The 72,089-nt window shown below is 43.4% G+C and overlaps 2 protein-coding genes across 2 annotated transcripts; one reads left to right on the forward strand and one right to left on the reverse strand.

Annotated features, from left to right (window-relative positions):
- Positions 1–1,582: 1,582 nt before the first annotated feature.
- On the forward strand, positions 1,583–7,578 carry RPL7L1 (ribosomal protein L7 like 1). The gene is made up of 7 exons (XM_065404929.1): positions 1,583–1,641; positions 1,990–2,098; positions 3,291–3,454; positions 3,654–3,791; positions 4,083–4,192; positions 4,950–5,162; positions 5,564–7,578. The coding sequence occupies exons 1-6, from the start codon at positions 1,583–1,585 to the stop codon at positions 5,156–5,158; spliced, it is 789 nt and encodes a 262-aa protein (XP_065261001.1). The 3' UTR covers positions 5,159–5,162; positions 5,564–7,578.
- Positions 7,579–24,110: 16,532 nt separating this feature from the next.
- On the reverse strand, positions 24,111–27,592 carry MAD2L1 (mitotic arrest deficient 2 like 1). Its single transcript, XM_065405613.1, has 5 exons — positions 27,520–27,592; positions 27,047–27,193; positions 26,312–26,432; positions 25,362–25,465; positions 24,111–24,374 (listed from the first exon to the last, which is right to left on the reverse strand). The coding sequence occupies exons 1-5, from the start codon at positions 27,590–27,592 to the stop codon at positions 24,202–24,204; spliced, it is 618 nt and encodes a 205-aa protein (XP_065261685.1). The 3' UTR covers positions 24,111–24,201.
- Between the last annotated feature and the right edge of the window lie 44,497 nt (positions 27,593–72,089).

Raw genomic sequence — 72,089 nt, forward strand, 5'->3', positions numbered from 1 at the left:
ATTAACTTTCAACTTGTGCTTGAAAATTATTAGATTTCAAGTTCTTGGTGTCTATCATACTGCAATTAGATAGGATGCCCCAAAGGACTTTGATTATATGATATGCAGTGTTATTGTAGCCATGTCAGTCCCAGGCTATTAGAGACAAGGTGGATGAGGTAATATCTTTTATTGGACTAACGCCTGTTGGTGAAAGATACACCAATAAAAGTTGGTCCAGTAAGAGATATTATCACCCACCTTGTCTCTTTGATTATATGGTGCAGAGAGACGCTTCTTTATTTTTTTCCATCGTTTGGAAAGTATATACATTCCCTAGTGGGATAATAAGTGATGACTGTAGTGATGAGTTAGAGAGAGGCCGAGGGGAAGTTGAATTTTAGGACAGATGGTGGGATTTAGAAGTAAAAAGGGCAAGGAACACACATTAGTATTTTAACAGCTAATGACTCCAATAAGAGAGCCACAGGTTGCTTGGTGCCATACAAACACATAGAAAGACACATAGCGTCTGCCCTGAAGAACTTATTGTTAATATAATTGTTACATTATTCCAGGCATAGGCATCACTCTTTTGTGGAGTCATCAGCATGCAGGAGCACCAAACCTTGGCTGGTAGCATGCTGGTCGCCCCATGGCTGAGACAGGCATTGTAGGTACTTCAGTTACTAAGGCTGTGTGGTTCCCAAAACACACTCCCCAATTGTTTCCCATACTCCTCCTCACAATATTTGGTGCTTTTCTTAAAGCTCCTGCTCCTGGAAGCATGTATTTAGGTAAGAATCTCAGCTTTCATTTTTTAAAATTAAGTTTCTAGCCCTTGTTGTTGTGAAGAAAAACTTGAAAATATGACCCAAGTGAATCTTAAAGTCTCCAAAACAGAAGGTAAATAAAAATAATTTATTATGTTGTTAAAATGTAATGATTTTTAAGCCAATTGCATGATTTTTGAATGGGCTGACATCCTTTTGGAATGCTTGCACTATTGCAATTGCCTTCAAATCTCACCGAACTTTTTCCTCCTGGCTACTTGTATCCCTCCTGAGCAGGAGGGAAAGAGTAGCAGCTGAAGCATGGGTTGATGCCTGGAAGGACTGGTCCTCTAGATTTACAAGCATGTTAAGAGCAGTATTTTAGCCTTCTCAGGCTGCACTTTCTCCCCCACAGGAGATTACCAAGTCTCATGATTTTTTTTTATCCCAACCTGCATGCTCGCTGGTGTTGTTTTTGAAGCCTTTGTAGCCCGCGCACGAGGCGGACGGTGGAACGCGTTCTCCCCACTCAGCCTCAACTAGGGTGACCAGACAGCAAGTGTGAAAAATCGGGACAGGGGGTGGGGGTAATAGGAGCCTATATAAGAAAAAGACCCCAAAATCGGGACAGCTGGTCACCCTAACCTCAACAACCAACCCACTCCACTCCCAAGCCCACAAGCACAGAGCTGGAAGTCATAGCCAAACCATAGAGACAGCGTCTATGCTTCCGGGGGAGATAGATAGGCTGCTGGCGGCGGTTGACGGACGCATGCGCAGTGATGGCGGCTCCTCTCTGCGTGTGCGGCGCTCGTTGGTAAAATAGCCGCATGCGCACTAGTGGCATGACTCCAGACCCAGGCGGAGAAGGAAACATGGCGGAGCCGGAGTGAGTGGTTAATTTGCGAGCGGGGGCTGGCAGGGAGGATCCGTTTCCATCCCCGGGGAGGGCGGCCCCGGGGATGGGAGGGCCCCGCAGCGCTACCGAGAAGCCGCCGGTGGGGGGAGGGGGTCTATGTGCCGTTGGGGCGGCGGGAGGGGACGCACGTGCGCGCGGCGTGGTGGGTTCCCGCGGGCAGTCCCGTATCTGCCTGGCGCTGAGCGCGGGACTGGACGGCACGGGCCAGGCCAGGCGCAGCGGGAGGGGCCCGTGAGGAAGCTCTGCCGGGTCCGGCGCTGATGCGGCGGCAGGGCCGGGGGCGTGACGGGTCTCGCTTGCCGTGTTCTCTTGCGTTAGACCCAAAAGGAAGATCCCGCTGGTGCCGGAGAACTTGCTGAAGAAGAGGAAGGCGTATCAGGCCCTCAAGGCCACCCAGGCAAAGCAGGCGCTGTTGGACAAGAGGAAGGTACGAGCCCTGTGACTGCAGGCACCCTGCGCTCTCCCCGGGGCAGCTGCTCCTTTGCTCATGCCTCTGCAGCTCGCCCCGGAGGTGGAGGCTTCTAAAGCACATTCTGCAGGAGTGTCCCCATGCGAGGCTGGGGAGGCACTTGTATGGGCTATTGCCTATGGAAAAGGCTCTGAGCGTTTCTGTAGTTTAATAGTTGGGGGGTGGGGTTGCCATGGAGAGTGTAGATGTGGGAGGAGGCACCGTTTCTAACGCACAGGATAAGGGATTGCTGTAAGGGAGCGGGGGGTGGCTGTTGTAATTGCTACGTGTATCCGTGGCCTGAGGATTTTATTTGTAGTTTACCAAGCTGAATTGCCAGCCAAAACCTGTCTACACTGGACAAAGAAGTGTTGCAGAAAACATGTTTGGTTCCCACATTGTGGTTTATGGACTAGTTACCTGTGGTCTATAGAGAGCTCATAGGTTGCACAGAAGCCCCAGAAGTCAAAGGGACTTAAGCACCTTCCTTAGGCTCCTAAATCTGGGCCAGTCTCTGCTCGGGATTAGCAATCATGACCCCTCTCCTGGAGTTACAAGCCTAAGCAATCATTTCTCAAGGAAAAATAGAGGAGGGAGTGATATCTTTCTCTTCTGCACCCCCATGTGCAGTAGTTAGAGCACTTGCCCAGGATGTGGGAAATCCAGGGTCAGTACCTCTATCTGCCTGATTTGGGTCAGGGAATTGAACTCCAGATATTTCATCTTCCAGGTGAGTGCCATAATTTCCAGCTAGTGGGTTTTCTGGAGTGGCTATCTCAGTCTCTCCTGTTGAAGCTGTTCTTACTTTGTATGAAATAATTATTAATTGGGACAGAGAACGAGTGCTTGATTAGAGCAGTGATTTTCAAACTTTTTTTTCTGGCGACCCAGTTCAAGAAAATGGTTGATGCCTGCGACGGAGGTGTATTGGGGAGGGAGGAGCGCTCAGGGCTGGGGCACAGGGTTACCCCAGGTGGCTCCTGGTCAGCGGGGGTGCTAAGGCAGGTTTCTTGCCTGTCCTGGCACCACGGACCATGCTGCGCCCTGGAAGTAGCCGCCGATGGCCGCAAGGCCAGCGGGGGGGGGGGGGGGTCGGCCCCCCCGCCGCTGGCCCTTTCTTTCATATACACCTTCTGAGAGAGCTGATCATCTCTCATCTTTCTGTATTTAGCACCAGAAGGGGAAGCAGATACAGTTTAAACGTATTGAGACATTTGTTCGAGATTCACGGCGCAAACATAGAGATGAGGTCCGGTTGAAGCGCATGGAACAGAAGCCTGGCCAAATGGTTCTACCTCAGGGACAGAAGTTGGCCTTTGTTGTACGGATTGCAGAGTAAGGAACTTCTTCTTTGATACCATTTCCTTCCTTTTGCTGGTTTTCCCTGTACTTGCCCAGGCTCATTTCCTGGTCTACACTTGCTGCAGTGGAAAAGAAAAGGCGGGGGTTATCAAGATTCAGCCCCCTACAAGTGATCATGGGGTGATGCCTGGGTGGGAGAAGTACTCTTACCAGTGTGGTTTCTCTAATTCAGGATTAAAGGGGTGAGTCCAAGGGTGCGGAGGGTGATAGAGATGCTGCGGTTGAGGAAGATTTTCAGTGGCACATTCATTAAACTGACTCCAGCGTCACTGAAGATGCTGCGCACTGTGGAGCCCTATGTAGCATGGGGGTGAGTAATCCTCTGATTTTCATAATACAGTGGTAAACTGTAAATATTATTCATAGTGGCTTTTTTATGTAGTTATTTTCCTCTTGGTTAGTTAGCTCTTTCTATTCAGTTCACAACTTTGGTGTCTTGATATCTAAAAAAGGTGTTGGGACCCTTTTCTATAAATATGCTTCAAATACTAGCACTTCTTATTCTGTGACATGACAGTGATGTAAGAGATCCCCTTGGTTAACTCTGTGCTGCACTGTTAATACCTCCCGCAGTAACAACCAGGTATTTGATTTTGTACAGACATCCCAATCTGAAATCTGTACGAGAGCTCATCCTGAAACGAGGTCAAGCAAAGATCAACAAGAAGAAGGTCCCTTTGACAGACAACACTCTGATAGAGGAGCATCTAGGTGAGGAAGAGGACCTAAAGGCAGTGAACTGAGGAAATTGGGGACCAGTGTTCCCTCTAATTTTTCCCATCCATATGCAGAATGAATTTTGTTATGTGCACCAATATGGAGGTGATGTGTGACAGATGACCTTCATATTGGTGTACATAACAAAATTCATGTGGTGAGGATGGGGCTAAGGGGTTCTGAGTGTGGGAGGGGCTCAGGGTTGGGGCAGAGGGTTGGCATACAGCGGTGTAAGGGCTCTGACTGGGGGTGTGGGCTCTGGGGTGAAGCCAGGGATGAGAGGTTTGGGGTGCAGGAGAGTGCTCCGGGGCTACAGTGGGGGGAGAGAGGACTCCCCCAGCTCTATCTCCCTGCAGCAGCTTTGGGGCTGGGGCTGCAAGATAGGCGCCCCTTCCCTGGCCCCAGCGGGTCTGGGCCATGTGGAGGGGCGCCCTGGCCGCGGCAGGTCTGGGTTGCCCCAACAGCAGCACGTTGGGGGCCGGGGGAGGGGTGCCCCTCCCCCAGCTGGTCCCCGGGCGAGTTCATTGAGCACCTGTGTGGCACTAAATAGGCTGCTGTGCAGCTTACAAGGAATTTAGGTGGGGGGGTCTATAACTTAAATGGTTTGCGATATATGGGGAGACTGCGACTCATTGAGAGAAGATGGAAATATCCGTGTGGAAATGTGAGGGTAGTCTGGTGAGGTGCAGAAGGATTTTATAGTTGTGCATCTCCTTATTTATTTTATTTATTTATGCCCTTCCTCCCCCAGGGAAGTTTGATGTCATTTGCCTGGAAGATCTTATTCATGAAATTTATTCAGCTGGGCAGCATTTCCGAGAAATCACTAATTTCTTATGGCCATTTCATCTCTCTGTTGCTCGCCATGCTGCACGTAACAAAGTGGGTTTCCTCAAGGAGATAGGTGAACCTGGGTACCGAGGCGAGGGAATCAACAAGCTCATACGTCAGCTGAACTAGTCAGGTGCGGAGTGGTTATTTCTTTCATGTACCATGGTGTTGATTGCTGTGGGTTCTGCAAATTATTCATACCATCTATTTCTTAAAAATATCTTGTGCTGGCCTCATACTTGACTATTGATTGTACAGAAATGACTGTCATAGCAGTGGGTAATTGAAGCTCTTGGAGTGAAAAGCTAGCAGTTTGTCAATGTGGGGATATTTAGCTTGCAAGCAAAGCACTTACAACTCTTCTGGGCACCATATAAATAAGACAGCACTGGATTGATATTTCTTAGGTTTGCCACTGTATTTTCCTTTAGACATCAGCAGTCTCACTGAACTCTTCCTTAGAAGCCAGACACTTTTTGTACTTGTCATGTTCTTAACAAAGCTGATAAATCTCTTTTCCTCCTTGTCATCTAGGGTCCATATGAGGATTTTAGGTTTTTGTCTCCTGCGCCATGCTGAACGTTTGTTCTTGCAGACTGTTGGAACTGAGCAATGTGACATTACATCTCCTGTCTGCTAACTTCTTCTGCCTTCAAGGAGAAATCATGCCTGAGGGAGATGGATTTAGTACTGTTCCTTCTCCAGGAAGAAGTCAGATTGCTATCCAATGTGAGCAAAAAGTGACTTGAACTTCCGGGGAGCAGAGCTTTCCTGTACATCTGATGAAACAGACATCACTAAAACAAATTTTTACTATTGTTGGTTTTACACCATCTTTCTTTTGAAGGATCTGTCCTTTGGAATGAACTTGTACCTGCAAACAAGGGGTTTGGAAGATGGGGTGGGGTTCCCCCACCATTATTTAATCCTTCATTGCAGCTGACTTGTGCCTGAGGATCTTGTGATTCAGCACTCCCAAATAGAATCAGTTTGTCTCTAGTGATCTGCACTTTCCTCCAGCTACAAATTTCCCTTAGTATCACAGTCACCTGGTAAGATGTTTATCCTTCCTGATGCACAGTTAAGGCTGAGGAGTGTATTGTAAATACATCCCTCAGTCACTGTTGCTGGGCAAGCTGCTAGCACTAAACAAACTAATAGATGTTCTAGAAATATTCTGAAGTAAGCAGACCATGTTTAGCCCCCTGCAAAAGTGGTGATCTGCTGCTGCTTGATCACAGGATGCCTTTTAGATTCTCCTAAATCAGACTTTACAGGGACTCACCATTTCCCTGAAAGGAAATCTTATTTGACCTTTACCTCATTGATTAAAGCTGTAAAGTCCTTTCTTACTCAGTGACTTTCAAATAAATTATCAAACTCTGCTGTAGATTGAGGTTAGTGTATGTGTAATAAATCAACAAGCAGGAGAGAGGAATTCAGGAGGGCAGTTTTCTTTGGTAAAACCGAGCTTCTGTCTGTACTGAACATGAGAATTGACTATCCCTAAACCTAACTAGTAGTGGCAGAAGAAATTGGAAAGTGGTGCTCTGATTGCAGTATGAAACTAAGTGGGATTACACTCCTTGGAGAGGAGTATCTATGCTGTCTTGCAGTCATTTGCAAAGGAAGTGCTTCTGAGCATGTCTTGCTGCTGCAGTTGCCAACCTGACCCATTTGGAAGGGGAGCGAATGGTGTTCTTAGAGTGTGTGAAAAGAGGAGGGAAGAGACCACTGCACTTCAGTAAAAATGATCTTTTCACATAACTTTGGGAACAAATGTTAGGGCATGGATAGATTTGTCATAGGCTGAACATGAAGTGATATTGGTAGTACATCTGTTTTCAATTCCTCTTAAAGTGGATGCGTTCATTTTTTCTCATCTAATAGAAAACAGTTCTTGTGCAGATCTTATTGAAGATTTGTATTGGACAGTAAGTGTCCGTCAACACTTGGGTTTGACTTAAGTCTTGCAAGATCTTGGGGAACAGCATGGGTCAGCGTACACTAGACTCAGAGTAAGGAGAATTGTGTTTTCTCCCATCTCTGACTTTCTTTGTGGTCTTGGGTAAGTTGGCTCCTCTCTGTCTCAGTTTCCCAATCTGTAAAATGAGAACAGTTATATTTGAGATCTATGGATAAAAACACTGGAGTATTGCTATGGATGCATAAAAACAAGTGAAGAAATTTTGGACCTTTTTTTACGGTATGCTTTACTCCTGTAATGCAAATTTCCTTTACTTGAAGTCTGTAAAGCTTTTGAATTTTTCTATTACTGTCATACATCATGTAACTCCTCTTTAAAAAAAAATTCTTTTTCTTATTTCTTCTTCCACACATGACGTAGGCCTTAGCCACTTGTAACTTCATTTTCTGTTAAATAGTTCCATCAGAAACCTCATGGATGTGTTAAATTAGTAAGCTTATAATGTTAATTGCTCTAAACATGTCCACATGGGGAATTTGCAGGAGTTTATCTTAAATTAGTTTTTAAACTGATGCAAATCCCTGGGTGGATGTTCTTTTACATTGAGTGGTTTATCAGTTTAGGATAAAACAAAATAAACCTGGTTTAAATCAAAGTAAGTGTCCATGCAGCCTTTTTGCACTGATTTATCTACATTGGTTTAAAATTATATCAGTTAAAGCATTGCAGCTTTCTAGTGTAGACATGCCCTTAGTCTGAGGCTTTTTGCCTCCCACCTTTGGGTCAGAGGCAGTAATGTATTAAAAAGTGAGACAGGGCAATGTTTTTTGCATCTGCTTATTATGCAAACAGCAGTGATGAAAGCAGGGAGCTGAACCTAAGAACCTCTGTTTTGGGATTCCCTAGCGCAAGTATTGAATCTACTTCATTCATTTTTAAATCATGAAAGCAGGGTGTTTGACAAAAATCAAGCAGAAGTGGATCTTCTTAGACCACGCGTATTGTAAAGTGAACAAAAATGCAGAAAAGCTTTGCAAATCACCTTTAAGAGGTTATCTGGCTTTTTCTTGGACTATAAGATTTTCAGTAAAATTCTTAGTCTAGAGCAATGCATATTTATACCACACACGTAGAGAACTCCAACGGAGAAACCAAGCGAGAATCTGATTTTTTAGATCATATGTAATTAACAAGATCTAATCCAGCATTCAGATTTTACTCTGTATTTCAATACAGCTTGATCCTCCATATTCTCAGCCACAGGTCAATCAATGGGACTCTGATTCAACCAGTGGGTCACTGCAGACTAACATCATACTTTCCTTAGAATGCAGTGTATACACGAGGATCAGATCCAATCACAGCATAAATGTTGTGATGAATTCAGAACCTAAACTTCATGCAAACAGGTATGCCAAAGCCTTATAAAAGAGAGAGGTTCCCCAAGTCAGATTTGTTTTAGTGGTAACTATTGAAGCTGTCTCATTCTGTAGACAAATTAATTAGACATCAGTAGACAGAGTGAGAAATCCAGCTGGTGAATATCTACTAACTTCCAAACCAGGCTGGCAGTAGTTGGAAGACCCATAACAAAGTATCGGGCTAAAATAAAACAGCTTGAGAATTTATGCTCAATCTGGCTAATTTCCTAGTAGAAAACTATTTTCATTTACATGTATATATGTAGTTTTGAGCATTGAAACATGACAGGATTCATTGTGACTCAGTTACTTTATATGAAGGAGAGAGAACCACTGTGTAAAAGAACTGCCACAGCATCTAAAGAATGCAAAGAGTAATTGTCAGCAGAGACAAGCTGACCAAATTGAGTTTGGGTGTGCCTGTGTGTGGGGGTGGGCCCTTATTTTTTTGTCTCAAGTGATAGAGCTTCTTTGCCTACAAACTGTGGGGTCCAGGTTTGAATCTTCCTGCAGTTACAAGGCACAGGAGATATGCTCCCCAAGCATGACTAGCAGCTGCCAGAACCAACATGGATTAAAACAGTGGCTCTCAAACTTTTTTACTGGTGACCTCTTTCACATAGCAAGTCTCTGAGTACAACCCCCCTTATAAATTTAAAAACACTTAATATATTTAACATAACTATAAATGCTGGAGGCAAAGCGGGGATTGGGGTGGAGGTTGATGGCTTGCGACCCCGCCCCCCATGTAATAACCTCCCAACCCCCAGTTTGAGAACTCCTGGATTAAAAGAATGTTGTCCATACTTGGTCAGACCAATGGCCCATCTAGCTCAATATCCTGTCTTCCAACAGTGCCAGCACAAGATGCTTCAGAGGGGATGAATGGAACATGGCAATTATCAAGTGATCCATCCCCTCGTCCACTCCACTTGACTTCTGGCAGTCAAAGGTTTAGGGACATCCAGTGCATGAGGTCGCATCCCTGACCATCTTGGCTAATAGCCATTGATGGATCCATCCTCTATGAATTTATCTAACTCTTTTTTGAACCCAACTACATTTTTGGGCATCACAATATCCCCTGGCAATAAGTTCCACAGGTTGATTGTGTGTTATGTGAAGTACTTGTTTGTTTGTTTTAAACCTGCTGCCTATTAATTTCATTGGGTGAGCCCTGGTACTTATGTGAAGAGGTAAATAACACTGCCTTATTTACTTTCTCTACACCATTCATGATTTTATAGGTCTCTTGTTATGTCCCCCTATAGTTATCTCTAAGGCCTGGTCTACACTACGAGTTTAGGTCGACTTTAGCCGCGTTAATTTGAATTTAGCCTGGACACGTTCACACGATGAAGCCCTTTCTTTCGACTTAAAGGGCCCTTTAAACCGGTTTCTTTACTCCACCTCCGACGAGGGGATTAGCGATAAAATCGGCCTTAGGGGGTCGGAATTGGGTTAGTGTGGACGGAATTCGACGTTATTGGCCTCCGGGAGCTATCCCAGAGTGCTTCATTGTGACCGCTCTGGACAGCACTCTCAACTCAGATGCACTGGCCAGGTAGACAGGAAAAGCCCCGTGAAAGTTTGAATTTCATTTCCTGTTTGCTCAGTGTGGAGAGCACAGGTGACCACGCAGAGCTCATCAGCACAGGTAACCGTGATGGAGTCCCAGGATCGCAAAAGAGCTCCAGCCTGGACCGAACGGGAGGTACGGGATCTGCTCGCCATATGGGGAGATGAATCTGTGCTGGCCGAACTCCGAAGCAGTAAACGAAATGGCAAAATATTAGAAAAGGTCTCCAAGGCCATGAAGGACAGAGGCCATAACAGGGACGCACAGCAGTGCCGCGTGAAAATTAAGGAGCTAAGGCAAGCCTACCACAAATCCAGAGAAGCAAACGGAAGGTCCGGGGCTGAGCCGCAAACATGCCGCTTCTACGCGGAGCTGCATGCCATACTAGGGGGTGCAGCCACCACTACCCCAACCGTGTGCTAGGAGTCCCTCACTGGAGAATCACACAGGGAAGCGGGTTCGGGGTACGAGGAAGATGAGGATGGAGATAATATAGATAGCTCACAGCAGCAAGGAAGCGGAGAAACCGGTTTCCCCAACAGCCAGGATATGTTTATCACCCTGGACCTGGAACCAGTAACCCCTGAACTCACCCAAGACCCTGTGGGCACACAGGGGACCTCTGGTGAGTGTACCTTTGTAAATATTACACATGGTTTAAAGTCTTTTTAAAGTCCCAGTCTTTTTAATCTCTCCTCATATGGAAGTTGTTCCATACCCCTAATCATTTTTGTTGCCCTTCTCTATACTTTTTCCAATTCTAATACATTTTTTGAGATGGGGTGACCAGAAGTGCACACAGTACTCAAGGTGTGGATGTACCAGGGCTTTATATATAGTGGCATTATATTTTCTGTCTTCTCTATCCCTTTGGTTTCTAATATTCTGTTGGCTGTTGTGACTGCTGCTGCAACTGAGCAGATGTTTTCAGAGAACTATCCACAATGACTCCAGGATCTTTGAGTAGTAACAGCTAATTTATTTTATATGCATTATTTAATATGCATAGTTTTTGTTTTCCAATGTGCATTACTTAGAATTCAATGTTGATGAGTGCAATCAGCCATTTTGATGCCCACTCATCCAGTTTTGTGAGAGTTCTTTGTAGTCAACTTTTGTCTTAACTATCTTGAGTAATTTTGTATTGTCTGCAAATGTGATCGCCTCACTGTTCACCCCCTTTCCCAAATCATTTATGAATACATTGAACAGCACTAGTCCAGTACAGATACTTAGGGGACCCTGCTATTTACCTCTCTCCATTCTGAAAACTGACCATTTATTCCTCCCCTTTGTTTCCTATCTTTTAATCAGTTATTGCTCCATGGGAGGACCTTCCTTCTTATCCCATGACTGCTGACTTTGTTTAAGAGCCTTTGGTGTGGGATCTTGTCAAAGGCTTTCTGAAAGTCTCAGTACACTATCAACTGGATCACCCTTGTCCATGTGCTTGTTGACACCCTAAAAGAATTCTAATAGACTGGCGAGGCATGATTTCCCTTTAAAAAAGCTGTCAGCTCTTCCCTGATATCATGTTCATCCATGTGTCAGATAATTCTATTCTTTATTATAGTTTCCACCAATTTGCCTGGTACTGAAGTTAGGCTTACCGGCCTGTAATTGTCAGGATTGCTTCTGGAGCCTTTTTTAAAAAAATCAGTGTCACATTAGCTATTTTCCACTCATCTGATACAGAGGCTGATTTAAGCAGTAGGTTACATGCCACAGATGGAAATGGGCCATTTTCATTACCACTACAAACAGTTCTTTTTCCTCTCCTGCTGATAATAGCTCACCGTAATTGATCACTCTCCTTATAGTGTGTATGGTACACCCATTGTTTCATGTTCTCTCTCTGTGTGTGTGTGTATATATAGATAGATTTATATATATATATCTTCCTACTGTATTTTCCACTGCATGCATCCGATGAAGTGGGTTGTAGCACACGAAAGCTTATGCTCAAATAAATTTGTTGGTCTCTCTAAGGTGCCACAAGTACTCCTGTTCTTTTTGCGGATACAGACTAACACGGCTGCTACTCTGAAACATGCCACAGATGATAGTTCTTCAGTTTCACTTTTGAGTTCCTTCAGCACTCCTGGGTGAATACCATCTGGTTCCAGTGACTTATTACTGTCTTATCAATTTGTTCCAAAACCTCAGTCTGCGACAGTTCCTCAGATTTGTCACCCAGAAAGGATGTTTCAGGTATATCAATCTTCACTGCAGAGGATGTGAGGGAGACTGATGCAAAGTATTCATTTAGCTTCTCCGCAATGACCTTTTTTTCCTTGAGTGATCCTTTAGCATATAGCACGGGGTGGGCAAACTATGGCCTGCAAGCCGTTTTAAGCCAGCTCGCAAGCTCCCGCAGGGTCTGGGGCCATACTATGCGGCCCGGTCCCGCTCCAGCCAGGGCACTGGGTCGGGGGCCGCACCATGCAGCTCAGCCCTGCTCTGGCGCTCCAGCCTGGGCGCTGGGTTGGGGGCCGCACCACAGGGCTCCTGGAAGCAGCCCATGGTCCCACTCTGGCGCTAGCAGGGTCGGGGGCCGTTCCAAGCATAGGAGCCGGAGAAGGAACATGCCACTGCTTCTGGGAGCTGCTTGAGGTAAGCGCTGCTCAGAGCCTGCATCCCTGAGCCTCTCCCCGTGCCCCAGCCCTGATCCCCCTCCCACTCTCCAAACCCCTCAATCTCAGCCCGGAGCACCCTCCTGCACCCCAAACCTCTCATCCCCAGCACCAACCCAGAGCCCACACCCCCAGCTGCACCCCTTCCCACACCTGCCCCAGCCCTAATGCTCAGTCAGTAGTACTGACTGGACACCCAAAGTCCAGTTACTGGAGGCAGGGAGGTGCCTGGTCCTCACCTGCTTCAGCCCTCACTCAGCCAGGGCTGTCTCCTACCTGTATATGTGTGTGTGTGGGGGGGGACACGCTACAGCTCCCGGCTCTGCAGGCGTGTCCTCCTGACCTGGGCAGAAAGAGGGGTTGTGGGGAGAAGCAGTGAGAGACATGGGGGTGGGTAGGAAGAGGAGCGAATGTGGGGCAGGGCCTCAGGGGGGAAAGAGGTGGGGAGGTTCTGGTAGTCCTGCTGGAGAGTGTCCAATTTTTAAATATTACAAAGTTGGCAACCCTATCACCTCTTGGACCAGATTCTGTGTACCACTTAAGACTAAATCAAGAATTGCCTCTCCTTTTGGGAGTTCCAGGACTAGCTGCTCCAAGAAAGTCATTAATGGTGTTGACGTTTTATCTGTGCATCCCATCCTGGTTTTCTAGTTTTGTAGGCTCTGTAATCTCCCTGAGTATTCCACAATCGCCATCACCAGTCTGATCAGGTAGTCAGTAGTATATTCCTACTGTTACATTCTTATTATTCAAACATGAAATTTCTTTCCATAGAGATTGTGCTACAGTTTGATTCACTTAGGATTTTTTCTGACTCTATGCTTTCTTTCACTTATAGTACCACATTCCCCCTCAGAACAACCTACTCAGTCGTTCCTATATATTTTGTACATTCGTATTACAGTATCCCATTGATTATCATTTCAAGTTGCTATAATATGTCTTATTATTATTGTATCAATGTCCTCATTAGTACCAGGCACTCAAGTCACCCTTAGTATTTAGATTTTTAGCTTCTACAAGCAGTTATAAATTATTGCATTTATATGAACAATATCCCTTGGGAAAAATTCAATTTTCCACAGCACTGTTTCCCCACGACCTTGTTTGAAAAATTACTTAAGTGGTGATACATGAAAAAACTGCCCAAATGATTTCAAATAGGAATTACCAGGGGACAGATCAGGGACAGTTTGTTTGTTTTAATGTTCTGTCTCAAAGTGGCTGTCACTGGATGCCCCAGAAACCATCCATCGATTAACCTGTTTCTAGCTGCTCTTTCTGTCCAGCTCCCACTAAGTGTTAAATTTACCTCCTGAAGTATGAGTAAGTATATTCCTAATTTTCTGTAATCCTACAATAACTTTTATCATATACTGTGTAATGCTTTTTCTAAATTCTAAACTTTTGGCATCAATAGTACCTTGTGGTAATAAGTTCTACAAGATAATTATTCTCTCCTGTAAAGAGAGTTTCATTTTATCAGTTATTTTGTGTTTTTTAAATTTGTGGATATCTTTGTATTATGAAAGAGGCCCTCTGTACCTTCTCTATGCCCATCATTATCTGTATACCTCTATTATGGCCTCTCTCTAACCTACAGTCCCAGTCTTTCAATCTCTTCCCTCTGGAAATCTTTCCATGACTGATAATTTTTATGCTTGTTTGAACTCTATTTAAGATATAATTCAGCACTTAAAAGCCCCCAGTTAACATTTTCTGAAGAGGCAGAAATTTTGAATATCTACATGAAATAGCTGATAAGTGAATAATATAAAACTGGAAAAGCAAAAACTGTTTACCCATTGCAGCCACCCAGATTTCCTCAGGAATTCCCTTCTGTTAAACTTTACAGCTTTGATGACCTCTAGTGGAAAATAAACAAGGTACAGTAGCAGAGCTGTGTGGTTTTGTTTTTCATGTAATAATAAAACTACAAGGAATGTAAAGGAACCCTACTTTAATGCAATAGGGTTACAAATATAAAACCAAAAGACAGGGAAAGCAAGGATTTTCTGCAGTAACCCTAACTCAGCCACATTGCACATGGTATCAACACGACATTTTAAGAGGCTTATTTAGAGAGAGAGATACCAGCAGAAATTTAAGTAATGAGTAATCTTACAATGAAAGCAGTGTTTTCACTACTTGGGATGTTTAAAGTTAGGACTACACAGAATAGAAAATGTAGTATGTGTAACCCAGAAAAAATACTGAGGAATAGCCCTGTTCTGGTATAGGGAGGGGTTAATAGGTAACCTGATAGGTTTTTTCCATCTCTAACTTCTAGTTATATTATAAAATCAGTTTTTTTGTTTGACAGAAGTCCCAAATCTTCACCAGAAAAATATTTTAAGTTTTTTCTCTATGCCAGAGCTCAGAATCACCTCAACTGTATGCATACCTTATTTTCATTTCATATTTCTAGTTATACTTAGCAAAACCATTGTAAACCTGAGCTGGCCTTCTGACTGTTTCAACAGCAATATAAGAATGATTAAACTTTGGATTAATACTGAATTTTGAGTTATTCCTTTCAGCAGAATTTTATAAAATGTAAGTCAGCAGTGAGCACTTGCTGTCAGATACAGTTAACCAGGCAAAGGCGGTTACAGCTGTACTTACATAGAACCAAATTGGCTTATCAGCGTGCCGAGGCCTATTGTCTATAGACAATGAAAGATTCAATAAAAAAGGCAAGGACCTTTTCTGTTGTAATTAGGAACGGACAATCACTCAGGTCCAGATTTTTAAAGGTATTTAGGTGCCTACAGATGCAGACAGGCTTTTGAAAATCCCACCTGATGCCTGACTGGCTTTAGGTACCTAAGTACCTTTAAAAACTTGGCCCAAGGGATTGATAGCCAAGTCAGTGTGATATGTCAAGATGCTCCCTTATCTTTTCCAAGATTCTTCATTATTTTTAGTACTTATGTGCCTAGTATGGTGGTGCAGAAATGCTGAAAAAAGAAAAGCCCATGACTGTATAGGCAGAAGCACACTTATACATGTGCACACAAAACTCACCTATATTAGAATGTTAAGGTTGCAAAGTCACATACTCAAAAGTTAAGAAATGCCAGAATTAAGGTTGCCTGTGCCTTCATTTGTTCCCTATGTATACATGCATTTTGAAAATCTTTAATTACATGATCACAAACTTTTTTTTTCTACAGGATCTCTCCATCATTCTCTGCTAAGTTGCCACCTAGAGCAGGGGTCGGCAACCCTAGAGCAGGGGTCGGCAACCTTTCAGAAGTGGTGTGCCGAGTCTTCATTTATTCACTCTAATTTAAGGTTTCGCGTGCCAGTAATACATTTTAATGTTTTTAGAAGGTCTGTTTCTATAAGTCTATAATATATAACTAAACTATAGTTGTATGTAAAGTAAATATGGTTTTTAAAATGTGTAAGAAGCTTCATTTAAAATTAAATTAAAATGCAGAGCTCCCCGGACCGATGGCCAGGACCTGGGCAGTGTGAGTGCCACTGAAAATCTGCACGTGTGCCATAGGTTGCCTACCCCTGCCCTAGAGAAACCTAAAATACCTCGGTGCCTAAATTTCTTCCTCGCAACAGGCATACTGCTGCTTCGGCCTGAGGCCAGTGCCTATCACAAACATAAAAGCTGCAGTGGGATCCTCAAACCAGGTGAATACAGGGCCGGCTCCAGGCACCAGCAAACCAAGCAGGTGCTTGGGGCGGCACATTTTCAGGGGTGGCATTCCAGCCAGCTTTTTTTTTTGCGCTTGGGCAGCAAAAGCCTAGAGCCAGCCCTGACAGCAGCAGCGGGTCCTGCACGGGGGGCACCCTAGGGCTGCTGCAGTTCGGGTCGGAGAGCAGTGCCCGCACCTTATGGCCAGGCAGGCTCCGAGCGTGGGACACTCAGGCTGGGGGCCGCCCCTCGGGGCACACGGAGCCACCTGCAGGTGCCGCAGGGCGGCCGACCCCCAGTGCCGCAGCCGGGGCTGGGCAAAGCAGCCAGAGCCGCCCAGGGACTGCGGCAGGGCGGCCAGGAACAGCAGCAGGAGCGGGGCCATAGAGGGTGGGACACTGCCGTGTGGGGCCCACATCCCGCTCTCCGGGGCTCCGCTCCCTCTGGGGCTGCCCTGCCCTGGTGCCCAGCCCCTTGCTGAGGCGGTCCCCCGGCTCTGTCCTCCCCAGTCCCGGCTGGTCCTGGAGGCGGGAGCCCCAGCTGGAGGGACCCTGGGCTGAGGCGCGGCCTGGGAGCCCCACTGCTTACCCTGACCCTGCCAGCGCTGGACCGGCTGGAGGCGAGGGGGGGAGCGGGCGGAGTCAGCACTGGTGGGGGGGAAGCCCAGCGCTGGGGTGGCAGGCGGTGCGGGTGGGGTGGAGAGGAGAGCCCAGAGTTATGGGTGGGGTGGGGTGGGGGGTAGAGCCCAGGGTTGGGATGGCAGGGGGTGTGGGTGGGGTGGGGGGGAGAGCCCAGGGCTGGGGTGGGGGGCAGCCAAAATTTTTTTTGCTTGGGGCGGCAAAAAACCTAGAGCTGGCCCTGGGTGAATATAGGCATTGCCCGCGCATCTTGCCTGCAGGGGCCAATCCAGTAGGTCATCTTAAAGCATGCCTTCCTCCACACAAAATGGAGTAAGAGAAGGCAGCCCCCCCTTATAACTTTTTTAGCCTAATCATTAGGGCACTCTCACAGGATGTGGGAGATCCTAGTTCAGTTCCCCTTGCTGTCTGATGAGAAGGGATTTGAATATGGCTTTCCCACCTCTCAGGTGAATGCTTTAACCTGAATGGACTACAGGATGATTCTCTCTCTCTCTCTCTCTCTGTAGCCCAATGCATAATTAGTAATTTATACACAATGGGCCAGCTACATCAGTTAAAGGCTGAGAGAAGGCCCCTCTGCCCCACCCCAATATCCCATAGTTTGGTGGTTAGTAGTAACCTGAGAATTGGGGAGCACAAGTTCAACTTCCTTCTCATCAGGAACAGGGCTGGTGAACCAGGGTGTCTCACATCAGTGCCTGAACTACTGGGCTATAAGGGAGGTTGTCTTTCTCTCCCCTCCCAGCTATTTTGTGCAGAGTTAGGTGTGGTCTGGAAACATCTGGCAGATCAGGCACTACAGCAGAGATAGGTGTATGGGGATAAGAACGATTATCTTCATTTCATGGCACTAAAGTCCTTTTGTAGATTTGGGCCTTGGGCTTTATAGGATGCTCATCACTATAGTAGCTATGTGGAAATTAACAATTCTGTCCCCAGCGCAGGCTTTGAATAGTATGCAATAAGTAAGGCATGGGGCCACACATTGAACTATAAAGGAGAAAACAAAATAGTGAATAGCTACTTAAGTGCATACTGTCCAGACCGATTAAGGCCAAAAGTGTTCAATAATTTTGGATGCCTAATTAAGAGGTCTGAGACCTGATTTTTCAGAGTACTTAGCATTATTTGGCAAATAATATGTTCAAAGCACATCTATTTATTTCAGTTAGCAGCTGTGGGTGCTTAGCACTTCTGCAACTCAGACCCCAGGATTTCAAGTTGGACCCTAGGAAAAGAGGTGCACATATACTGAAAGAGTTTGGTGTAAGTGACTTATCTAGCATCACATAGGAACTCTGAAGCAGAATCCAGTTCTCTAGGGCAGCATTCAACTACCTTAACCATGAAACCATCCTTCCTCCTCCTACAATCCCCTGCCTCATTCACTACGTACCTTCCAATTTCTGCAACAAATGAGGCATGTGGTCCTAAAGACAAGCCCCCTTCACTACATAGCCCTGATTCATAGCCAGAGCAGTTCCATTCTGTGTACTAAATGAGATGAGGGAGCTGTGGGGGAAAAAATAGTATGTGCTCATATAATTAGACTATCATAATGTGCATGCACAAAGGTGGGAAAATAGAAAGCACAGGCAACCTTAATTCTGGCAACTCCTAATGTTTGATGCCTTGACTTTGTAACCTTTAATGTTTGTTTAATGTACTTTATGGGGTATAATTTCCTAGGTGTTTTTAAAAAAAAAAACCTGAATAAAACAGGAATTACCTCATGTGGCATGACATTAACATCCATCTGTAGCACTAGCACATTGGAACCAAGAGATCCACTGTACAACTCAGCAGTAATAGGTAGGTTGCCAGCATTAGAGGGATGAGAGCCATTTTGTCAGTGGACTTCATAGAATAGCAGGGTTAGAAGGGACCTCAGGAGGTCACCTAGTCCAACCCGCTACTCAAAGCAGGACTACTCCCCAGACAGATTTTTGCCCCAGATCCCTAAATGGTCCCCTCAGGGATTGAACTCACAATCCTGAGTTTAGCAGGCCAATGCTTAATCCACTGAGCTATCCTTCCCCCCTGAGCACTTTACACACATGCTGATTGTGTTATGTTCATACAAAGCACACGGGATCTTTATAGAGGAAGGTAAATACGCACAGCATTTATTGAGAATACCACAGTTAGCATATGCTTTACACACACACACACACACACACACACACACACGCACACTCTCTCTCTCTCTCTCCTGCCAGTGATGTTTATAGTTATCAGTCCAGAGTCTGGATCAAGCTAGTGGCCAGCCAGATTGGTTGCAGAGGGGAGTGGGGCTCTATCGGTCACAATCCGATGCTCCTGGAGTGGGGCAAGACGAACCCAAAGTCCTCTGGCCAAGCACCCTGTTCTTATAGGTTTTTTCCCTCTGTTGAAGCCTATGGATTTTGCTATGTCAGTTTGTGACCGGTTACTACTTAATTGGTGTAAACATTCCACTACACCTTGAGAGGGTCATCCTGTCCTTTGTTCCGATTTAATCAATTGTCGTTAGGGGTGCCAGCCTTTACCTCAGGGTCGTCAATCTGCCCTTCATTATGGATGCTCTTTGATGTCCTCTAAGTCTCTTCACTCCTTCTTCCTTGACTCTGGCTATAACAATAGCCTTCACACCTTATCTTTTCCTGATGCATACATTCCTCATTCACACAAACAGATGGAGAATACAAACAGTAGTATTTTATATCGAGCAACAAGGCATTACAAATTAAACCTTGCTAAGTTTTACAATCAATAACCAAGACAATTTACATCGAGACCCAGGCCTTCAATGTTCCTCTAATCTACTTAACAGAGAATCCTGTCTCTTACTTACTAAAACCTTAAAACAAAGAAATGTATATTTAACTAGAGTGCCTATATTGTAATACATATAGGAAACCATAGTAGACATTATAACTTATCCTAAAACAAAAGGGTGACCATAATCAGTCATAAGGATTGTTCTGGTCTGTAATTCCTTTCTGCTATTCAAAAAGGGTGGCTGACAGGATGAAATCAAATCATACATTAATTCTCATAGTACATTATAAAATCCAGCTCCTACAATTGCAGAGGAATGGTGAGATGCCTAGAACTTGGCTTTCATTCCAGGCTCCATCAGGGAGTGTGCTCTAATTCAGCAGTTCTCAAGCAGGGGACCGAGGCCCACCCTGGGGGGCTGCGAGCAGGTCTCAGGGGGTCTATCAATCAGGGCCAGCATTATACTCACTGGGGCCTAAGGCAGAAAGCTGAAGCGCTGCTGCCCCAAGTCCCACCACCTGGGGCTGAAGCCTGAGTAACAGCTTTGTGGGGCCCCTGGCAATTGCCCTGCTTCCTACCCCCAATGCTGGCCTTAGCTTTTATATGCAGAAAAAGGTGTTGTGGCACAGGTGGCCCATGGACCTTTTATAGCATGTTGGGGGAGGCCTCAGAAAGAAAAAAGTTGAGAACCCCTGCTCTAATGGGCACAAACTATTCTGCCCATTCCCCTCAATCTTGACCTCTTCTCCCCCCCCCCATCCCCACAACTTGTCTGTCCTACCTCATCCCCACTCCTTGCTCAGTCTGTCCCAACTCCCACTCTTCCCCCAATCTACTCCTTTCCGCAGAGCTGATCATCTCATCCCCTCTGTATTCAACTCATGCACTGGGAGAAAAGGAGACAGTCTCCCTGTTCTTACTGGCTGCTGGCCTGCAAATACCAGGAGCTGCAATTGCAGGAAAAGTCCTGCTCCCCCTACCCAGAGCACACTCAGATACTGTGTAGGGATGGCACTTGCACAGTCAAGTCACATGTAGGGAGCTGAGAGGAGCTCAATGCATATAGAACCCACTGATTTTTCCAAGGGCTTATAATTTGGACAAATGGGAGCAGATTTTCATAGAAATAGCAAAAAAAAAAAAAAAGCTTGAGCTCATACCTTGGCCAAATTGAAAGTCAGCTATAAAGAACAAGGCCATTAAAGTTTCAACAAAATCATTAAGATTATATTTTAACATGGTGTAAAAACAAAAGTTTTCCCCTAATTTCATTCTCAGAAACTGGACTGTTTTGTCATAAACTTTCTAAAAAAGGTCAGCCCGCTAGGATATAAAAATTTCATTTCAAACCACTAAAGTTTGAGAAAGTTATGAGCGACTAAAGCAGTGTTTCCCAAATGTGGCCACCAGGGGCTTTTTTTTGTGGCCACATCATCCTGGGCTGTGCTTGTGGGTGGGGGAGAAGCAGTGGCCCCTCTCCCAGGGCCACCAGCGGGGGGTTGGCCCGGTCCCCCTCCAGAACCACAAATGCTGCAGGTCAGGCTGCTGGTGAATGCCTCACATTCTCGAGGGCGGGTGGGCAGTCTTCAGCCATGGGGCTTTAGGCTCCATCCACACGATAGCTGGCTCTGGTCCCAGGCTCACCACCCACGTCCCCCTGCATACCGCCACATCCAGGGTTTAATTTGGCCCAGGGCTTTTCACGGCAGCAGACTTACTAGCTAGCACTTTTTTTTTTAAAAAAGCAACCAAAAAAACCAAAAGAAACAACAACAAAAAAAGACAAGAACATGCAAAATACCTTATTTGTGTTTCTATTCTGTTTGGTCCCGTAAAGAATAGAGACCATTATACATTATTTTTATTAGTGAGTCTGAAAAACCCCTAAATAAATAAATTACAATGATTTGGACATTATATGTGCATATTTGTGTGTTTTTCGTAAAGTTAATTATTTTAGGTAAAATTGTCAGCGCGGCCACCACCAAGAGTTGGTGGCTGCACTCTGAGGCCATGTGGCTGGTTTTGTACCTCGTCGACCCCTTGAGTCAGGGGTGTGTGTGTGTAGGGACGAGTAGTAACCCCACCTCTCTACACCTATGTGTTTTTAACCCCCCCCCGGTAGTCAGCACAGTGCGTCCCAATGGCCAGGGTCTGTATACTGCCTCTCCCCAAGTGGGATAATGTGGCCTAGTAGCCGGAGTCCATGCAATGTGCCCCTAGGGCAGTGCAGCCCAATGGCCGGAGTCCATCTAACTCCCCCTCCTCGAGTGGGAGAGCGCAGCCTAGCGGCCGGAGTCCATGCTGCCCCCTTTTGAAGGCAAAACAGGGGTAAGGTAACTGGGACCGTTGCAAGGGGGCGGTGGCCCCTAGTAAGGGGGCTCAGGCCCTGACAGTGATGGAGCGGTCCACCACAGGGTCAGTGGGGAATCCTACTAAAACACACTGATCTCATAACCGTGGGAGGTACCACTCCCTTACCTTCCCTGCGTCACTTCCTACCAGTTCTCCGGCAGCAGTAGTCCATATGGCATCATGGTCTCCAGGTTCCCCAGCACCAGACACTCTCTGGGGTTCTGATAGATGCAAGCCTCTGGTCCAGGTTTCTGGCTTTTCAGCTCTTGTAGGCCAGGGCTGTCGCTTCTGTCAAGCATCCTTCCTCCTTGGCAGGCAGCCCTGACTGAGCAGCTCTGCAGGCTTTTATACCTGACTTCCAGTTGGAGCATGCCCAACAGAGCCTTAGGGGTGGGGCTTCCTCTGCTAGGAGAGAAGGGTTAACCCCCTCAGTACCATCACAGGCCACCAAAAAATTTGTTGCGAGAACCCCTGGACTAAAGACAGCATCTTATAATAAAAGTCAGGCAACTTTTATGGGCAGAGCTACCAACTCCGCTGATAATGTATTTTGGCAATACACAGCTTATAAAAAAAAAAGCTTACTTTTTCTGCAAACAGGTAATTAAGAATGACTGCATAAGGTTTTCCATTCTAAAATTTATCATTTACACTCACTTTTCATTTCACTTTCTGGACTGAAACCTCTTTAGCTAAAGTTTTGTTTTTTTTAAATTAAGAGTTAAATCTAAGTTTTTAACAGCAAGAGATCTTTTCTTCAAAAGGGCCTTATTGCCAAAATGACAAAGTATGAAATGCTCTTCAATCAGAAGAGCTATTTAGCTTTCCTCTGAAGTTCTTATTAGATCAGATTATTGCCTTGAAATTAGCACTCTATCCCCCAAAGTATGTTTGAGTGTTCTTAAGATTGTAATATGCACAGTTGAAGAAAGTTACATAGGATCTTAACTATTCAGAAATTTTTTTGGTGTAAGGTGTGCAGCTTAAAAGTTGTTCATGCAACTTTGTCGTCATTTTCTAAGTCTGCTTAAAAGGGATATTGTTGAGCTGAAATAGTTGGAAGCAGTTTCAGGTACTATTTTTGCCTTTAAGGACTCTCACTCAATGTTTTTATATAAAAACCTACACAAAGCAGGGAAATCTATACACCAAGTACCATTAAACAATCATTTTTTCTTATCTTGTGTACAAATCCTGTAGAATAAAGTCTCACTCCTGCAATCTTCAGAGTTACAAAACAAACACCAGGTGAAACAAGTAACAGAAGCTGTGATAGTGATGCTAAGCCTTTCTGAGGGAATAGTATTTGACTTGTACAAAAACTTAAGGATATTGTCTAAGAAGCATGAAACGTGTAATTCACAGATAGTGCACAAATGTAAAAAAGTTTTCATTAAAGATTTTAGAGCTTTATTCTATAAAACATGAATACAAAATAAGACAAATATTAACAAGAAGACGTTACCTACAGAGTAAAACGATATCCAAAATCTTTGTATAGGTCAGAGTACAAATCAATCAATCATTCATATCCAGACCTTTCATTACACAGCCGAAAGGACTGATTTTATAATTTGTGCCCTGGAGCAGAGAGGTGGGAGGAATAGAGGAGACTTCAGTAGTGGATTAATCCCAGGATCATGTTCGTTAACATCTCTATCCACCTAAATTGCTATCAAGAACAACCCCTATTTGTCAGAACCATTTTTTTTAGCGTAACAGTATATTTTTAGAAGTCTGTTAGTGTGCATCTCATATGTATTCATTATGAGATTGTATTGAAGATTAGGTAACAACTGCCATTTAAAAAGAGTATTCCAGGGCAATCGTAAATGTATTGGCTCTAGGCAGCCTTTCTAAGCCAGGTTTTAGAGAGGTTAAGCGTTTGATATTGCTCTTGGTGCTCCAATCTAGAATGGATTTGGCATACTGTTCAGTATAAAAGAAGACTGCCATATGCCTAAGTAAATCCTTTGTGTCTCATTAGAGTGATGACAATAGGTCAACAAGGACTCAGCACAGCATAGAGTGTGATGTGAACAAGAGAACTGCTTTTTTTTTTGGCTATTATTTTGATCCAAACTCGAGTAAAAGATACAGAGAAACACTCACACAAAATACGGTTCAGGATGAAACTACAGTTCATAGTGTCAGCTTTACAAGAAGGCAGTTTATGGACACTGACCACATTATTCATTCCGTCAAGGAAAAGAATCCTTTTTGTAGGCCACCATACTATTTACTTTGTGAATGGTGGTAGTGAAGGAACGAAGACGGACCTCTTCAGAGTTGGCAATAAACTGTGGTCCTGACTCTTCCCATTTTTCTGGCACTGCCAAATCTTTGTCTGTGTAAATGAGTAAGTCAAAGGCACCTGTAGGCAAAAGAGAGTTGTCAGTATTTATGTATACCTTTCAGATAGGTTATGCATTTGAACAGATTCCAAACCATTGACCAAAAGCCCCCACAAAACCCAGCTCACATATATGCCTCACATACACGCCATGTATAGCCAAGTTAAAAACAGTGAGCTTTTTATGTTTGAAACATATTTTCAGACTAACAATTTTCAATCTTGCTTAGCCTCCTAAAAGATTACCTAAAACCACAACTGCAAGTAAGTGCTTACCTTTCAGTTTTTACTTCATTTATGCAATTCAGTAGTTCTATTGTATAACCAGGACATCTTGTGCAAAAGTTACTTGTATGTTTGCAGTATCTGGGCCTAAATATCCACTTGAGCAATGACTATTTATAAAAAAAGTTAGTTCACAGCTATGCTCAAATAAACTAGTAATTTGCTATTAAGTTATTCTATAGTAATTTATTGGAGAACATTTCTGTTATACATAGTAGGCAAACATTTTTTTGCCAAATATGTATGCCTAAACTCAGAATTGAATAATTTTAATTCAGTAGCAGGGTTCATCTCTTTTTTGAAGTGGGTCACTTAACCAGGAATAGCTTTACAAATACTTCAGTGGGAGGAAGAGAAAACATATGTTTAGAACTATTAGCACATTTAAATAAACGCCTCTTAATTGAAGTTAGATCCCAAACCAGGAATAGCATATAGTTTTAGACTTACAGTATTCAGATTTAACTGTACTTTCTTTGCAAAAGCAGACAACTTGCACATAGAATGTTATATGATTGCAGAATAGACATTAGGTCAGGTGTCTTACTTAAATCCTTCATTTTGAAGTAGACTGTCATTTAAATCTACATAAGCAGTATACTGCTCATAATTAGAAAGGTGGTAGTCTCATTTTGATTGAAATTTCAGCTCAGGTTTAAGGTATTTTCTTCTTCACAAAGTTTGTAGTGTTTCATTAGTCACACAAAGGTTTGGAATACTCACAGGATGTTTCCAACAAAGGCAGAAATGTTACTGTGGCAGTTATTTGTCTGATAACAGATCGAATTTCTTCCTGGATAGCTTTCTGAGATTTCTCTCTTGGTACACTGTAAGAGAATAAGAAGTTGTCAATATAGGGAGGGAAAATGAAGCTTTTGTTATAATGAGAAGTTTCTCCAAATCTAGCTCTCTCTCCATTGTTTAAATGCGGTTACTGTTCTTGCTATACAATAAAGGGACATATTGTCCCGCACCCAAGAAATGTAAGTCTCAATTGCACAATTATTATATAGTACAATACAAGATGGATGATCAAGGTTTGGAAAATATAACCAAAATGACAGTTTAAATTTTCTTCCATGAAGCCTCTCAATGTTTAAGGACACCAACCTCTGTCTTGATTTCCCTGTGATCTGGAGTTTATGGGGTAATATCGTTACCAAAGCAACTGCTTCTCAATATGAGAAATCAAGATGCAGAACAGTGGTGAAAAACAAACAAACAAACAAACAAACGAACATGTAAATACCACCATGGAGGTTTATAATGGCTGCTGAAGTAGACTAAAGCTTTATGCAAGGGGGAAAAAAAAAAAAAACCCAAGGGAAAATTTTACCTTTTCTATGCAGCTCCTTGTAAAGTAAATGGGAGTTACATATTCATCTGAGATCAAAAAAGTTTTCCATTTGATTTAGAATGAAGCACACCAGTAGATTGAAAGCTACAAAATGCTGTCAAAGATAACCTGAGCTGGTGTGTTTTCCTTCTACACCTGAGGATTTGTAAAAAAAAAAAAAAAAAAAAAAAAAAAAAAGATAGACCCAATTTTTTTTTTTTTTTTTGCTACACAGTTTATAAATACAAAACAGAGGGCCTTTAATACTTGCACCTAATCAACTAATAGCAGTAGTCAACAGGAAGGGTTTATAACAGTGTAATTTTGACTACATTACCTCTCATCCTTTGCAGTCTTGTCACATTCAATGTCAAACTGCCACCTTTCAAGAACATCACTGCTTTCAATACTAGAGATTACCACCACCAGCCGCTGTACTAAACACTTGCATAACCAGTCTGAAAGAAGCAAGAGAAAAATAACTTCCCCGAAGTTAGAAAATATAGATAATGTAGTACAGTGAGTCTTCATTAACGCCACATTTACTATCTACACTAGTAATATCACTGCTTATGGAAAATCAGTTAGTATTCTATGCAGTCTTCAGTTTGACTATATTAAGTTAGTGACAAGCTCCAAGGTGTACATTCCCTCCAATACTAATAGCTAATCCAGAAATATAAAAGCAATATGGTAGAGAAATTGACTATGTAAATGGGCACTCTGAACAGACATGTTGAGACTAATGTGACCTCCTAGCAATTAATAAATTCACATTTGAGCTTTGAATGGTGAAGAGCTCGAATACACTGCTCTGCTTCAGAGAAGCCTGGACAGAATATATACACGTTTACTAGAATAAGGTTATCCCGAATATAAATAAATAAAATGGGTAAATATAAATAAAACAGATAGTCGGTGTTGTCACAACGTGAAACATCAGTTCATATGCAAGCCACACTCTAAAAACATGTCATGATTCTAAAGAATTATGCTAGGTGAGGAAAACATGGGAGTTCAAAGCTCATAAAATCGTGAGAGCTACTATCGAAGTGCATTTGAGCTGCTGTACCTTTTAGCTGTTCTACCACGTTGTTCAGGTAGTTTTTCAGTTCAGGATCTGTAGTTACGAGCAGAGTGAGCCCGTATTTCTGCACACGTGTGAAGGTCTCCGAGGGGTAGATCCCACGCTGATATAAAATGCTGTTGATTCCATAAGCTGAAAGGCAGGTAAGAGTGGCCCGGTCACTGGACTCTCCCAGCCGGCACCCCCACGTGCAGCCACACACTCGGCGGCCCCTTCCCTCCCCCGTGTTAACGGGATGGAAGGGAACAAAACTGCGCAGCCACGAGTAGCTGGGCGGAGACGCAGCTCCCGGGACTCCCCGAGCGGTGTCCGGGTCACCGCGCTGCCTCAGGCTCCGAGCTCCCTCCCCGGGGCAGCGCGCACCCCGGTGTGCTGCAGGGGCCCTCGGGCGGGGTTCATCACTCCCAGTGCACTGGGGCAGCCCGCGCCCCGGAGCAGCCGCCCGGTCGCTCACTCACAGAAGAACTCGGCGACGATCTCGGCGCTGCCCCGCAGGGTGATGCCCTGCTCCCGGCTCAGCTGCTTGGCCATGGCGCGGACAAGCGGCGTCCGCACAGTCCCCGACCCCGCCGGCGGCCCGTTCAAATCAGGCGCCGCCCCCTGCACAGCCACAAAAGCGCCTCATAGGCTCTCGCCGATCCTAGTCCCTTTAGCGGTCCCGCTGACGCATGCGCGTTGCCCACTGACAATAACAGTTCCAGCACGCGCCGTCTCTCCCGGAACCTCCCTCCTTGCGCAGGCGCAGTAACTTTTTCTGCCTCGGCGGGCTAGCCCAAGTTGTCAGCGTTGCCTGGCGGGGATTGAGGAGCTGTACGTTCTATCTATTTCGGCTGGCGGCTCCTCCGAACTCGCCGACCGGGGGGGGTGGGAAGCGGCAGCGCGTGCCCGCTCCTGCAGCGTGCTGTGCGCGAGACAGCGTCCCGTCGAGCTACGGAGGGCGGCGGGGAAGTTTGAAATTGCAAACACGCTGGGACGCTGCGCTGGCTAGGAGTCCCCGCGCGTGCACGGGGGGAAGGGCTGCGAGTGACTGCAAAGAGGGGGTCCCCATCCTGGGGAATCCCCATGTTTCTAAAAGCAAACGTTAGCTGCAAGCAAGGTGGGAAGAGGGGCTGCCGCTGCATCAGCTGGGGGAGAGGGAGCTGCCGCCAAATGTGTGATCCCCAGGGCTGGGGCCACTGCTCCATGGGGAAAGATTTGAAATGGCTGATAAAGTGCAGTCTGGCGTGTTGCAACGCCACCCGCACCAGGGCCCAGCAGTGGGACTGCAACCGTGTGCCATCAGATGGGGAGGGAGGTCGGGCGCTGGGGCGTCTTTATTCCCCCTCCCCCTATTTGCGATTTACACGAGGTTGAAGTGTTTTAATACTCTGGAGCGGGAAGAGTCGTTCGGTTAACATTTTACATCTCTATTTTCAGTATAGCCAGAATACATCCAGGTCATCTCCTTTTTTATCTGCAAGACTCAGCATTTGTTTCTATACATGAGAAGTAAAAGTACAGCGGTTAAAAGGACAGGAAAATTAAGGAACATGTTTCCAATCCTGTTGAAATCCATTTCCATTCCCCGTATGAGAAAAAAAGGGTCCGAAAAAGATGACCTGAATAAATATGATTGTAACAGAATCAGCACCTACTGGCACAGTTAGAGAGCCTCTAGGAAATGGTGTGTTCTGTACATACATACTTTCATTAGAGACACGCACAAGTCAAACAGATATTTCTCCCAATATGTATGTCATCAGAACCACCAGTGAAGGGAGTTTGCACTGTGCTGCTTATCCCTCCCTCCCTCCCTCAAATCACTTAGGCCTTGTCTACACTACGAGAGTACTTCGATTTTAGTTAATTCGACTATGTGGAATCGATATTACTAAGTCGAACGTGTGTGTCCACACTAAGGACAGTAATTCGACTTTGTGAGACTTTGTGAGTCCACACTAACGGGGCAAGCGTCGACATTGGAAGCGGTGCACTGTGGGCAGCTATCCCACAGTTCCCGCAGTCCCCCCTGCCCTTTGGAATTCTGGGTCGAGCCCCAAATGCCTTCTGGGTAAAAAAATGTGTCGAGGGTGCTTTTGGGCGCCTGTCGTCATCCGTCCGTCACTCAAGCCCTCCCTCCCTCCCTCCCTCCCTGAAAGCGCCGGCGGGAAATAATTTCGCGCGCTTTTCTGATTACTGACAGCGCGGACGCCACAGCAGTGCGAGCATGGATCCCGCTGCGACCATCGCTGCAGTTGTGGCAGTTCTCAACGCCTCGCAGCTTCTCCTCCACCTGTACCAGAGGCAGCTGCAGATCAATCATGAGAGGAGGCTACGGCACTACCGTGACGGCATGAAGTCGGACACTAGCTCCGACCTCTCTGAGAACATGAGACCCAGCGCCCAGGACATCTCGCTGTCACTGGGTCTTGTTGATACTGTTGAACGGCGATTCTGGGCCCGTGAAACCAGCACGGAATGGTGGGACCGCATAGTGCTGCAGGTCTGGGATGAATCCCAGTGGCTGCGCAACTTTCGCATGCGGAAGGGGACTTTCCTCGAACTGTGTGAGTTGCTGTCCCCTGCCCTGAAGCGAAAGGACACCCGGATGCGGGCAGCCCTGACTGTCCAGAAGCGAGTGGCCATAGCCCTCTGGAAGCTCGCAACGCCAGACAGCTACCGGTCCGTCGCTAACCAGTTTGGCGTGGGCAAGTCTACCGTGGGGGTTGCTGTTATGCAAGTAGCCAGGGCAATCGTCAAGCTACTGCTATCTAAGGTAGTGACCCTGGGAAACGTTGAGCTCATCAGAGATGGCTTTGCCGAGATGGGATTCCCAAACTGCGGTGGGGCTATAGATGGGACTCACATCCCTATCCTGGGACCGGACCACCAGGCCAGCCAGTACATAAACAGAAAGGGATACTTTTCCATGGTGCTGCAAGCACTGGTGGACCATCGGGGACGTTTTACCAATATCTACGTTGGATGGCCTGGCAAGGTTCATGACGCTAGGGTGTTCAGGAACTCTGGTCTGTGTAGACGGCTGCAGGAAGGTATTTACTTCCCGGACCACAAAGTAACTGTTGGGGATGTGGAGATGCCTACAGTCATCCTCGGGGACCCTGCATACCCGCTAATGCCCTGGCTCATGAAGCCCTACACTGGCGCACTGGACTCAGGGAAAGAACTATTCAACTACCGGCTCAGCAAGTGCAGAATGGTGGTGGAGTGTGCTTTTGGCCGTCTCAAGGGCAGATGGAGAAGCCTACTCACTCGCTGTGATCTCAGCGAGACCAATATCCCCATTGTGATAGCTGCTTGCTGTGTGCTCCACAATTTGTGTGAGAGCAAGGGGGAGACCTATATGTCAGGGTGGGAGGTTGAGGCAAATAGCCTGGCTTCTGATTACGTCCAGCCAGACAGCAGGGCGATTAGAAGATCACAGCGGGACGCACTGTGCATCAGGGAGGCTTTGAAAGCCAGGTTCCTGACTGAACAGGGTCTCCAGTGACTTTTTACTTTGTGGAGACAGATGCTGAACCTGCCCCCGTTTCTTTACCCAGTTACTGTTGACTATCCTTCCAAGTTACATACCCCCTTCCCCACCTTCCCAACAAATAAAATCTGTTCTGTTCTGTTAATGAACAAGGTTCTCTTTTTTACTGTTTTCGCGGGAATGTTTTAAACCGGGGACGCAGACTGTGGCGGGGGGCGGGCTTACTGTTTTGATGCAAATGATGCTTCTAAAGTCCGGGAATGACAGGCTCCGCAGTGCTGCATTGGTTGTTTCAACGCAGCCTGCCAGCAGTCCTGGGCGGGACTGGATGTATGTGTCGGCCAAGTGACTTTCTGGCAGGGGGTGGAGGGTAACAGATCCCCTGCTGCGTGGCTCTGTGATCCAGGATAAGGACCGCGGCATAGGATCTCTAACTGCCCTCCCCCGACACAAAGTCACAGATCAACCCCCTCGCACCCCAGAACAAGAAAACCGCCTCCCAGACTGACCAGGGTAACTGGTGACTGTGCTGTGTATGTGTCCTGATGCTGGACCTGCCCCCGCCTCTGTAGCCTGCTACAGGTGACTGTCCTGTCCAAGTAACAAACCCCTTCCCCCCCTTCAGACAGAATCCCCTCCAAAAGACACTCTCGGAAACAGTACTTAACAGAAACAGATGTTTTATTACGAACCGCACATGAAAAGGGGGGGGGGAGGAAACTTGGACATGGGCTAGTGTGAGATGGGTAGGAAAGGACTTTTCAAAGTTTGGAACGAGAGCCTTCCATTGCTGCAGCAGTGTGCAGTGGCCGACTGACAGTTTTAACGGCCCTTGCCGCCCCTCCTTCTTTGTACTTTTGGTGAGGGGGGTGTGGGACTTGGTGGCGGGGGAGGGCGGTTAGAGATAGACAGCAGCAGTGCTCTGTCCTCCTGCCTCCGGTCTTGCAGAACATCCACTAGGCGCCGGAGCGTCTCCGTTTGCTCCCTCATTAGTCCAAGCAGGGTTTGAGTAGCCTGCTGGTCCTCCTGGCGCCACCTCTCCTCCCGTTCCATGACTGCTCTGTGCATTTGTGACAAGTTCTCCCTCCACTGTGTCGTCTGGGCTGCCTGCTCTCGTGAGCACTCCATAAGTTCATAAAACATGTCTTCACGAGTTTTTCTCTTCCTTCTTCTAATCTGCGCTAGCCTCTGGGAGTGTGATGCCAGGCTGGGTTGGGAGACAGTCGCAGATGTGTCTGTGGGAATGGGAAAAAGGGAGTAAATTCCTGAGCCAGATAAATGAAGTTGCTAACAAAGAGCATAGTCTTTCTCTGTGAACAACACCATGCACTGCACCTTTCACATGCGCACTCAGGACAAGGTCGAATTTTCGGCCCTCGCCTTATGTGTCTGGGGTCCTGCAGTTGCGATCAGAGAAGCGTTGCAGGACACCTCTACTTCTGCTGCGGGCAAACATGGTAAGCCGTAGACTTGTGGCAGCTTAAACATGTAATAGTAGCACTGGGCTCCTTTCGCACTGAATGCAAGGCCACTCTCTGCTGGCAGCAATCAGGGAAGCATGAGCTCTGCCCCTGTCCCACCACCTCGCGGCTGTCCCCGGGAAAGATCCCTGTATGCTGCCCCTCTGCCGCCTCCACCGCGTGGCTGTAAAGCAGTCCAAATACTAACATTCCCCTCCCTAATTTAAAGCAGGGCGTCATGTGTGACATAACCCTCATGAGGATCTCGGAGACCGAGAGGGGAAGGATGCTGCGTGAATGCATGCAGAGGCCTGGGCCATATGCCGCCATGCTGTGCCGCGCACTGATCCCCGACTACCTCATGGACTCATGGCGTGGGAACGTGTGCTACCACGGGGGACCAAACAAGATTGCCCTGCCGTTGAACCTCGTGCGCATGCTGGAGCGGTACCTCCAGGAGAGCTATGCGGAGCTATCCCAGGAGGACTGTCTGTCCATTCCCGGGCACATTGACCGCCTTTTCCTTTAAGTTGAGCATAACGGACTACAGAGTGGAGGGGCCGTGTTGTGGACTAATCATGAATATCCGGACAGTACTTGATTTTCTATACATAGTTAGTAGTAAAAAGTTTACTAAGCCAACTAAATCATGAACAACAAATTACTGATATAGTTATTATTCCTGTTTTGTTATAAATAAAAGTTTCTATGTTTAACTGAGTGACTGAAAAGCCCATTCTTAACAATATAAATATTCCACTTATGTTAAAATGAAATGTTTAGATGTTTAAAGCACTCACTGCTTGATCCTTCCCCTGATTCGGTGTCCGGGGTAAGGGCTGTGGACGGTTGGTAGGGGATCTCGGTAAGGGTGATGAAGAGCTCCTGGCTGTCGTTGAAATCAGCGGTGCAAGCGCTGTCGACTGCCTCGTCCTCCTCATCTCCTTCCTCATCTTCCCCGTCACCTAACATTTCCGAGGAGGAACCGGTCGTGGACAATATCCCATCCTCGGAGTCCACGGTCACTGGTGGGGTAGTGGTGGCGGCCGCACCTAGGATGGAATGCAGTGCCTCGTAGAAACGTGATGTGTGGGGCTGGGATCCGGAGCGTCGGTTTGCCTCTTTGGTTTTTTGGTAGCCTTGTCTCAGCTCCTTGATTTTCACGCGGCACTGCGTTGCATCCCGGCTGTATCCTCTCTCTGCCATGGCTTTAGAGATCTTCTCATAGATCTTTGCATTCCTTCTTTTGGAGCGCAGCTCTGAAAGCACGGACTCATCGCCCCAGACAGCGATGAGATCCAAGACCTCCCGATCAGTCCATGCTGGGGCCCTCTTTCTATTAGATTGCACGGCCAACTCTGCTGGAGAGCTCTGCATCGTTGCTAGTGCTGCTGAGCTCTCCACGCTGTCCAAACAGAAAATGAGATTCAAACTGGCCAGACAGGAAAAGGAATTCAAATTTTCCCGGGGCTTTTCCTGTGTGGCTGGTCAGAGCATCCGAGCTCGAAGTGCTGTCCAGAGCGTCAACAGAGTGGTGCACTGTGGGATAGCTTCCGGAGCTATTAGTGTCGATTTCCATCCACACCTAGCCTAATTCGATATTGCCATTTCGAATTTAGCGCTACTCCTCTCGTTTTCGAGGATTACAGAAGTCGAATTTAAAAGAGCTCTATTTCGAACTAAGTAGCTTCCTGGTGTGGACGGGTGCAGGGTTAATTCGATGTAACGGCGCTAAATTCGATATAAGCTCCTAGTGTAGACCAGGCCTTAGTTTGAGAGACTGCCGACTAGTCTTATCTGAATAAAGAATTTGCCTTAAAGTGAAGCCCAAGTGATACTTGCTAGGTCTTTAAGAGAGATGTGTGTTTATTTGTTTTAGAGCATACAAAGGAATGTTTACATTCTTAATCTATATTCAGTTTACAAAATTTCAGTGTAAAACATTTAAAATAGCAAATAATTTTGCAGTTTAACCATGCATTTCAAAATATGGACAACAAAGTAGTTAAATAATAATTCACTAACTTCTGAGTGTTACATATACATTCTCCAGTATACCATACTTCTATCATAGTAAGTCTCAGATATTGAATCACCTGCTGCATGAGAGCCAGGGGACTTTTCTAGCTTCCTGCTGAGACCTCTATCTGAGCCCTGGTTTACACTGGGGGGGAAGTGGGGGAATCGATCTAAGTTATGCAACTTCAGCTACGTGAATAACGTAGCTGAAGTCGACATACTTAGATCGACTTACTGTGGTGTCTTCACCACGGTGAGTCGACTGCTGCCGCTCCCCCGTCGACTCTGCCTGCCCCTCTCGCGGCGCTGGAGTACAGGAGTTGACAGGAGAGGGCTCAGGGGTCGATTTATCGCGTCTAGACTAGACGCGATAAATCAATCCCCGCTGGATCGATCACTGCCCGCCGATCCGGCAGGTAGTGTAGACACACCCTGAGAGTCCTACTAGGAGTGGTTCTGAATGTATGGATGGCTAAAAGGAAAGTGAATGAGCACCAATGCCGGAGCTTTTGCTGGGTCGCTTGAATCAGAAGGAGCCCACTGTGACACTGCACCCCATATTCCTCACAGTGATATTGTTATGATATAACTATGACATAATTATGATGCATTTTGTACAAGACAGGTCATGTGAGGTGTCATTGGAAAAGTTATGATTTGCTGGATATGATTATCCTATTTGTGTGCATGTATCATTTTTGTATCTGAAATTATGAATATTGACTAGGGAATCTGTATTTCAAATGGCCTTACTCTGGAAAACACCCACAGGCAGCCTTTCATGAAGAAGCCAGACAGGGCTGATGGCCCATCAGCAAAGACAATGGACTGTGGAATAGCTTAACCTTCCTGAGGGTGTTTTGGCCAGCCTGTAAGCAATGGCTGCTATACACTGCAAGGGCATGTGACCAGCCCACATGTCTCTGGACTGGACTCCATCTTGGGATGTTCACAAACCAGTCTCGGAACCAAGTTTTGAAATAAAGGGTTGCTGCTATATGCTAAAGCTGTATAAGGCAGGGAGTGACATTTTCTGTTGTTCTTCACTCTCCACACAAGAAGACTCCTGGAAACACCTGAGAAACAAAGACTGAACTGGGGGAAGTGTTGAACCCAGGCTAAAAGAATTTCTAGTCTGTGTGTGACAGACCTGGGGATTCCAAGCTGTAAAGCCACTGCAGCTTGTCCCTTAAGAATCTGCAGCCTGCTTGTATAATCAGCCAGGGTGAGAATTTGCTAATTCATATCCTATCTTTCTAGTATCTTAGGTGTAGTTTGTGTTTTTGTTTATTTGGTAGGTAATCTGCTTTGTTCTGTTTGCTGTCACTTAAAATCTGTCTTTTGTAGTTAATAAATTTATTTTAAGTTTTAATCTAAACCAGTGAGTTTGGAGTGAAGTGCGTGGGAATCGTAGCTCAAAGGGCAAAGGCTGTTGCATATTTCTCTCCACATTGAGGGGGAGGCGAACTGGATAATAAATTCATACTGGTTGGGATTTGGACCTGGGCAGGATGGTACAACTTTGGTGTCCTAGGCTGGGAAGCTGGTGGTTATTTTGGCTGTAGCCTCTCTATTGTTGGTTCACATGCAGTAGCTGATCAGAGAGCCAGCATGTAACTGCAGCTGGGTGTGTCCCTACCTGTGTGAGTGCTGGTGGAAGTGTAGGACTGGGAGTGGGTCTGCAGCTGTCACAGCAGCACAGTGTGAGAGGGAGCCCCGGCTGGTTGGTCAGAGGGCTCAGTGGTATCCCAGTTCCGGGGGGGGACAGGACCCGTCACACCCACTATTGTGGCAGTTTGGATGGAATGTCTCCATAGTGCATGCTTTCTCCACTGCTGATTCACCTGATTGCTGGTGCCTGTCAGGTCTGCCAGTTTGGCTACTGAAACAAAAGGTAACAGCAACAATGCTTTAATCTGCTGATGCCAGCTTCATATCAAAGTGTGCCTGACTGTAAATTTATGTGTGCAGTAATATCTAGATGGATACAGTTGGGTTAGAACCTGTCTCCTACAAATTGGCCCAGTGTTTTTCTTTCTTCCTTTAGCTCTCAGGCATCATCATGTTCTCCTCTATTATAGTCCCTGGCCTCTGTTCCCTCCAGCTGGCTTTCCACATATTTTAATTGGATTCTCTGGCTGTATAGTTTAGGAATAAAGAGGAAAAGCAAATGCACTGTATTGACTAGTTGGACTAGGAGAAATGACAATTCTGTTATCAAGCTTTCCATATTTCTGCTCTAGTTGATTGGGTACACTTTAACACGGGAAAACATTGGGTCCAACTGGAACAAATTATATGCCTAAAACCAACAATCAGTAAATTGGCTTCAATCACTAAAGCTGTCTGAATCCCCTTGGATTCTTTAATCCCCCTATAGCAAAAGCAAATTCAGAAGTGTGGGATAAGATGTCATGTCATACAAACTTAGCTCCTTTACATCCCCAATGACTCCCATGGCAACTAAGTGTATTTTGGTGATGAAGAAATCCCTCTCATGTTGTCTCAATACAATTGCCTTGAGACTCTATTATTTATATGACCATTTTGGTGTATTTACTAACTGATTTAGACCTTCTGTTATCATAATCCCATACAGCTCTAAATTGTATTTTCTTGATTTGTCTCAAAGATTAGTTTAACTGCTGATCCACGGCAGGTCATAAGATATCCTTTATCCTCCTTGGCTTTTCTCATAATTACTTCTTTCTGTTGGAAATAGTATAATATTACAATTATGTCCCGTGGGCAGTTGCCAACTCTAGGGAGAAGGAAAAAAGGTCTCCATGCACCATATCTATCACCACTTTTGCGAAATAATTCCTAAAAGGTCTTTGGCATTAGTAGAACAGGATTTACCGTTTTCTAAATGTTCTGGAAATCTTTGTGGTTGTTGTTCCATGTCTACAGGTTCAGCATCACATCAGAGTTTGCTCCAGCTCCCGATGTACTTATCCTTTCTTCCTGATCAGCTGCTTTTCTTTATAGCCAGTAATTAGGTGTGTGTATCTGTTCTTATGTTTGAAATTCCAACAAAAGTTCATTAGTATGAGCCTTGGTGGCTAACGTACCTTTTTTCCTTTTCCATCTAATTTGGTTTAGATAATGCATGGTAGCTCAGTGTCAACCCAAAAGGTTTCAGCAGGAGCTGAAAAGATGGATCTGGTTCCAAGGATAAATGGTCTGTACAATGAAAACGTCTCTTCCCTAGGAAAAGAAAACCCTTGCATCTTACTGGCCAACTGCAGCCCTCAGGCTTTGTACATCCATCTGGAAAAGCAAGTCTTCTCCTTGGCAGGATAGCCTTATTGCTGCTTCTTTCCCTGTAGTTCTCATGGCTTTTAGATCCAATTCTTTCCAGGCCTAGAAGAGAGAGATCCTCCCTCTATTGAGGCAGCCAGCAGTCTAAAACTTGCTATTCTTCCTTTTATTTCTTGTTCCCCTCCTGAAGTCTCCTTAAGACTGAGACAGTTCCTCCTGGCATGGCAAAATTCTCACTTCTTTTTCTCTTAGGTGTGACTGTTAGACTTCCACTAAGCAACTTTGTGGGGTGTTGGGGTGCAACTTTGGGTAGTTGATGGACGCAGAATTTGTTGCTGCTTTTCCTGAGTACAGAGTAGGCTGCCATTCCTGCTGGGTAACATCGCTATTCCCCTCGTTTAATATCTTTTTTAATATTTAGCAATTTAAATAATTGTTACTATACATGAGCTCTCTGTTCACCTCTGGCTCCACAGCTTTCATCCAGAGGTGGTTCTGATTTCAATACTGGCTTCTTCTGCCACTGACCCATCTCTCATCTAGGTGTGCCTCTTCCAGATCTGTATCTACAGCATAGATAGGTGACCATATTTCCCTAAACTGAAAATGGGACACTGGGTAAGAGATGGTGAGTGCTCAGGGGAGTTTACTTACAGTATGAAAAAAAGATAAGGCAGTTTCTTATATTTTATACATGGTTTTGTTTTACTTAAAACTCAGTAGTTACTGGCATTGTTCCTTGTCTTGCTGTTTTTCAGGGTGTGAAGCTGCTTGATACCAGTTGTATTTCTCTGATGATGCTATTTTTCTGAGAATTTGCTTGCCTTTCAGCACCTTGTCATAGAATGCAGTACAGTCTAGAGAAAATTTAACTCGCTCACACAAGACAGCCTTCATGGTGGAGACATTCAGATGTGATTTTTTCACACACCATTCGTAATTGAAAAGACATGTTCAACAGGCTCTGTCTTACCTGGCAGGTACAGCACAAATTCCACAGCCTTGGCTAGATCTGTGTATTGTACCGCATTATGGTCCATCTCTCGAAAACTATTCTGCCACCTTTCAGTGATGGGTGTTCTCTGATGGTTCCAGTCTGAAAGACAACTAGAGACAATTGATTTTGTGCTTCTAAACAGCCTTTTGTCATGTTGGTCAAAGCATTCTATATTGAGCCTCACAGTAAGGAAGGCTCAGACTCTGAGGCAGTGCAGAAGTAAGGCTGGGAATACCAGGTCACCCTTAGTTCTCTGCTCTGCTTTGCAGCCAAGTGGGGCTTCTGGCCAGGGGGTCAGCTCTGAAAGCAGCGATGCCTGCCAGCAGCAAATTTCTCTGCTGCTGCTGCCAGCAGGCATCATTGCCTTCAGACCTGACCCCGCCTCTGGCAGCAGCCACAACTCTCCACTTTGTCACCGTACTCTTGGTGCATCCTGCTCAGAGACCAGTGACTGCAGTCACTGAACTAAGGCCTTGGCTACACTTGCAGCTGTACAGCGCTGTGAGGTAAACCTATCTTCGTACAGCTGAGTAGGGAAAAGCGTTGCAGTCTGTCCATACTGCCAGCTGCCAGCGCAGTGGCGTGGCCACACTTGCAACATTTGCAGCTGTGTTGGGAGCGGTTCATTATGGGCAGCTATCCCAGCATTCATGTGGCTACAACGTGCTTTTCAAAATGGGTGGGGTAGGGTGGGGTGGAGTGTGACAGGGAGTGTGGGGGGGAGAGAGAGTGCTTTTTGGAGCATGTCAGCACTCTATTTTGCAAGTTCCGAACTCCCGGCCCCCTGCTCATTCATTCACTCACTCACTCAAAGCAAACAGCAAACTGTTTGCTTTTTCTCTGTGATACGAGCTTTGAAACCGGCACTTCTGCATTCCTGCAGCTGGTCACAACAATGGAGAGGATTGGCCACTTGACAAGGTGATTAGTACAGCGCTGCAAGCGTTTACACTCACACCCGTGAGTCGTAGCCACTCCGCTGTATCTCTTATGCTTCTCGGAGAGGTGGAGTACCTGCAGTGGTGTACCCAGGGAGATACAGCGCTGTACGTGCCCTGCCAGTGTGGACAGGGAGTGAGTTACAGCGCTGGGTGAGGCTTTACAGTGCTGTAACTCGCAAGTGTAGCCAAGGCCTCAGAAAGGAGTGCACCATTCTAATGTGTGCAGCACACTCATTTTACCAGAACACCAGGCTGCTTGGGAAGGGATTATACATCTCTGAGGCACAATCCTTTAAGTAAACCTCTCACTATCCTGTGGTGCAAGCAGTGAACAGCTGTCCCAGTTTTACCCAGACATAAGAACTACCTGCAGTGTCCGGCTGGAGAGCGGGGGCTGCTGCCCCGGGGACAGGTTTGAAAGCAGTGCTGCCTCCAGCAGCAAATTTCTCCCATCAAACTGCTAATGGGCAGCACTGCCTTCAGAACTGACCCCCAGGCAGCAGCTGCCGCTCTCTGTTCAGCCTTGCAGCTGGAGAGCGGGGGCTGCTGCCTGGGGGGACGTCTCTGAAGGCAGCGCTGCCTGCACAAATCAGGGACAAATGCCCAGTTTTAGTGAAAAAATAGGAACGGCCAGAACAGAGCTGAAAAGGGACTATCCCAGGCCCAGCCGAAACAGGACATATGGTCACCCTAAGCATAGAAGGTTTAGCTATTGTGCATTGAAGTGCTGCTGCGTGTTATGAAAATACTGTACTTAAAATAGGTCAGGAGTTGTCAGTGTGCAATAGAAATAAAATGTGAAAAATGCATGAAATTGGCTTTCTTTTTGGTAAATGTATTGTTTCTCAGGAAATAGGTGGCATCAGTATTAAATCACTTTTGGCTAGAGCAAAGCACAGAAAGTGTGACAGTCCACCAATGTCTGGGCATTTCTGTGTTACAAGTGAGGGTCCTGTACTCAGCCATCACAGGTTACATAAATAATTGATAGAACATTTTACTCTTGAATTAAGTTCTAAGGAAATTATTGTTTTTGTGAAATTCTTAACTTCTTGACATGTCTTATATTACTGATACAGTTTGGCTCAATTCAGTTTCTTTCTTGTTGATGTAGTTTGTTTTTAAAAGGTTCCCTTTGTAGTTTTGTATCTCTGTAGTATTGGATTTACAGGATAAATACTGGCACTTAATATCAACAATCAAAATAGTTTAAACAATTATTTCTGTTTTGGTTGGCTAAAGCCATCTTTAATAATGTAAACCATGGGTTAGTATTCTAACTAATTTAATCCAGTGCTCTTTCACCTACAGTTTTACATCTCCAAAGATTAATTATATGCTTCAGACAAGTACTGTAAAATCGTAGGGGAAAAAAGGGAACTTCAAGTAATTGTTGAGAGTTATTAGGATACCCTAGACTTCTTTCTTCCTCTCCCAGTAACTCTGATGAGAGGAATCAGACATGATTATTTGAAGTTCCGTTTTTTTCTTGACAAAGGTCCCCAAAAACCTGAATGCTCAGCCATGCAAATTGGAAAAAAATCATCTGGACATTTAAGTCAATTTCTTTTTAGTGGAGTTTTTTAATTAAAAATGAAAATGTATAAACCTGTAGTTATTTTTTTTTAAAGATTTACTTTTCATTTTGAATAATGTAAGTAGTACTGCATGTGTTTTGTCAACTGTACTTATTCAGATGACTGCTTCTTTCTTGGAAGAAGAAATTGATTTGAGGCTTGCTACAGCCCCATCAAAGTCAATGGAAAAACACCCACTGACTTGAATGGAGCAGATCAAGTCCTTACTTCATATAAGATAATTTTCTTACTAATTTTGAAAAATTTAGTAATTATTAATATGGAACAATGATTGGCTAATTTCTTTACAAAAACCCTGACTATTTCAAAATGATATTTATGCAAATGAATTAGGAGGGATTTTTATGCTAGCTTTACTTGTGGCACCTTAGAGACTAACAAATTTATTAGAGCATAAGCTTTCGTGGGCTACAACCCACTTCTTCGGATGCATATAGAGTGAACCATATATTGAGGAGATATATATACACACACATACAGAGAGCATGAACAGGTGGGAGTTGTCTTACCAACTCTGAGAGGCCAATTAAGTAAGAGAAAAAAAACTTTTGAAGTGATAATCAAGATGGCTCAGTACAGACAGTTTGATAAGAAGCAAGTGTGAAAATACTTACAAGGGGAGATAGATTCAATGTTTGTAATGGCTCAGCCATTCCCAATCCCTATTTAGCCCTGAGTTGATTGTGTCTAGTTTGCATATCAATTCCAGCTCAGCAGTCTCTCTTTGGAGTCTGTTTTTGAAGTTTTTCTGTTTTAAGATAGCCACCCGCAGGTCTGTCAAAGAATGGCCAGACAGGTTAAAGTGTTCTCCCACTGGTTTTTGAGTATTATGATTCCTGATGTCAGATTTGTGTCCATTAATTCTTTTGCGTAGAGACTGTCCGGTTTGGCCAATGTACATGGCAGAGGGGCATTGCTGGCACATGATGGCATATATCACATTGGTAGATGTGCAGGTGAACGAGCCACCGATGGTATGGCTGATGTGATTAGGCCCTACAAGCACCTACAAGATCTCTATCAAGCATTCTTAAAACTACAATACCCACCTGCTGAAGTGAAAAAACAGATTGACAGAGCCAGACGAGTACCCAGAAGTCACCTCCTACAAGACAGGGCCAACAAAGAAAATAACAGAACACCACTAGCTGTCACCTTCAGCCCCCAACTAAAACCTCTCCAGCGCATCATCAGAGATCTACAACCTATCCTGAAAGATGATCCTTTACTCTCACAGATCTTGGGAGACAGACCTGTCCTCGCTTACAGACAACCCCCCAACCTAAAGCAAATACTCACCAGCAACCACACATCACTGAACAAAAACACTGACCCAGGAACCTATCCTTGTAACAAAGCCCGATGCCAACTCTGTCCACATATCTATTCAAGTGACACCATCATAGGGCCTAATCACATCAGCCATACCATCGGTGGCTCGTTCACCTGCACATCTACCAATGTGATATATGCCATCATGTGCCAGCAATGCCCCTCTGCCATGTACATTGGCCAAACCGGACAGTCTCTACGCAAAAGAATTAATGGACACAAATCTGACATCAGGAATCATAATACTCAAAAACCAGTGGGAGAACACTTTAACCTGTCTGGCCATTCTTTGACAGACCTGCGGGTGGCTATCTTAAAACAGAAAAACTTCAAAAACAGACTCCAAAGAGAGACTGCTGAGCTGGAATTGATATGCAAACTAGACACAATCAACTCAGGGCTAAATAGGGATTGGGAATGGCTGAGCCATTACAAACATTGAATCTATCTCCCCTTGTAAGTATTTTCACACTTGCTTCTTATCAAACTGTCTGTACTGAGCCATCTTGATTATCACTTCAAAAGTTTTTTTTCTCTTACTTAATTGGCCTCTCAGAGTTGGTAAGACAACTCCCACCTGTTCATGCTCTCTGTATGTGTGTGTATATATATCTCCTCAATATATGGTTCACTCTATATGCATCCGAAGAAGTGGGTTGTAGCCCACGAAAGCTTATGCTCTAATAAATTTGTTAGTCTCTAAGGTGCCACAAGTACTCCTGTTATTTTTGCGGATACAGACTAACACGGCTGCTACTCTGAAACCTGTCATTATGCTAGCTTTGCATCTGGACTACCAGAAGATGGCACTGTTTACATATGAAATCCGTGCCCTTTCATTTAGCTCATGAAATAGATTTATTTCACGTATCTTCATGGGCTTTAAAAATATTTAATTCAAACCCTGTTCTAGGAAGATTTTTGCCAATTTTAAAAACATGATAAGAACGTCAAGGAGACATTTAATTTAAAATTGGAAACTAAAAATTCATCCCAAGGGAAATAATCTACTTTTAGATTTTATAGCTGTTTAACTGTTTATTTCATATGCAACATCTAACCATTACTTTTTTCCACAAGGAAATATTTTTCAGTAGTATAAATTCTTGTCAATCTAATTTCCATAAAGCTTATAAAATAGTTATGAAGTTCTTTCCTCCTGCATTCAAATTCACTTGATTTTGTAAAATGAATTTACTGCTTCAGATAGGGGTCAACACTCTATCCATTTAACAAGTACACTGTGAACTTCGCTCACAGTCTGTCTTTTTCGGTAAGGGCAAGAGCCTAGATCAGTGTACAAGCCCATTCTTTCTGTGGTCTCCATTGAGACTACTGACAAGAATGCAAGTGTCATGTGTGATACTGGCTTTTACAATTTTATAAACTTTTCAAAGTATTCCAAAACTCCAGTGTTGACCTTTGGGTAAATGATTTTCACTATACACATTATAGAATAGTAATGTGCAAATTTCGTGTAGTGCACACAAAAAAATATGGCAGAGTTTTGCAAACTGAGGATGAAGTGGCATAAATTGTATCAAAATGCCTGTTATATTATTGCAGGTTTATTCAGTTGTTAGCATAAGATCTTTGTTGATAATTTCCTGTTTAGTTTGTGCATTTAATGAAGTATGAATTATATGGTATAAAATAAATGCTGCCTATATTATTTAAATAATATTTCTTTCAGCACTTCCTTGTGTTTTACAGAGAACGATAAGGGGAAAGGCAGTTCTGTTTGTGATGGATGGAAATATAAAGCAGTTTAATGATGCTAAAAAATGCTGTTCCATGTTAGCCTAATGACGGTTAGTTAATGAACAGTATGCAAAAGATGTCGGATTTTTATTTTAAACCTTGGTTTCTATCACACTAAAACCAAGTTAAATGTTGGCAGTTCTGAAGAGAACTGTCAGCTAGCACAGGAGTCATATTTCAGAGTCTGGAAAAGCAAAACATGTACAGGCTTTTCTAAATTGACAACACTGCAGTGTTGTATGACGTCATGTCACAGTGGTAATGGGTAATGTTACATCCATTAGACCAAGGTTCTTTAATAACCACAATTAAACAGCTGAAAAGGTGGTAATTTGGGTGCTAATCTGCTTCATGTTGGCTCCCAAGGTAATCTCAGATTAGAAGTTTTCTTATTTTTATATTAAAATAAGATTGGGCTGCTCTGAAATCATTTAGGCGTGACAATTTGGTATATTTCAATCTATCATTTAATTCAAAATAGCTCAGAACTTTTCAGAAGAATGCTAGAAATCGAAGTGTCCAGACAGACCATGTGATGAAATGGTTAGCATACCTGTTCTGTTACTGAATACCAACAGAGTGGGAAGGAGAAGAGAGGCTATCCAGTGTGCTAAGTATGTTTTAATTAATATATTGCCTTTTGGGTGAGACATTTTCTTGTGCTTAACATTTTATTGCCACTTAAATTTTAATCTGTAATTTCTGATACATAATCATGATGGGATTGTTGAAGTAAGATGATCCTTGATCCTTCCCCAACTCATTGGTAATACTCCCTGTGATGCTGGCAGATCAGGTGCCAGCTCATGCCAAGGCCCCTAGGCCTCAACTGAACACTGACCAATCCATAGCTGGAAACCAGTCTGGCTCACCTGTGTGTTAGCATTGTTAAAATAGATGTTAGGTTTATAAGAATGTGTTTAGTGTTTAGACTTTATGAAATGCTTGTAGGATGCTTCATGTAGTAATCTCACTTATAACATCTGTACCCCATGTTATAAGTTTATATTGGGTGTTGGCACTGTAAAACTTTGTAATTGTGTAAGTCATCAAACAGGTCATCAGATGTAAAATGCTGTCTTTCTACAGAAGGTGTTAGGTCCCGCCCACCAAGAAGGCCCACTGAAAGCAAATGAGCCATTATGAAATATCAAAGAACAAAAGGAGATGTATGTGTGGTCTTGTCCCATCAATTTGAACTATGGGGAAAGGGAATAAAAATCCCTGACAGGAAGAAACTGGATCTCTATGCTGCTTGGAGTTTGGGATGGCAAAATTTCTAAGCATCAGCAAGGGATCCCCAGCTGCTTAGCCTGGGTTATCTCTAGGGGACTATAGAGCTTGCATATTACAGCAGCTTCTATTACCTTTTGGAACCTAAGACCGTAACTCATAAGAACATAAGAATGGCCCCAAAGATCCATTTTGCCCAATATCCTGTCTTCCGACAGTGGCCAGTGCCAGGTGCCCCAGAGGGAATGAACAGAACAGGTAATCATCAAGTGATCCATCCCCTGTCGCTCATTCCCAGCTTCTGGCAAACAGAGGTTAGGGACACCATTCCTGCCCATCCTGGCTAATAGCCATTGATGGACCTATCCTCCATGAATTTATCTAGTTCTTCTTTGAACCCTGTTATGATCTTGGCCATCACAACATCCTCTGGCAAGGAGTTCCACAGGTTGACTGTGCATTGTGTGAAGAAATACTTCATTTTATTTGTTTTAAACCTGCTGCCTATTAATTTCATTTGGTGACCCCTAGTTCTTGTGTTATGAGGAGTAGTACACAACACTTCCTTATCTACTTTCTCTACACCAGTCATGATTTTATAGACCTCAATCATATCTCCCCTTATCCGTCTCTTTTCCAAGCTGAAAAGTCCCAGTCTTATTAATCTCTCCTCATACGGAAGCCGTTCCATACCCCTAATCATTTTTGTTGCCCTTTTCTGAACCTTTTCCAATTCCAATGTATCTTTTTTGAGATGGGGCGACCACTCATTTGTGTCTGTAAGTTTACTTGATTTAATCTTGTAAATAACTCTCTTTTCTTTTTCTTAGTTAATTTAGTATAGGATTGGCCACAAGCATTGTCTTTGGTGTGTAGGGTCTAAGGTGCAATTGACCTTGGGTAAGTGACTGGTCCTTTGGGACTAGGAGTAACCTGAATATTGAGGGACTATCTATCACAAAGGCAAGCTTGTCTGGGTGGCAAGATAGACAGGAGTGCCAAGGGAACTCTCTGTGGCTCCATGTTAAGGCTGTTGCAGTGCTTGAGAAGTTCCCACTTGATACTTGGTTGGTGAAATCTAATATAGAACTCACAACCAGTTTGAGGTTTGTGTCCTGCTTCTTAACAATATGTCCTGGGGTTGGTACTGACGCTCCTGAGCCACTTCAGGCAGCTTGACACTCCCAGTGACTCTAAAAGGAATAAGATTGGAACTTACATGAGATAGCCACATCTAGATAATATATGGTGACTGGTGCTATATAAATAACCAGCATGTAGATGAATGGGTGGTACAAAATACATTACAAAAAAATCTGGAAGCAAAAAGTGGGTGTAACTCCACAGTTCTCACCTGCAAAGCAAAGTGTTAGAGAAAGAGAGAGAAAAGAAAACTTTTTGGTGCAAACACAATCTCAGAATGTTTGCTCTTTTCCCTAAAGCTTTGACACCAGGTCTGTGCTAGTGAACAGGAAAACCACGCTGGGTATTGTCATGCAAATAAGCACAGAAGTCTTTGTTTTGAATTGTTATAGCCTGCATCTTATTAACCAAAATAGATTTTCCCAGGCTGGATCTACAGTCATACACACATCATGTGCCCAGAATAATGTTCTCAGAATAATACACCTTTAACATACAGAATCAAACTGAGAAAACAAGGGAAGAGTAATATATAGATATGTCCATTTCAGTCGGGAAAGAGCAGTAAGTTTGGGGAGCATAATTTATTCAGGAACTGAATCCCTTTTCATGTTCTAGACAGATGATTTGAGTTGGAGAGTGGTTAATACAATAAACTTCTATTGTTGTAAAATGCTGAGAAATGCCAACGAGAGTTCTAAATGGAGTATGCTGCAAAAGCTATACCTCCATGACATAGAGGAAGTACAAGGGAACTTTTTATGAAAGAAAGAGATCTTTTTTTCTACCCCATTTTCTCTGTACATGTGGCCCTCTTCTAAATATTTTGTAACGACTCTGCAAGTAATGTATTACTTGGGCTAATTTCAAAGCAACCTCCTGAAATGACTAACAACAAGGAATGAGACACAGACACTCTGTATAAGTTAAAGTGACTGGATGCAACATTATTAACATGTTAATGACGACAAACAGATGTGCTTTAGTAACCATAATCCTACTCCTATTATAACAGAACTGGGATTGCAGACAATGGCCTTGAAGGCCCCATGGCTTCACCTCCATGTATGAACTGTTCTATAATCTACCTCCTCAGCTGAGATCCCTACTACCCTTTCCTTGTGCAATGATTAAGGATACAGGTGAGGGGTTCCTCAATCTGTGACAGACAGGAAAGCTGTCTCCTTACTGTGCAAATACAATGTGTCAAGGCCAATGCCTCCTGGTCCCTACTAAACCACCACTCCAAGATGAGGCACCTGCTGATTAGACACCAGCAACTAAGATGAATGTTTCCCTCCCACCTTCTGGATAGTCAAAAACTGCTGCAACTATGAGGCAAATCCCCTGGAACATCTGCAAAATCAGGGCCAAATCCTGTTTAGAGTGAATGACCAGATTAAATCAATACAAAATCCTAGATTGTCTTCACACAAATGTATGAGACAACAACCTGGGCTGTGCCAGAGTGAATGGTTAGAGAATGCATTGGGGCATGAGTTGTCCCAGAACGGGCCTGTTTTGCCATGGCAGGAGAATTGCATGGTTTGCACTCAGAGTCCAACCAAACAGTGTGCTTATTGTCCAATGGATTATGCTGTGGTTGCATGTCCATACACGCAGGTTTGGGATGTGGGCTCATTCTTCTTTGTAAGGATGACAGAGACAAATGTTATCACCTCAGTAACAAATATAGCTGCTATAATTAATCTAAACCAGAGGTAGGAGTGTGGAGTTCACATCTGACCAAAAGCAGTTTGATTGCCATCAGTCTGCTGATTGAATCAATTATGCATCAAGTCCCAGGAGAAGAGGATGGTTGGTTAGCCTGCCAGTATTTGCTCATCTTCAGTGTCTTGGGGAATACAGACTGACCATAAGGGCCTGGTGCAATTTAGCACCAACCACCTTTCCTCATCTTATGAATTCTGTCTATATCAGCATGTGTGTTACACTTGCATTATGACCAGCACTCAGTACCCACTGTGGCACTGGCTGGGGTCTGGCATCCATTCTGTCCTTACGGTAATTTGAGGAGCTTTGCAGGCATTTTTCTACTTAATTTGCCTTCCAACCCTGTTTACTGCTCCCATCTCTGTGTATCATGTGGACCTCTTTGCTTGTTATGTGGCTGGGTGAGCAGGAGTGATAGCAGGGTTGGCCTGGCCATTTCTTTTTGTGTTGCTCAGGTCAGACATTCTGGGACTATGAGCTGAGTTGCACTGGTGTAACTCAGGCAGAGACATCATGGGAAATAATTGACAATTTTGACCAGTATTCTCCATCTTCCATCCTGCCCTGTCCCTCTCAGTGCAGTTTTGCTGCACCAGGGAATCTAGCCCTATATAACTAGCAATTTCTTAATTTTACAGGAATACTTTATCATATTTTTCTGCTGTGTCGGTTAATAGTGGAAGAAAGCTTAGGGAACATGGGGGTTATGTGGATTGTTATGACAGGAAGTGCATGTGTTTGAAAATATGGGCAAGAAATATTTGGTTTACATCAGTTACTTGAAAGTGAGAAAAGATGCTGTCTTTGTGTAAGGAAAACTCCGATGGGCTGAATGAGTTGGTGTGCTGTGGAGGGGATGGGGCACAAATCAAGCTCACAAAACTCAGTTACAACCTTAACTATGGAGTGGCTACAATTACATCAGAATTCATCCTCCAGCTCACAGGGAAAGTAAAGAACAAATCTTTTTAAGTTCCTATATTTTGTTCATGGCACTCTACAAGTAATAAATAATACTTGGTGCTATATTCAGAATTTTCTTGGAGTTTAGTTCTTGACACATTTCCAGTTTTTCATGCTGTAAGAAAACTTGGGAACGCTCTTTTGGATTTTCTTTTTCCTTTGAAGACCAAAAAAGGCAATTAAAGATAATCAGTGGACCTCTTTGCAAGGTAGCCAAGAAAAATAAGTGAAGAAAGGGTTTACTAAGACAATTTGATTACCACCACTTCATTGTTAGGTCATAACTGGACCTTGGAGAACAGTCTACTGAAACTTGTTGCATAATAGTCAGTGCTGCCAATGTTGTTAGGAGGGAAAATTCTTTAATCTTGTCTAATCTTTTGAAAGTTCATACTAGTTACCAGCAACTTCTCTCTGCAATGATGGCATCATTCAAGCCTCCTGATGAGATGTTGCCAGAAGGAAAAAATTGAAACCAGATGGGTCGGTAATGTGAGAAGCAGTTTGACATTAATTGTTCCTCCATTTCTCCCCTTCTTTGAAATCTAATTTGAGTAAAAATATGGCATTATTTCTCTTGGTGATCTTTTTTTTTGTTTTTAAAATAGCTAAGCTGGTGGGCAAATGGAACCACTCTGTTCAAAGGTAAATATTTACACCAAGCTCTTCAAGGTTAAGATCACTCTTAATACCAAGGAAAATTGGTCTATCTAAAGCAATATTTTACCTCATTTGTAGTTAGTCTGACTGATTTGCCACAACTTTGACATGATTAGTTCCATTAAGTGTCTTAAATATGTTAAAGACAGTGTCAGAAGGGAAAGGGGGGGGGAACAAAACAAAACAGCAGCCTGAGGCAATGACATACAGATTAGCTGTTTTCCTGACCTTAGAATGCATTGTAGAATAGAACAGAACAAAAAGGGATCATAAATTGACCCATGTGGTATTGCTGTTACTGAAATTATTGCAGAAATGCAATGTAATTGCAATGTGACGATCTACTGTAGTATGACAGAAAAAGTGTACAGACTATCTGCTTAACAAGAGAAAATAATTCAGTAAGCACTACATATCCCATTTAGGGGTTGTCTCGTAGATTTGTGCTCTCTCCCACCACCCATATTTGTTTGTTGCAGCCATCTGTTATCTCACTTTATATTTTCATTGTAAGCTTTTGGGGGCAGGGACCATCTATTTATTATTTGTTTGTACAGTGCCTAGTAAAGTGGAGCCCTGATCAATGATACACCTACTGTAATACAAATAAGAGGGAAGTTCCTTAAAATAGGATGAAATGTATCTTTTAGTGAGTAGATCAGGGAAATGGAAATCAGTACTTTTGTGTTGTGTTCCCGTCTCTGTGCGTGACTAGTAATATGAATTTGGGCTAATTACTTAACCTTGTCATGTGACCCATCTGAGCCTTCACCTCCCATCAGCCCCATCTTTTTGGGGACTACATTTTCCATAATTCCCCTTTCCTTCAAAGGCCAAGTCCCAATGACTATTGACAGCAGTGCCTCCCTTAAGTTTAGTGTTTGCTGAATTTAGTACCAATAAAGTGGCTGAATCTGAAACATCTAGCTCCTGAAACACAGAGATAAGGCACGTTAGGATTTCACTCAGTGCTGCAACTACTTAGCAGTATACTTGATCCTTTCTAAAGGAGCTGCATGTATTCCGCTGCGGGTTCGTTTTCCTTTATGTCCCAGTGAGTCTTGAACGTAAAATGAATCCAAAGTGATTGATATGTCCCATTCTAAATTAAACTATTTTTTGTGTAATCTCTTTTTAACCTGTGCTTTTCTATAAGTAGGTGATAGTGTGTTTTATGCAATATTTTCACAACAGTCCTCAAAACTAGGAAAATCAGCCACTTTTTTCAGAATGACATATGGGCAGAAAATGACAAGAGCATGCCACTTTAGCAGCAGTAGGAATGCTTAGGGGTGTTTTGTAATTGGAAACTCACCATTTTTTTTTATTACTTGAATCATTTCCAGCAATGCTCTAAGATAATAATTCAGTGCACCTCATTGGTGCCTATGCAGTAATGAACAGAAGTTGTTTGACAAGTAAAATCTTAAATGTTTGAAATGTTGGTAGCTGATAGTAACTGTTGGGGCCCCTAGTATATTTTTAGGACTCCTAAACTCTTCAAAAGCTGTGAGCAGCTTTTCCCCTTCTAAAAAATTACCAATTTGCTGACCTTCCTCTGCTGAGTGCTTCAGTTCTCTGATTGCTGCCATACAACTGTTTTACATTAGATTAATGATGTTTAGACTTCATCTCTGTAGCCGTCTTAATTTTAGTTTATCCTTTTGCGCATTTTGACATATCACATTGCATATAGATTTAAAAGCAATAATAGCTCTTTGTGATCTTCAGGTTTCTATAGACTCCCCCAGTTGAATGATTTTGTGTTATCTTGACCAGACAAGTACCATAATTATTAATGAAAGGGCAAATGAAAATTTAGCCAAGGTTCCACAGATATGGAATGTACATAGCTTGAGACCAGAGTTCCATCTCCAATAAAAACTGAGTGGATATTTCAGTAAAATATTGTAACACACCAGGTACACTAATTCACTAGTCAGGATGTAAAAATGACTGATGGCAGCAAAATTGGATCCAAAATTATCTAGATTAACCAGAAAGCTGAAGGAAAGAAACCTCACAGGCCACGCTTGATAAAAATTCTACAGGACTACACAAAACAGGATAACCAAAGTAATACCGATCCTGGTTCAAATGGTTTATTAGAAGAAATAAAAAAATATGTGACGCCCTTAAAATATGTGATAAACAAAATGAATTTGATAGAACGCACTCCATACAGGGGTGCGTTCTAATGATTAAAACAGGACTGGGATTCAGGAATCATAGGATCTATTCCCACTCATTTCTCTGAGTTGCTGTGTGTTACTTACCCCATATGTGCTTCAGTTTCATTATCTATAACATGGGGTATTATCAGTTAGAATTACCATGATTAACTTATGTTTGTAAAGAACTTTGCATCCTTGGATATGTTCTAGACAATTGCAGTGGGAATATACCCATGACAGCCAGCCCCTGCTGAGAGAGTTTTCATGTTGTCTCTGGATGGCAACATCTGAGCACTCAACCTACAGAGTCCCACCAGCGTCACAAAAATACTTAAATATGAATTTGCAGTGGTATGCAATTGTTTTACTAGGCAAAATAATTAATGGCAGAATCTGCTTCCTTCCACATTGAATAACTGGTTTTCTTGTACAGAAGAAATTGTTGCTTTTGAAGATCTCATACATAGGTGGCTAAGTGCTTAATGATACACTTAAATGACTGGGATAATTTAAAAACATTTTGAAAAATGTGACTGCAATATATTTCATAAACAGCTCCCGGCCAAATACAAATACATAAATAGACCTGTCTATTGATGAAAACAACTACACACTGACCTGAAACAAAATATTTACTGATGTATTATCTCTGAGCTTCTCATCTGAAATATACCTATTGGGTCAATAATTATTGACATTCACCTCAACAAAAGTTAATATATTTTTAGTTCTTTTTTTTTTATCATTAAGGTTGCCAGCACTTCACACCTCCTCTGTCCCTCTGTTTTTCTTTTCCCAGCTGCAGATTCTCTCTCATTCTCTTTGAATGAACAAGACAAGCTGTGGCTGCAGGAGTATAAATGTATGGAATGTCTTATTTCCATTCAAGATTTATAGTAGAAAAGTTTCTTTCACTGCATTAAAGTGAGATTTCGTGGATTCTGTCTTTTCTCCTGTCTGGAGAAGTTGCCATTATTAATTTTTTGTTTCATTAATTAGCTTGAAAATTAATTGTTACATTTGATTAATTTATTAAACAGGTCAACAGAAACTTTGCTGCCTTCAGAATGTGATAATCCTGTTACAATTGGACTAATTTTTGTAAAGTGAAATAATTATGTCGAGAAAAAATATGTCTTCTCCATCAAACTCTCTGTTCTGTTTGATACACAAATTCCTCATTCTATGGGGAAAGTTCTTTAATCTAGAAATCGTGTTTGGTGATTTATGGTCTGCTGTTACTGATATTGCCATGATCCTGTGGAAAATGTGATTTTTCCCCTCAATGGACATTTTTGTGTTTCAAATAAGAAAATGTCAATTAAACTGAAAACATGTCTAAATCAGGTTTAAATATATTAAAATTTGCAACAGCTGGCGGGCAGATTTTATAAATCACCAAATTTGTCCATATCTGAGTAAATTGAAAAACAGAATTGTCCTGAGTTCATATAAAGAACCAATAAAAGGAATAAAATCTGTCTATCTATCTATCTAAAATAAAATAAATAAAATTTAGGTGTGATGGAATGAAACGCAGCCATTAGCAAGTCAAGTTTAGGTATTATTCATTTGAATTCACCATGATGTATTTTGCATATACTAATTCCACTTCAGACAGTTTTCTATTTGCTTTGATGGATTTGGTCTCCTTTTCCTGTGATATTTGTTGCAGGTAATAGAAGAGTAAATGATACATATTCATAATATATTTCCTTCTCACCCTTTGAAGGAAATGCAAAGTTTGAGTGAGCAATTGTATTACCAGCATTTGTTTATATCTATAAGTAAGTACATTTGGTACTTGTGATTGTTTCTCTCTCCTTCTCAAGGCCAAATTTGATCATCCTAGTGACAGAGTTTTGTGCAGGGGATCTAGGGTGGATTGGGCTTGGGGCATGAATCCTCTCTATCTCCCTGGGAGTTTGGCGTGCACAGAACGTGCAGCCCCACTTCTAGCCTACAAACTGTACTAAGAGCTGGGGTCTCTGCACTTCTCTTACAGAACTGGGGGGAGGGAGGGTGAAGCCTGTGGATCTACACAGAGGTTGAGTCCACTGGCTATTTCCATGCTCTTCTCACAACACACCCCTGCAAGCTGCTGTGTGTGTGGATCTTCTTACTCAGCCTCTCTGCGCCCCCCCCCCCCCCCCTGCAGTGGGAGTACAGTGGTTCTGTTGCTTTTATAGCTTTCAGCACCAATGGAGGGAAAGGGCAATAGTAAAGTTTGGCATGTGTCTTGTTTGTTCCATTTAAAAAAAAGTTAGTTTTACAAAACTAACTTTGCTTTGTAACTTGCACTTTCCCTCTGTGCACTTAAGTCAATAAATATAGAAAGTTTCAGATCCTGTGTGATGATTAAGGAGTTAAAGCCTTTGACCATGTGAGAGAGCACCCTTACAAGTTTCAGCAATGGTCATGATAAGACAAACCCCACATGGGAATGCCCTCAGGAATGCTGACTAATATCCTAACACCCCCCAATGGGAAATCTCAGCAAGGAAGGCTCAGCTAACCTGTGAAACCAATATATTTACTCCAGATTTACACTTGGGTAAAGGACAACAAACTTTGCTGTAAAAGCCAAGTGTCTTTCTACAACTCACAAGTAGCAACAAGAATTGTAGAGGATATTTGTAATCTGATGCTTCTCTTACTTTTATTAAGTTATCGAAAATGGACTCCCTGGTTACACACATTTATTTTGCAATAATTATTCTGATGCTTGTATTATTCTTGCTTACAAATAATTTATTTGTAGCCTTTGTTTTTTAGTAAACCAGCCCAACATATCAGATTGTTTATTTACAATAAATACTGTAAATGCTGCATAATGTATTTCCTGCAGAGAGCAGATTTCTCTTTCCCCTTTCATGTTCAGTTATGCTATGGCTTCTCAATGTATTTAATTATACAGCTGATCAGCTCGTTGGTAAATCTATTTGCCTATTAATACCTAAGATAACAACATATCCATTCAATTAGGAAGATCCCTGAGCTTACTTTCTATTAATACTGAGCACAAGCTTATGGAACAAACCCTGATACCTCCAACTAACGTATGTTAATGAAATTACCTTAGTGCACATGGTATACCAGTAGGTATAAAAAGGTCAGAGTTTATTGGTGGTGGGCAAAGAGGGAGCGGAAACAGACTTCTTCAGTTTTGGTGAATTCAAGTAATATATAGAGCCCAGAGCTGGGAAGCTTGTTCATATTCCACTGGCATATCCTGCTAAAAATCAAAGATCTGGGCTAAGCAGTACATTGTTTCTTGTTTTATACACAGCATTATACCAGAAAGGGATGGGGGGTGTGAACTGGAGAAACTCTTGACCCACTTAGAAAAGAGGACAGGGACATCTTTTTGTTCTGTGTTTATACAGACAATTGGGTCCTGATCCATGACTCGGGATCCTAGGCACTATGGTAATACAAATAATAATTGAGAAAGATCCTTTGGTGTATAATAGCAAATTCTAGAGAAGTTTAGCAGGAAAATATGAAAACCTTGGAGCAGCTGTATTATTAGAATATTAATATTCATTTAAAATGAAATACTGGGATTTTTTCATTTTTTGAGGCATAGTTTTATATTTACATTCATTTTTACCAGTTTGACTCAGCAAACTCATTGTTTCACGAGGACTGTGCAGGAAAACTCAAAGACTGTGCCTTTCCATTCTTCATCCATATAACAGGGCTGTTGTTTTTATATGCTTACTATATATTCCATGAACTTCATGCCACTAAATTTAATTAAATATATTTTTCACCTACACTTGCATGAAATTAACACTTCCTCCCTTGAAGTGACAATTTTATGGAGACATTCTTGTGTCCCAAGAAATTAAAAAAAAATCACATCCACTGGGCATTTATTTGCACATCTAAAAGTGATAGGCTGTGTTGCATGCCATTTGCATCAGCACACCTGCTGATCTTACCATTGCTAATTAAAGACTGCATTTAAAGCATTATAAACACTTTGTGGCTGTGCTTGATGAAGACAATTACAGTGCACCCGCTTTGAAAAGGAACATTAATTCCATGGTTGCCTGAGGAAAATCAGTGTACTGTCCAGTATATAGATGAAGGTAGTGGTACTTTTATGACCCTATAGGAAGAACTTGAGGTAGGTATTATTAAAACAGAGCGGTAGGTTACAGGATCAAGAGCTTGATCAAAAGCCAATGTAGTGTTTATTGTCAGTTTCATATTTTCAAGGGAATATATAATACTGTAATGAGAAGACATCATCAATATCCACAATATGTGCTTGTCTGTCTAGTATTCTGAGAAATGTTAGCTGTCAGCAGCTATGTCATCAAGGACAAGATGAATGAAACCAAAATATTATGAAAATGGGATGTGAAGGTCTATGAATGTTTCTGTTCTTATTAAACTGAAGCAATGTGGTTATGTTACTGACCAATATTTTTATTCTGCAGGATGAAATTGAAGAACAATTTGAAGTGAAATGTAATCCTGCTGAGAATGGTAAAACCACTATAGAGAATACGAAGTAGGTGGGTGAAATCTCCGATGAAATAAGTTAAAGACATGCATGACGTTGTGACATTCCCCAGGGTACAATCTGAACTGTTCAACAATGTTGTCCCCTGAACACTCTACCCTGAGGTGCCTTTTACATTGCTTTACTGCCAGAACAGCTACTCCTGGTCTGCTCATGCAGCCTTCAGCCAGTAAATTCACTCCCAGCTAAATACATGAATGCTCTCCCAGCCACTCATGAACTACATACAGGGAGACACCCGCAAATTCTTCAGTCCCAGCCTTGTTCCCAAGAAATGTGCATCTTGCACTGCTCAGTATTCTCCTGAACAGTGCAAGCTCATAGTAAGTCCATCATTCCAACATTGGGTAATGATTATGCACCAGCCTTCTTATCCTAAGTTGGGATTCCCAAACACTTCAGTTCAAACACACTGGTTTAGATAAAACAATAAAACAAGTTTATTAACTAGAGAAAGGTAGATACATTTTTTCCAGGTGAGTTGCCATTTAAAAGAAAGAGCAATGAAATGTGTCATTAAGCCAAAGAAATACTAACTGCAAATAGAAATAGGCAGAATACAGGAACTGAAGCTGGAGATGAATTTCTATGGCTGGAAACTGGAAGTAGTAATAGAAATAAGATTATCAGATCATATGATAAGTAAAACTGAAAGAACCTGTGAAAGAGATATCGCGTAAGAGATACCGTGAAAGAGATACCCGTGAAAGCACAGTGTTTAGTGCCTCAGATATAAATCTGAAAATGAGATAAAAGGAAAAAAATCTCATTGCATCCCATTTCCCTGCCCTTTAGGTCTTCATGGTTTCTATTTAAAGACAGGGCCAAAGACACACATGTAAGGAACTTTGCTCTGCCTCCCTTCTGCTTTCCCACTGGTCAGTGGAGAGAGGAATTATTGGGCAGAAGAATCTGAAATGGGAGCCTGAGAAGATGCTGTTGCGTAAGGTATTTCTGGGACTCCAAGCCTACACACCCATTGGGGAACAGCACGTGTACTGGATGGGAGGAGAGAAATTGTTCAAGCTAGCTATCCCCTGGAAAGAAGGAAATCATGGCACATCCAGCTCCCCTCACCTGCCTAGAATCCAGGAGAAATGCAGTGGCCCTCGTCTTTTCTGGCTCTCCTCAGAAGGAATGTGGATGAGGAATGTGGTTAGGAGCACAAGAGTTGTTCCTCTACACAGCCCCACACTCTTTGTGCATGTGCACACTGATACACATACTTTGGCTTTCTAAAAGCTTGCTTCTTTCATACACATTCCCTTGTCCTCATTCTTTGCTCTGTGCCATTTTTCATCATTCAAGATGATAAATGTCACTTCACTGCATCTTGTCAACAGCTATGTTTGCATTCAGTACTCAGAAGAATAGAAAGAACATTCTGCAAGGGACAAGTGGACAACAGGATGGGTGCTGCCTTCCTGGAGCCAGAACATGAGATGCCATGCTAAGATTGAATAGGCTTCTGAAGTTCATGGGCAAGGACCCATTGGTAATGGTTCATATTGGCACTAATGATTTGATCCCAGTCTATAAGTACCTACATGGGAAACAAATATTTGATAATGGGGTCTTCAGTCTAGTAGAGGAAGGTATAACATGATCCAATGGCTGGAAGCTGAAGCTAGACGAATTCAGATTGGAAATAAGGTGTAAATATTTACAGCGAGAGTTTAACCATTGGAACAGTTTACCATGGGTGGTTATGCATTCTCCATCACTGGCAATTTTAAAATCAAGATTGGATGTTTTTCTATAAGATATCCTCTAGGAATTATTTTGGGGGAAGTTCTATGGCCTGTGTTATACAGGTGGTCAGACTGGATGACCACAGTAGTCTCCTCTGGCTTTTGAATCTATAAATCAAAACATCCAAACATCATATGTGAATTTCCCCCATCCTTTTTGATCTACTTTAACCACTGGTGTTGAGCCAGTAAACTCATAGACATTTCCGTTTTATGTCTGAAGAAGCTAGAAGTGCTGATCCAGTGACAATGTTGAGGGATGTCACTTGATGTCAGACCAGGAAGTTTGATTGTCTGAACCATCAACTCAGCCAAAGAATTCATGGAAGTCTGGGCCCAGGGCCTGTCACGTAAGCCCAAAAATTTCAAGCAAAAATACATTGTGTTGAAAATGATGAGTCATAACCTGAAACACCAAGTCATATAGACAGCTGCAGCGGCACAGGAGCCAGCAAACAGAGCTGTAAACAGGGGAGTTTGAGTGGGACTTCTGTTGGAGGAGAAGGTATCTGTAGCTATTTGTAGTTGTAGTTGTATGTGTGGAGGCTGGTAGGGGCAGTGTGCTGGGAGAGAAACTGAGCCCTGCAGGGGGAGTTTGGGGGAAGACTAAGAGAGGCAGGCAGAGGATCAGACAGGCTAGTGAAGGGAGTGTGCAGTGTTCTAGCAGTGTTTTGGTGCTTGTTGGGGGTTTGTTTTGCTGTGGGTGGTGGTGTTTTGGGTTTCCCAGATTTACAGGATTTAGGTGAGAAGGCTATGACAGATACTGAGGCAGCAATGGTAGTGACCCAAGCAGTGGAAGACCCAATGAAGATGACTGGATGTGGAAGCTGCGGCATGCACATGATCCTGGAGGGGGTACCTGATAAGAGTTTTGTCTGCATGAAGTGCCACCTGATAGAGCTGATAGAAGAAAAGATCCGAGGATTGGAGATGCAGGTGGAAACTGTGGTTGAGTTTAGAAGGGGGTTCGAGCGGATGATGGAGCAAAGACATGAGGAGTCTGAATGGAAAAGCTCAGACTTCAGATGGAAGCAGGACCAAAGAACTCTGAGGGGCGACTGCTGGGTGAGGAAAGTGGATGGTGGAAGCATGTGACTAAGAGAACCAGGCAGAGGAAAAGACGGGCTAGTGAAGGAGAAATAGAGCTCAGGAACAGGTTTGTGGAGTTGGAAAATGAAGAAGGGGCACAGCAGGTGGTCGCTGAAGGTGAGAGGGCAAGGAAGAAGAGAAGAGCAGCTAGTCCTATAAGAAGAGGGGAAGAGTCAATGGAAATAACACCAAACATGAGCCCCAGGAGGATACGGGATGGGTTGCGGAGGATTGCAAGGGTGAATAGGAATTGAAAGGACTTGCAGCCAGAGGGAACAGGGGATAGACCAGAGAATCGCACCATCACCAGGAAAAGGCAGGTCTACGTGATTAGAGACTCCTTACTGAGAAGAATAGACAGGCCTGTAACCAGAGCTGATCCAGAGAACAGAAGGGAATGCTGTCTGCCGGGTGCTAAGATACGGGATATGGACCTGAGGCTGAAGAGGATCCTAACGGGAGCAGGAAAGAAGCCACTGATTGTCCTTCATGTGGGAACAAATGATACAGCTAGATTCTTGCTGGAACGTATCAAGAGAGACTATGCCAGGCTGGGGAAGACGCTTAAGGAAATCGAGGCTCAGGTGATCTTCAGTGGGATTCTGCCTGTTCCTAGAGAGGGGAAACAAAGGTATGACAAGATTATGACGATCAACAGATGGCTCAGGCAGTGGTGCTATAAGGAGGGCTTTGGGATGTATGGCCACTGAGAGGCATTCATGGACAGAGGACTGTTCTCTCGGGATGGGCTTCACCTGAATAGGGAGGGAAATAGACTTCTAGGATGGAGGCTGGCACAACTGATTAAGAGAGCTTTAAACTAGGAATTGGGGGGAGATGGTTGGGAGATGTCCAGGTAATCTCCATGCCGGATTTTAACATTGAGAGGGAAGAAAACGAAGTAAGAAAGGATACAGCTGCGGGTAGGAGAATGGACATACGGAGGAAGGGTAGTGTAGATACCATTCTAATAGGTGATACTGGTGGTAGAATGTCTGGGCCTAATCGGGTAAAGAATGTGAGTGAAGCCAAACAGCAAGAATTAAGATGTTTGTACACCAATGCAAGGAGCCTAGGTAACAAAATGGAGGAACTAGGGTTACTGGTGCAGGAAGTGAAACCGGATATTATAGGGATAACAGAAACATGGTGGAATAGTAGTCATGACTGGAGTACAGGTATTGAAGGGTATGTGCTGTTTAGGAAAGACAGAAATAAAGGCAAAGGTGGTGGAGTAGCATTGTATATCAATGATGAGGTAGATTGTAAAGAAATAAGAAGGAATGGAATGGATAAGACAGAGTCTGTCTGGGCAAAAATCACATTGGGGAAGAAAGCTACTAGAGCCTCCCCTGAGATGGTGCTTGGGGTGTGCTATTGACCACTGGGATCTGATTTGGATATGGATAGAGAGCTTTTTAATGTTTTTAATGAAGTAAATACTAATAGGAATTGTGTGATCATGGGAGACTTTAACTTCCCAGATATAGACTGGAGGACAGGTGCTAGTAATAATAATAGGGCTCAGATTTTCCTAGATGTGATAGCTGATGGATTCCTTCACCAACAAGAGGGGATGCCATTCACCTTGCTGAACCAACAAGAGGGGATGCCATTTTCGATTTGGTTTTGGAGAGTATTGAGGACCTCATAGAAGAAATGGTTGTAGGGGACAACCTTGGTTCGAATGATCAGGAGCTAATTCAGTTTAAACTAAATGGAAGGATAAACAAAAATAGATCTGTGACTAGGGTTTTTGATTTCAAAAGGGCTAACTTTAAAAAATTAAGGAAATTAGTTAGGGAAGTGGATTGGACTGAAGAACTTGGGGATCTAAAGGTGGAGGAGGCCTGGAATTACTTCAAGTCAAAGTCGCAGAAACTATCAGAAGCCTGCATCCCAAGAAAGGGGAAAAAATGCATAGGCAGGAGTTGTAGACCAAGCTGGATGAGCAAGCATCTCAGAGAGGTGATTAAGAAAAAGCAGAAAGCCTACAAGGAGTGGAAGATGGGAGTGATCAGCAAGGAAAGCTACCTTATTGAGGTCAGAACATGTAGGGATAAAGTGAGAAAGGCCAAAAGCCATGTAGAGTTGGACCTTGCAAAGGGAATTAAAACCAATAGTAAAAGGATCTATAGCCATATAAATAAGAAGAAAACAAAGAAAGAAGAAGTGGGACCGCTAAACTCTGAGGATGGAGTGGAGGTTAAGGATAATCTAGGCATGGCCCAATATCTAAACAAATACTTTGCCTTAGTCTTTAATGAGGCTAATGAGAAGCTTAGGGATAATGGTAGGATGACAAATGGGAATGAGGATATGGAGGTAGATATTCCCACATCCGAGGTAGAAGCCAAACTCGAACAGCTTAATGGGACTAAATAGGGGGGCCCAGATAATCTTCATCCAAGAATATTAAAGGAACTGGCACATGAAATTGCAAGCCCATTAGCAAGAATTTTTAATGAATCTGTAAACTCAGGGGTTGTATCATACGACTGGAGAATTGCTAACTTAGTTCCTATCTTTAAGAAAGGTGAAAAAAAGTGATCCGGGCAATTACAGGCCTGTTAGTTTGACATCTGTAGTATGCAAGGTCTTGGAAAAATTTTTGAAGGCAAAAGTAGTTAAGGACATTGAGGTCAATGGTAATTGAGACAAATTACAACATGGTTTTACAAAAGGTAGATCGTGCCAAACCAACCTGATCTCCTTCTTTGAGAAGGTAACAGATTTTGTAGACAAAGGAAACTCAGTGGATCTAATTTACCTCGATTTCAGTAAGGCATTTGATACGGTTCCACATGGGGAATTATTAGCTAAATTGGAAAGGATGGGGATCAATATGAAAATTGCAAGGTGGATAAAGAACTGGTTAAAAGGGAGACTACAACGAGTCATACTGAAAGGTGAACTGTCAGGCTGGAGGGAGGTTACTAGTGGAGTTCCTCAGGGATAGGTTTTGGGACCACTCTTATTTAATCTTTTTATGACGGACCTTGGCACAAAAAGTGGGAATGTGCTAATAAAGTTTGCGGATGACTCAAAGCTGGGACGTATTGCCAATACAGAGAAGGACCGGGATATCATACAGGAAGATCTGGATGCCCTTGTAAACTGGAGTAATAGTAATAGGATGAAGTTTAATAGTGAAAAGTGCAAGGTCATGCATTTAGGGATAATAACAAGAATTATTGTTATAAGCTGGGGACGCATCAGTTGGAAGTAACAGAGGAGGAGAAAGACCTCAGAGTATTGGTTGATCACAGGATGACTATGAGCTGCCAATGTGATATGGCCGTGAAAAAAGCTAATGTGGTCTTGGGATGCATCAGGTGAGGTATTTCCAGCAGAGATAAGGAGGTGTTAGTACCATTATACAAGGCACTGGTGAGACCTCATCTGGAATACTATGTGCAGTTCTGGTCTCCTATGTTTAAGAAAGATGAATTCAAACTGGAACAGGTACAGAGAAGGGCTACTAGGATGATCCGAGGAATTGAAAATCTGTCTTATGAAAGGAGACTCAAAGAGCTTGGCTTGTTTAGCCTAACCAAAAGAAGGCTGTGGGGAGATATGATTGCTCTCTACAAATATATCAGAGGAATAAATACTAGGGAGGGAGAGGAATTATTTAAGCTCAGTACCAATGTGGACACAAGAACAAATGGATATAAACTGGCCATCAGGAAGTTTAGACTTGAAATTGGACGAAGGTTTCTAACCATCAGAGGAGTGAAGTTCTGGAACAACCTTCCAAGGGGAGTAGTGGGGGCAAAAGACATATCTGGCTTCAAGACTAAGCTTGATAAGTTTATGGAGGAGATGGTATAATGGGATAGTCTAATTTTGGCAATTAATTGGTCTTTGACTATTAGCGGTAAAAATGCCCTATGGCTTGTGATGGGATGTTAGATGGGGTGGGATCTGAGTTACTACAGAGAATTCTTTCCTGGGTGTCTGGCTGGTGAGTCTTGCCCACGTGCTCAGGGTTTAGCTGATCACCATATTTGGGGTCGGGAAGGAATTTTCCTCCAGGGCAGATTGGCAGAGGCCCTGGGAGGTTTTCGCCTTCCTCTGCAGCGTGGGGCACGGGTCACTTGCTGGAAGATTCTCTGCATCTTGAAGTCTTTAAACCATGATTTGAGGACTTCAATGGCTCAGACACAGGTTTGATACAGGAGTGGCTGGGTGAGATTCTGTAGCCTGCGTTGTGCAGGAGGTCAGCCTAGATGATCATAATGGTCCCTTCTGACCTTAAAGTCTATGATTCTATGATCTAGGAGTTCAAAAACTCTATGAAAGGTTCAAAAACTAGGATTTTTGAATGAGATTGTAAACATCTTCAATAGAGAGCTGAAAATCTTCTCTATGACTTCACTTTGTAGTTACCCTCATTTCTGGAATGATATAAGAAACAGCAGTACACCTGTAATTTGCATCTCCCTTGTGTATTACTATATACGGTATATTTAAAATAAAATTACTCATTCTAGTGCAGCTCCTAGAATATAGCAGTGCAGGTTAGAACATCTTTCCCTTCCAAACAAAGCATGCCCCAAGTGTGCACATGGTATATGAGAAAACTACATATCAATGCTGCTTTTTTCCTTCTTTAGCAAGTCTGACAAAGCAAAGATACCGAAATGACACACACTATACAGTGTCTTTGTACAGAGAGACTCCATCATTTTCTTTTCAGCTGAAGTAACTTGTGCCACATTAACTTAACTGCATCTCAGTCACTCTTGAATTTGAATAGCCCGTACAGTATATACTTAAAGTTATGGCCACTTTTGTGCTTATTGTAGGGGGAAAGCGTATACTAAAGTTCAAAGCACATACTATACTGCACTTTATCTTATGACATCTTCCTTTTTTGTATTATAGGAAGTACCATGCAGAAAAGCTACACAAACCATTACTGTTGAAACAAAATTGATCTTACATTACCACTGAGTTCATTAAATAACATTGATTTCAGTAGAACAACAATGATTGTACATGTGACATTGATAACAGTACATCATGAATTCATTATGAACAGGGCTACTCCAATAAATACCAGATGAATTCATAATGACTGGATTCTTAAAATGCTACCAGGTTTACTTCAGGTTTTCTGTTTCCATGTGTAATTACTACCAGGGCTATCACTATTACCTACTATTTTATAAATGAAACCAAACAGAAAATTAAAAATGGTGTACCTGACTGTTGCTATAAAAATACTGAATGTCTTAAATATCAGTGTTGATGATGCCTAAAGGCAAGAATTATGCTTAGTCAAGATTTGTGTTTTCAATTTATTTTCTTCAGCATGAATCTAGCTAGCCAAAGTAGTCTAAGGGATTTTTTGGGTTAGCTTGGTTACTATATTTTTTATTGAAAAATGATTGATTCATTGTTTACAATTATACAAATAGCGAAATAGGCTTCAAAATGTAATTTACAAGATGGCTATGAAAATAAAACTTTTTCTTCAAAAATAATTCTTAGATATTAATCATAGGAGGAAAATTAAAGGCAACTTTTCAGTAAAGTAGCAAATATTTCATTTAAAGTGGACACGTTTGCACATAAAAGCACAGAAACTTATACAAAAATCTCACACTGTGCCACATTAAATAAATAAATAAAATAAATACATTTTTCTCTTAAAAGTAAAGGACCCTGACTACTTTAGGTTCAGTTTGGGATACCATTTAGCACTCTGGTCCCTGATTCTGATTTCCTGCCATATTTGACCAGTGTAACATCAGAGATTTCAGTTAAATTACCTCTGCTTTACACACGTGTAGGATCAGAATCAGACTCCCACATTTGGCACATATTAACTTTACAGAATTGACTGTTAGCCTTTTCATCAGTCTGTCACATATGGTTGTTTGTTCCTCTTGCACACATTTCTAAATAGCACATATGCTTAATAGTCCAAATTGGTTTTCCTTTACACACTCCATCAGAAAATACTGCTATGAGGACATGCTGAAGATCATCTCCAATAACTATTTAATATATAGATTATTATATGATGATTTCACTCAGATCAAGGTTATGTGGGGATATATTTATTTTAATTTCAAGAACCAAAAAAGGGACACACAGCTGAGAGGAAGCTAAGGGATGAATTGATTAGACTGATGCAGCTCAGATTTGCTCCTCCTTTTTTTCGTGTTGTTTTCTATATATTTTTTTTTACTTGGCATGCTTAGTGATGAATGGTTGTGGTATAATACCTGCTTACAATTAAATTGATAAAGCACACATAGTTATTTGGGTAATTAAATTGTAGGCAAGGTTGTTATATGATTGACGAGTCTGTTGAAGGCTATATATGAAAGCTACTTAGGGCAGGGACTCTCTCTACTCATTATTTTTTCAGAACTAATACAACAAGCCCTGATCCTTACTGAGGCCTCTAACCACTACAGTATTATAAATAATATTAATAGAGTTTCATGAGGCCAAATACTGGCCCTACATGTCTCCACAATATATAATCTACATGATGTGTCCAGGATCCATGACTATGATGACTTAAGGGTATTATGTCCCTATTCAGGGTCCATGTATAGTCCTTATGCAGCTACCCATTTCCTACCTTCTGTTCCAATCCAACGTGAGCACTGTTGGGCTGATGTCAGACAGGCACTGGGCACGTGCATTGCTTTCTTGAGGGGAGGACGACCCATTTAGTGAGGAAAACTTAGAGGTCTCACGTGAAAAATCACACTCTGGTGACAGCTTGGAGAGAACCTAGGGCATCACTGGGCCAACTGTCTCTCTCCCCCTCCCCCAACATGGAGGATAAGATCTCATTTGCCCCAAAAGATAAACAGTTACTTTGGGATTCATAAATGGAGGGAAACCACTACAGTGTCCCTGGCTCCTTCTACAGGCACAACAGGATCTTCAGAGGGGTGCTTGAGGGAACAGAGTTAATTTGCATAGCCCAGCAACTCCATGGCTTTGGAATATAGAATGAATACAGAACTCCCTGATTTTCTTCTGTGCCTTGGCCCAACCATTTTAGGATTGGTCAGCCCACTGTGGAACCAGGCTATGCAGCTATGGCTATAAGAAGCTATCACACATCTTACTGCCATGTTAGACAGACAGGAGCAGCGCCAGGGTTTTTGCCGCCCTAGGTGGCAGCGCTCCTCCACAGTAATCGGCGGCAGCTCCTCCTCTGAAGCTGCGTTCTCGGTGGCGGGGGTCCTTCCGCTCCGGGTCTTCGGGGCACTTCGGCGCTGGGTCCCAGAGCGAGTGAAGGACCCGCCGCCAAATTTCCGCCGACAACCCGGAGCGGAAGGACCCCCACCGCTGAATTTCTGCAGAGGGTGGCAAAATGCCGCCCCCCACATCCTGACGCCCTAGGCGACTGCCTAGGGTCGCCTAGTGGAAGCGCCGGCCCTGTAGACAGAAGATCAGGATTCAGCCCAGGGTGACCAATTGCAAAAGTGGAGATACTCTGCCAGAGCTATTTAATTAATTTAAATGTACCCTGTATATGAACGTTGTTTTAATTGTAATTGCTGGCACTTCATGTGAGAAAATTATAAAATATATTTACAAAAATAAATAGGTCCTCCAGGATACATTAGCTGCTTACCAAAATCTAAGTATATTTTTGGTAGACACTATTTACTTTGACATGGGCAGAGAGAGTTTCCCCTTACCTTATTATACACTATAGCTGTGCAAGTTTTTACACCTTATTCAATAACAAAGCAGCAGCCACCATCTTCTGAGTCACAGGCCCTGTCTAGACTAGCATTTTAAATGGCATTTTGAACATGATAGCTAACACAATTAAAACAACAACAACACTTAGTTCTTCCTGTAGACAGAGTTTAACGCCGTTAAAGTGGATTGTGCTCACCCTAAGACTCCTTTCTATTTTTTCTAGTGTAGACATGCCCAGAAACTGTCTGGTTTTTAACCAGGCTGAAAGAAAGATGGTGAAGGGGCACTAAGGAGATAGAAAAACAAGCAAAATAGAGGAATGAAAAGGAGAGTTTGAAAGAAGATAAGGGAATAAAGGTGGGAAAACTGCTGGGTAAAAGAGTCAAATGACAGCCAAGTCTAAAGGAATTAAATGATATTTTATTTGTTCAAGTTTCTAAATTTATTAGGCCAAATTCAGATCTGATGTAATTGGGAGTAAGTCCAGATACGCTAATAGAGTTGGACCTGATTATACCAGGGCTGAATTTAGCTCATTGAGTAAAATTTTCAGAAACTTAGCAGCTTAAGTCCCATTTTTCAGAAGTGACTTAGGCATCACATAGGCACTTTTGAAAATGTTATCCGAAGTCTTTTTTTCAAGTGACATAGGCACTAAGGCCCAACTCCTTAGTATTTGTGCTCCTAATTTCTACTGAAACTGTTTCAGTGGAAGTTAGGAGCTTAGGTAACTGAGGATCTGGGCCTAAGTCCAGAGAATCTTCTTCCTGAAATTTGAAAACAATCTTAGAATGAGACCTTTGCTATGTGATTTTTGTTGTTTTTTGTGGAGATGCTCAGCTACCATGGTCGGGGATCCATTTATAAGAACGGAAATAGATATGTGATTATAGACTGCACAACAAGTTCCAGCATATGAGACAAAACTGTTAGAAACTTTCTGTGATGGGATGAAGTTCTTGTAGAGCCCAGAGTGAGTGAGGACTTGTTTAGAGGAATTTGGCCTGTTGGACTTAAGTTATGGAACGGGGTGGGCAAACATTTTGGCCTGAGGCCACATCTGGGTAGGGAAATTGTATGCAGGGCCATGTATGTAGGGCTGGGGCAGGGGGTTGGGGTGCGGGAGGGACTGCGAGGTGTGGGAGGGGGTGCGGTGTGCAGGAAAGAGCTCAGGGCAGGGGGTTGGGGTGCAGCAGGGGGCTCGGCAGGGGGTTGGGGTACAGGGAGTGTGTGGCAGGGGGCTCAAGGCAGGAGGCAGGGGGCTCAAGGCAGGGAGTTGGGGTGCGGGGTGCAGGAAGGGTTTGGGGTGCGGGCTCCGGCCTGGCGCCACTTACCTTTAGCGGCTCCGAGGTGGCAGCAGCACACAGCAGGGCTAAGGCAGGCTCCCTGCCTGCCCTGACCCTGCACCGCTCCCAGAAGTGGCCATAATGTCCGGCAGTGGCTCCTGGGGGTGGGGTGGGGCAGGCAGCTCCGCTGCGCGCTGCCCTCGCCTGCAGGTACCACCCCCGAAGCTCCCATTGGCCGCAGTTCCCCGTTCCCGGCCGGGAGCTGTGGGGGGCAGTGCCTGCAGGTGAGGGCAGCGCTCGGAGCCCTCTGCCTCCCCGTCCCCCAGGGGCCGCAGGGATGTGGTGCCGGCCGCTTCCGGGAGCGGCGCGGGGCCAGGGCAGGCAGGGAGCCTGCCTTAGCCCTGCTGTGCGACGGGGCTAGCAATCCCGTGGGCCGGATTGAAAACCCTGATGGGCCGGATCCGGCCTGCAGACTGTAGTGTGCCCTTCCCTGTTATGGAAGGTATTCCTTGTTGTTTCTTCTTCTTTTTGATCTATTTAAAATAAATCTAGGTGTTATTCTTTATAAAACTCCTCTGAAGTGGGTTTTGCTGCTTATTGGACTTTGTTGCTATTCTGTGTCACGCCCTCCTTGCTTTGTTCTGAAAATAAAAAAAAGTAATGAAATATCAAATATGGCATTTTAAAAGAATGCTATTTAAAAGAGTGATATTCTAAACTTATGATTTTTCAGTCAAAGCCACATGTCCACTGACTCTTCATGTTAATGTGCTATGGTGCTGATAAGGATACAAAAGTCAGGGTAAAAATATTAGGCTAGGGAAAAAAAGGAAATCTGTCCGTGTTTGATCTTTTTCTGTCAGATTGGAGGAATGAGCTATAGAATGTTGATTTAATTGTGTTAAGTGCCTTGATCCTTCAGTTATGTATCCCCTATTCCACCAATAACAGCTGTGTAAAGATTCCACATGCTGATCAGTAGGTAAACCTCCGCTGTAGCTCAAAAATGTTCCTATAGTACCACAGATGTAAGGGTCAAATTTGAGAGCATTTCAAAGAATAGACTTTTACAAGCTATAGAAATTGACTCTTTTTCTTTAATTGTGTGCTCCCTGTAAAACCAGGTCCAAATAATATCTAACCTATTATTGACACATTATCCAGCAGGGAATTAGCCAAATTTGACTATTACAAGCAACAACTGATTCCCCGCCCCCCCCCCCCCCGACCCTCAGGGCCTCCTGTTGTGACAAGGAAAATGTTGCTAATAAACGCTTTCTTCAAAGTGACTCTTCCAGCTGAATCGGAGGGAATCCAGTCACTCATTTGATGGAGCTTTAACCAAAAACGTGTTGGACAAATTAAATATGGTTTAGCCTCCTGCTCTGGATTACATCAAGAACCTATAAATGCAAAATGTTTAGTCACAGAAGACCATGCTCTGAAATTAATTATTGTAACTCTCCTCACAAATCAAAAGCAGCCTGGAGTGCAGAGTTCAATATGTCAAGACATGGGTACTAAAGTTTTTTAAAGAGGGGGAAAAAAGAAAAGGGGGCACGAGGGAAAGGTAAATATATATAGGCTGGAACCAGGAGGCCTGAACTCCTCAGATTGCTGCTAGGAGTGAGCCAAGAGCACATTGCTTTAGGGTACTGGCTGAAACTGTGATAGACCATTTGTCATTCTACTGGTTTCATAAATAAAGAGTCACAGACTCATACGTTTGTAAAATAATGATAGCTTGGAAGAGTTGTGCTGTTTAGAGCCATTTCCTTCTTTTGTCCCTCATGAAATATTTATGGTTGCGTTTGAAATACCCAATTCACTTTGACAATAGAAAATGGTAAGTGTGATGCCATGCATTGATATACGCACATATGGTGACACAGGCAGAGGTGAATGAATTTCAACATGGGCAAAAGGATTCTTTTGATCTTGATGGTGTCATTAGGAAACTTTAGTTTGGCTGAACAGGACTACACCTAGACCCATTTTTAACAGACTCATGGTAAACAAAATACTAAGACTGGTTTTGTAATTTGGACCAAAATATGAATCCCATACAAGACCTGTATAACAAGCCATCCTTATTAGCTAAATTTCTGTCTTAAGACTCAGTTCTAACTTATTTCCCAAACATATATTTGTTTCATTTTCATTTCAAGCCCATCTCCATTAAACAGCTGACTCCTGTTGGTTGCTTGAGTGATTACTTATGACAGGTTTCATTGTATGAAGCACAAAGGCAGTTTTCCATATCTTTGAATGATTTGACTTTCTGCATGAGCAGGAAACTCCATGAAGCCCAAGATGGAAAAGAATGTCACCAACCTCTGTAAACTCTGTGGGGCCTTCATCACAACCCTTATGAACATTTGAAGTTTTCTGGTAGTCTAGAGAGGCCTCACAAACCACGGCCCGAAAGAAAACATGCAGAGAGAAAAAAACTTTTTCTCTTCACTACTTCTCATTCATCTCTCCTATTTATCTAGCTTCTTTCAGTCTGACTGTATCCCATCTGGTAGGTATGACTACTTTGCCCCTGTGTCTGCCCTGGGATTGTAGACAGTTTCTGGCAAACTTCAGCTTCAGCTACCTAGTTTTGAACTTGCAGAGTCCTAATATTCATAGACTAAAGGGAATTCTTTAAAGATGTACACTTTACCACACAAACTTCCACTTGGCTGGACTTTACAAAAATGAGACAAGCCATTTACAATGCACACTTTACTTCTCTACAGAGGAAAAAGGACAGTAAACTATCCAAACTCCTACATGCCACAGGGGGCTACAACAGTGGTACCCTTAACTCACCCAACAATATTGTTAATATATCCAACCACACACTTAGCCCGGCAGAAGAGTCTGTCCTATCTTGGGGACTCTCTTTCTGCCCCACCACCCCCTCGCACATGATACAGTTCTGCGGTGATCTGGAAGCCTACTTTCGCTGTCTCCGACTCAAGGAATATTTTCAACACACCACTGAACAGTGCACTGACCCACAGGAACCCTCCTATCAACTCTACAAGAAGACGAATTCTGCGTGGGCTCCTCCTGACGGTTGAAATGACAGACTGGACTTCTACATAGAGTGCTTCTGCAGATGTGCACAGGCTGAAATTGTGAACAAACAGCATCACTTGCCCCATAACCTCAGCCGTACAGAACACAACGCCATCCACAGCCTCAGAAACAACTCTGACATTATAATCAAAGGGGCTGACAAAGGAGGTGCTGTAGTCATCATGAACAGGACGGATTATGAACAGGAGGCTTCCAGGCAACTCTCCAACACCTCCTTCTACAGGCCACTATCCTCCGATCTCACTGAGGAGTACCAAAAGAAACTACGCCATCTGCTCAAGAAACTCCCTGCTATAGCTCAGGAACAAATCTACACAGACACACCCCCAGAACCCCGACCAGGGGTATTCTATCTGCTACCCAAGATTCATAAACCTGGAAATCCTGGATGCCCCATCATCTCAGGCATTGGCACCCTGACAGCAGGATTATTTGGCTATTTGGACTCTCTCCTCAGACCCTACGCTACCAGCACTCCTAGCTAACTTTGAGACACCAGCGACTTCCTGAGGAAACTACAATGCATTGGTGATCTTCCTGAAAACACCATCCTGGCCACCATGGATGTAGAAGCTCTTTACACCAATATTCCACATAAGGATGGACTACAAGCTGTCAGGAACAGTATCCCTGATGAGGCCCCGGCACACCTGGTGGCTGAGCTTTGTGACTTTGTCCTCACCCACAACCATTTCAGATTTGGGGACAACTTTTACTTTCAAGTCAGTGGCACTGCTATGGGTACCCACATGGCTCCACAGTATGCCAACATTTTTATGGATGACTTCAAACAATGCTTCCTCAGCTCTCATCCCGTAGTGCCCCTCCTCTACTT

The sequence above is a fragment of the Emys orbicularis genome, chromosome 5 (assembly GCF_028017835.1).
Source record: "Emys orbicularis isolate rEmyOrb1 chromosome 5, rEmyOrb1.hap1, whole genome shotgun sequence".
NCBI lineage: Eukaryota > Metazoa > Chordata > Testudines > Emydidae > Emys > Emys orbicularis.

Coding starts and splice junctions, on each gene's coding strand:
- RPL7L1 (XM_065404929.1), top strand. CDS start 1,583: ATGCGCACTAGTGGCATGACTCCAGACCCAGGCGGAGAAGGAAACATG. Junction 2,099..3,290: donor CGCTGTTGGACAAGAGGAAG/GTACGAGCCCTG, acceptor TTCTGTATTTAG/CACCAGAAGGGGAAGCAGAT. Junction 3,455..3,653: donor TTTGTTGTACGGATTGCAGA/GTAAGGAACTTC, acceptor TCTCTAATTCAG/GATTAAAGGGGTGAGTCCAA.
- MAD2L1 (XM_065405613.1), bottom strand. CDS start 27,592: ATGGCCAAGCAGCTGAGCCGGGAGCAGGGCATCACCCTGCGGGGCAGC. Junction 25,466..26,311: donor AAGACTGCAAAGGATGAGAG/GTAATGTAGTCA, acceptor ATTCTCTTACAG/TGTACCAAGAGAGAAATCTC. Junction 24,375..25,361: donor GCCTTTGTTGGAAACATCCT/GTGAGTATTCCA, acceptor TTTTGCCTACAG/GTGCCTTTGACTTACTCATT.